The sequence below is a fragment of the Protopterus annectens genome, chromosome 2.part1 (assembly GCF_019279795.1).
Source record: "Protopterus annectens isolate FY-2018-M chromosome 2.part1, PAN1.0, whole genome shotgun sequence".
NCBI lineage: Eukaryota > Metazoa > Chordata > Ceratodontiformes > Protopteridae > Protopterus > Protopterus annectens.
The window spans coordinates 154002579-154074667 of NC_056729.1; positions in this window are offsets into that span (position 1 = coordinate 154002579).

A 72089-nucleotide genomic window follows, 5' to 3' on the forward strand; every position below is an offset into this window, starting at 1 on the left:
TATAAGGGCTTTGATAAACTTGGCAGCCCACAAACTGGAACTGATGGAATGCATGGCCTTCCTATTCCTGCAGCCAAAGTAGGTACAGCCTTTACAATACTTAGGTTCACAGGTGCATACTAGGCTATTGGCCCTAGCACCTTTACAAGCCTAGACCATAGAAGTGCCCTGGCATTGTGCAGCTTGTTGAGATCTTTAAGAGACAGAATAAAGAGAAGCTGGTTATGCCACAGGCTTGTCTCAAGTATACCATTGTAGTTTCTCAATGTACTCTTGGTCCATGTGGATGAGTATATCTATTTGTCAGTACCATCACAGAACTGAGCCGGTAAGATGCATGACTTCTAGTGAATGGTATGCTTTTCTGAGGCACTTGACACAAGAGACTGCACCCATATGACTATAAGTGCCCCATATGAACTGTGCGGCGAGAGTTACTGCAACAGGATTGGTTAACCTTCAATCAAATACCAAGTAGTGTGTGATACATGTGGATACATTACCAATGTATCGGCCTAGCTTCCTGGCAGTACCCATGATTGCCACAGACACACAAATTCACTATACCACTACTTCCTGCATGGTACGATTCCTCATGGTCACCTAGTTGGTAAGTGCAGACTATATCATTTTGTTCTCCAAACCTATTTCTCTATCTATACAATGAAATCGATACTACCATTTACAGCAGAAACATTGAAACAATACACAGAAATTTTGGTCAGGCACTAATAGACTTATTCACCCTGGACAGTCCGCTACTCCATCCCCCACAACTACTAACCTAAAATCCGCAGAGGACATTGCTAATACCTTCAATAGCTTCTTTGCTGAAACAATTCAATCTCTAGCAAACCAACTAAATACTAGTAGTTGTTTGTCTTTCGGCTTTTTCCCGGTAAGGGGTTGCCACAGTGGAACTCCGGTCTGATAATGACTGGCAGTAGATTTTTTTATGACATGCCGAGGTGCCAGCTCGACGCCCAACCTTCAATGAAGGCATGCCCATTTACGCATGCATGTCTATTGAATGCTACCCAACAGCGGGGAGGACATGCAGACTCTGCACAGAAGGCACTCCCAAGCCAAGCCAAGAATCGAATGGGAGAACCTCTTGCTTTGAGGTAACAACACTACCGCTGTATCACCACGGCATCTCAACTAAATACCAGTAGTACACATCCAAAAGCCACTGTAACTAAGTCACTACCCCCATTTAACTTTCAACCAGTCCCTACAACCCTTATCCATACTCTACTTAAGAAACTAAAACCAACCAGAATTACTGCGGATAATATCCCGGCTGAGTATCTACAAAAAGCGGCTGATGCCATAGCCTACCCAGTCTCTATACTAATCAATAGAACCATATCAGAAGCCACCATCCCCTCCATTTGGAAGACATCCCATGTCATTCCACTCCACAAAGGGGGTAGTTCCACCGAATTATCAAATTACAGGTCCATAACTAAATTATCACCCCTGGCTAAAATTATGGAAAAGTGCATCCGTAAACAACTCCTGAACCATCTTATTCAGACCAATCTTCTGGCCAACTCAGAACATGGCTTCAGACCATTCCACAGTACAACCACAGCTCTTCTCTCCTTCTGCAATTTTATTAATCAAAACCGCAACAGCAATAAGCTCACTTCTGCCTTCTTTCTTGATCTTTCCAAAGCCTTCGACATGGTCAATCACCAATTCCTCATACACACACTTGAAACTACCCCCTCAAGGTCCAATCTACCCAATGGTTCAAATCTTACCTGAGTGGCAGACAACAGGCAGTCCTGTGGCAGAATAAACTATCAACACTCCTTCCCATAACCCTTGGGGTCCCTCAGGGTTCAATACTGGGACTCCTATTATTTTCTATATTAATTACCTCCATAAGGCCATTTCAACAACCACCTGCATACAATATGCAGATGACTCTACTTTGATTTGCTCTGCCAACTCCCACTTAAGTCTGCAGACTCTTTCCCAAAATGTCTTTAACACAGTCGAAAACTGGCTATGCAATAGATGTCTCCTGCTAAACCCCAACAAAACAAAACTCCTGTTTCCCCCCCACTCATAAAGCCCCTCCTCTACATTGACTATAAAGTCTAACAATGGCACTGTCATAGTCCCAGATACCTGTACCAAACTCTTAGGGGTAATTTGTGACAATTACCTCAAGTTTGATATGCATGTAAATCAAACCATTAAAAAAGTTAACAAAAAACTTGGCTCTCTATAGAAAATCAAACCTTTTCTAACTCCAACAGCTAGGACAGTTATTGCCCATACACGTCTACTTTCCACCCTCCTTTATGCATTCCCCCCTCTTCACAAACCTGAGTAAGTCTGAACTAAATAAACTCTCTACCTGCTTTTATATCACTAGATTTGCCACTGGATCCACATATCGAACACACCACTGTCTGAACTTACAGACTCTAGATTGGCTTGAACTACCTAACCAAATTCAGTTCAATCAGTTAACAGTAGCCCATAAAATTTTGTATCAACGTGAAAACACTCCTGTACTGACAAACATTATCACCCCTTACAGCAACCTCAAAGTGCTTCGCTCATCCAACACAATCCTAGTTCAGACAGTCAGTACCAACAACTCAGCAGGAGATTCACTCTGTGCTAACTCTGTTGGCAAAGTCTGGAACTCACTTCCTTCTGAAATCACTTCCATGTCTTTTCTAGCCCAATTCAAGAAATTCATAAAACAGTATCTAAAAATGAGATGGCTTTGCCACTGTGCTAATCCTAACGCCTTCAATATAATCAAATCATAAATAGGTCTTTTACCATCGCTATATTGTTTTTCTAGTTTGAAAAATGGAAGCACTCTAGATTTGTGTAATACTTAAGAAATTACTCTCTGTATCTGGAACTATGATTTTCTCTATGTATATTGTCTCTAATATGTTTATTGTTTTTAATAACTTTGTGTTACAATTTTTAAAGTATGAGTGGAGCTTTTCTCCCTGGGACTCCCTGAAAATGGACATGTATCCAGTCAGACTATCCTGGTCAACAAATGTAAAATAAACAAACAAATAAATAAATAAATAATGACTAACAACCATTTCCTTATGTGTCCCTTCCTTGTTATGTTTTCCAGGTAATGTAGGCTACCCACGCAAACCTCGGCTAATGACATCAGTCTGTAACTCACAGGGAGCTGCAGAGGAGCACTTTAACATCATCCAGTCCCACACACACAGAGTGACTGAGTGAATGTTTGTCTTGCTCAAAGCCTGGTTTCAGTACCTGAATGAGTTGGGGGACCCTACAGAGTGAGTGGACTACTGTATCAAGAATGTTCATGGCCTATTGCATTCTGCATGACTTGATCATGCATCAGTCTGGTACACAACTGACACAGCATGTGACTGATACTGACAGTGCAGCTCCTATGATTTGTCCCACCAGTTATGGCAGTGATGGTAGCCAGCTAATGGCATCAGCAAAGCACCCTGCCTTCCCCACCCCTGGCAGGCTAGTACACAGTACATTTCAGCACAGGAGAAATAGCAATATCTAGGTATAATGGTGCTCCTGAAAGTATCCTTTGTAGAAGGTGAGAAATATCTTTAACAATATTATTTTATCTGCACTGTGTTCTTTACTTGTTTTAAAGGCAAGCATAACATCAGATATGTACTTCCATTCCTTTGCTACTTAACTGGAATTCAGGAAAGAGAAATAATACAACTATCCTATCTGGCAGTGTCACTGTAGTTAGAGTTACATGTTGGACTTCCTCCTTAGGGACAAGGAAAAATGGAGGATCATGACACATTCCATTTTCAGTGCAGTGATCACAAATAGTAGCAAACATGTAGGGAAATATATAACATGTAGTGCTAGCAATGCTCAATAGACATAGAGACAAGGATTTGTGCATGGGTTCAAGATATTTATTGTAGAAAAACATTGTCAGGAACTGTAATTAGAACTTGTATTTAGGCCAACTAATTCACTCATTACTTTAAACACACTTGCATGTGCATCTCCATTCATGCATGTATTCACTCTGGCTGAATGTACAGAATAGCACTGTTCTTGCATGTGCTGAGTACTTATATGCATGTGCTATCTGGATACAGTGGCTGACTAGGAACAAAACAAATGATGGTCTATATCCTCCCTCTTTGATTTGATTGACATGCAATAGGAGAACAACACAATCTACACGATAGATATCACTTCATTATTAGCAATAAATCAGAACCCAAGTCACTGTGTATCTTGGAATGGGTCTGGAAATTCTACCGGATCTGGTTATATACAAACTTTCAGCACGTAGAAACAATGCCACGTAGACCGGAATCCCCAAATAAATCCAAGATTTTATTTCAAAAAATACAGTAAGCGCTTTCGTTTGGTAGATATCACCAAACTTCTTCAGACAAAGTAACAGAGCAAATGCAGTCATATTTATACTGAACACACCCTACCTAACAATCAATTAACACCAATTAATAATGAACACTAAAATCCATATGCATTAATAAATATTCAATTTACAAATCAGTACATACATAAATGCACATTTTTTTAATTCCAGTTCCCAACATATCAAATCCAAAAACTATAAATATAAAAAACACACTAATATTTTAAATTCTGATAAAATGAAGAAATCCATACTATCTAGAATAAATATTATGATGCTTATACCAAATACCAATAACAGAAGAAAAATCATCTGTCAAAAACGCATAATTTTAATTTACTGGAAATAGACACAACATCATTTAAACCTGGTGTCAGGTAAGCATTAAGAAATACCTGCCATCAGGTTTCTTTCTCCTTGAGGAACACTTTCCAGGGACCTCCTCTATCCCCACATTTCACCTGCTGTAACACTACAAATTTAAAGGAGTGGTCAGGGAAAGCCTGTATATGCCTATATAAAGCATTTTTTTCATCACCTTGACGTATATCATACCCATGCTCATAAATTCGCTGCACCAAATTACGTTGTGTCTTGCCTATATAAAAGGAAGAACACCTGGTACAGACAGCAGCATACACTACAGCATGGGTATAACAACTACATTTTCCTTTTATATAAATCCTCATCATTTAAAATAAGACTAGATGTTGATAAAATATGCTTACATTGGTGGCACATACCACAAGGTGCCATCCTACCTTCTCCACCAATGTTTGTTTCTTGCTCCAACAGGCTTTTAATATTCCTGCCTTTCCTAAACACAAATTTAGGGTACCTACCAAAAGTCTCAGCCATTGATGGTTCACTCAAAAGAATGTACCAATTCTTATTAACAATATCCTGCACAACATGACTTTCATTAGAAATGGTAGATACAAAAGGGTAAAGGGCATATCCCAGGGACAGGCCTCATTATCATCTATTATATTCCTGTGGGATGCAGAAGTATTATTACCCCCTGAAAGGTTATTAAGAATTAAAGGCCCATTTCTAAAAATAATATAATTAGAGGGTAACTCCCCATTACTATTCAAAATTGGCATGTAAAACAAATTCAGACTTTTTATCACTTCCTGCTTAATATTGAATACCAAACTATAGGGATATCCCCTATCCAAAAACATTTGACACATAATATCACACACCTGTAAAAAATCCCCATAGTTTGAAACCATACGGGCCACTCTTACTAATTGGCCCTTCACTATACCCCGTTTAACATGCATAGGATGACTGCTTGTAAAATGTAAGATGCTATTAGAAAAGGTAGGCTTCCTAAAGATTTTAGCTTTTAACTGACCATTCTCCAATCTATGTATCATAACATCTAAATAGGGTATTTTATCCATATTAGCTGTATATGTAAACTTCAGAAAGGTAGTACTGTTATTAATATAATCAATAAACTGTACAATACTCTCAGATGAGCCCTTCCAAGCTATAAACAAGTCATCCAAATAGCATAAATATAAGGAAACATAGGCAAAAAATGGGGAAGTAAACAAGTAACTTCTTTCCTACCACGCCATCACAATGATCACAAATAATGGGCCACATGCTGAATCCATAGCAACACCAAGTTTAAAATAATGTCCTTCATAATAGATATAATTATTTTTCAACACCATGTCCATCAATTGTGTATAAACATTTGTAATATCTTGTTCCAAACCTAACTCCTCAAATAAAAAGTCTGAGAACCAGGTAATTCCTGTCTCATGCGGGATACATCTATATAAGTCCTTAATATATATAGTTAAAAAAAATTAAACTTTCCCCTGAGGAAACTAACTCATTACACTTTTCCAGAAAATGCCAGGAGTTACGACAGATGTGAGGGTTACACAGAACCTTATCCTTAAGTTGGTTATCCAAAAACTTAGCAATATAGCTAGTTTTCTACCATCCTGAGTCCATAATGGGACATAATGGTGGATTGGATTGGTCCTTGTGTCCTTACCCCAACTCGAGGAGGTAGTAGAAGTGACTGTTTCTAATCCACCTTCTATTGTTGTGAATTCAACAAATGAGTTTAAAATTTATAATTATACTAATGTATTCTTTTCTGTTCTACATGCTGATTTGTTGAGTAAAGGGCACAATTTTGTGCCTAGCAGACAAAGTGGTTTGGCTGAGTTAATATGTGATTTTAAACTTTATATTTGTAATCTGAATTTAAAATATATACATAGGAATCCTCCAAAGGCACACACAAGCAAAGCAAAAAAAGAAAAAAATGGAAGTTGAATGATATTGATGTTTTTAATACTAATAATTGTTCAACTAGGATGCCTAGTATTTATAATCCGGACTTGCATAATATTTTAAAATGTTTTGAGAAAGTATGTGAAATGGATTTTCGTCACTACTTGGGTAAAGATATTGGTGTATGTAACCTAACTGATACTGAAGTTAAATTATTAGCAGAACTGAGGGATAGAAAGGATCTTAGAATTATGCAGCTGGATAAAGGGGGGGGTGTTAGTGGTAATGCAGAAGGATGTGTATATAGAAAGTATGTTTAATTTGTTGTACAGTGATACCTATTGTGAAGCCTCCCTCAATGAAGTTAATATTGTTTATCGAAAAATAGACTGTGATTTATTTAATATGTTAACACAAGATCAAATTAATATTGAAGAATATAATTACATGTCTATAGATTCCCCTAAAACACTGGTAATTTTGGGCTGCATAAGAGCCACAAGGACCTATCCAATCCACCATTACGTCCCATTGTGGACTCAGGATGGTCCAAAACTAGCTATATTGCTAAGTTTTTGGATAACCAACTTAAGGATAAGGCTCTGTGTATCCCTCACATCTGTCATGACTCCTGGAATTTTCTGGAAAAGTGTAATGAGTTAGTTTCCTCAGGGGAAAGTTTACATTTTTTAAACTATAGATGTTAAGGACTTATATAGCTGTATCCCGCATGAGACAGGAATTACCTGGTGAACTAGTCTGTTACTTTAAAGTCTGAGGTTAATACAGAATTAGAAATTACACAAGACACCAAGGCTCAAACTTAACAATTCAATAAACACATATTTACCAAATAAACAAAAAAACTAATAAATCATGTACTTACAAGCATATGCATAAACAAAATCATCTTTGCCACTGATAGGGAGACTTCACTCCTATTCAGTGCAGCTATCTGTTCAGTCAAGGCAGGGCCGACACTGGCAAAATGGTTCTATGCTCAGTTCAGGCTGATGCTGTGATCAAATTGGGATGATGATGATTTCCATTTTTGCCTTTGAGCTTTTTATAGTCTTGAACAAACAACAAGGTCAATAGGTTCAACTAATGACATATTGATCACAAGCTCATCATGAGTTGATGGAATATTTTAGAAAATTACAGATCATTTCCTAAGTTGTAAACAAGTCTCATAATGTCTGGTCTTATGCCTTACTTCCCTTTTCTGAAGAACAGTTAGCCCACAAAAGTCGTGATATAGTTCCTCCTTGAAATCCCCATATTCTGGTAAACATCTTTTAAGCTGATAAACAACTTACGGGTCAACAAAAGTTCAGTTATACCAGTAATCAGTGAGCAAGGCCTGCTCTTCAACATATAATATTGTTACAATATTAGCAGCATATAGTATTGTAACAGCATGCCAACTCAAGCAATAATCAAACATACACAGTGGTACTTGGCTCGAGGCATAACAAAAAACAGGTAGACTGTGTGGATCCATCACACCTGGTTCTCAGATTTTTTATTTGAGGAGTTAGGTTTGGAACAAGATATTATAAATGTTTATATGCAATTGATAGACATGGTGTTGAAAAATAATTATATCTATTATGAAGGATGTTATTTTAAACAATAGCTTGGTGTTGCTATGGGTTCAGCATGTAGTCCATTATTTGCGAACATTGTGATGGCGTGGTGGGAAAGAAGTTACTTGTTTACTTCCCCATTTTTGCCTATGTTTCCTTATATTTACACTATTTAGATGACTTGTTTATAGCTTGGAGGGGCTCATCTGAGAGTATTGTACAGTTTATTGATTATATTAATAACATAACTACCTTTCTTAAGTTTAAATATACAGTTAATATGGATAAAATACCCTATTTAGATGTTATGATACATAGATTGGAGAATAGGGAGATGAAAGCCACAATCTTTAGGAAGCCTACCTTTTCTAATAGCATCTTACATTTTGCAAGCAGTCATACTATGCATGTTAAACAGGGTACAGTGAAGGGCCAATTAGTAAGAGCAGCCTATATGGTTTTGAACTATGGGGATTTTTTACAGGAGTGTGATATGTGTCAAATGTTTTTGGATAGGGGATATCCCTATAGTTTGGTATTTAATATTAAGCAGAAAGCGATAAAAAAGTCTGAATGGGTTTTACATGCCAATTTTGAATAGTAATGGGGCGTTACCCTCTAATTATATTATTTTTAAAAATGGGCCTTCATTTCTTAATAACCTTTCAAGGGGTAATAATACTTCTGTATGCCATAGAAATATAATGGATGATAATGGGTCCTGTCCCTGGGATATGCCCTTGTGCCCTTTTGTATCTACCTTTTCTAATGAAAGTCATGTTGTGCAGGATATTGTTAATAAGAATTGGCACAGTCTTTTGAGTGAACCATCAATGGCTGAGACTTTCAGTCGGTACCCTAAATTTGTGTTTAGGAAAGGCAGGAATGTTAAAGGCCTGTGGGAGCAAGAAACAAACATTGGTTGAGAAGTTAGGATGGCACCTTGTGGTATGTGCCACCAATGTAAGCATATTTTATCAACATCTAGTCTTATTTTAAATGATGAGGATTTATATAATAGGAAAATTTAGTTGTTATACCCATGCTGTAGTGTATGCTGCTGTCTGTACCAGGTGTTCTGCCTTTTATATAGGCAAGACACAACGTAATTTGGTAGATCGAATTTACGAGCATGGGTATGATATACATCAAGGTGATGAAAAAAATGCTTTATTTAGGCATATGCAGGCTTTCCCTGACCACTCCTTTAAATTTGTAGTGTTACAGCAGGTGAAATGTGGGGAGAGAGGGGGTCCCTGGAAACTGTTCCTCGAGGAGAAAGAAACCTGGTAGCAGGTATTTCTTAATGCTTACCTGCCACCAGGTTTAAATAATGTTGTGTCTATTTTCAGTAAATTAAAATTAAGAGTGTTTGATGGATGAATTTTTTTCTGTTATTGGTATTTGGTATAAGCATCATAATATTTATTCTAGATAGTATGGATTTCTTCATTTTATTAGAATTTAAAATATTATTGTGTTTTTTATATTTATAGTTTTTGTATTTGATATGCTGGGAATTGTAATTTTAAAAATGTGTATTTATGTATGTACTAATCTGTAAGTTGAATATTTATTAATGCATATAGGTTTTAGTGTTCATTATTAATTGGTGTTAATTGATTGTTAGGTAGTGTGTGTTCAGTATAAATATTACTGCATTTGCTCTGTTACTTTGTCTGAAGAAGTTTGGTGATATCTAACAAACAAAAGTGCTTACTGTGTTTTGTGAAATAAAATTTTGGATTTATTTGGGGATTCCAGTCTACGTGGCATTTTTTCTACATGATGGTCGTTTTGATTGTTGGTCTGCTTTTATATAAAAACTTTGACTGGGCTTTGCAACAGGGACAGTCTCTGGGAAATTTTTCTCAATAGGAACTTTGGGGATTGCATCAGGATTTGAGGTAAATACACTGTTCTCTGAAATCTGAACAAGTGTAGGGTCACTCTGAGAAATAGAGTCTCTGGCACTGGCAATCTGCTGCGTCACTCATTCAGAAACTGGAAGTATATCTCTTTGCTTTCTTCTAAAATCCCTTCCTTTTGATTGTACAATATAAGATCTCAGTTCATCACAAATATTTTTGATAATTCCCACTCGGTCATATCCTTTAGATGTTTGCATTCTTACGATCTCTCCTTGTCTTAGTGGTCTAGCAGGTTTGCTAGATTTATCATAGGACAACTTTGGTGACTGATGTTTTTTCAAAAGTTGAGTCTTGACCACTCTGTTGTTCTTAGCATTTGGAATCAATAGTTGTCTACTGATTGGCAAGGTTGCTCTTGTCTGTATAGACATTAATCGCTGAGCAGGTGAACCAAGCAAGTTATCTCAAGGAATGTTTCTGAGATTGAGTAGGTTAAGAAAAACATCAGTACCATCTCTCTTGGCATTCCCTAACAAACATTTTCCACTTTGAATTGCATGCTCTGCTAATCCATTGGACTGTGGATACTAAGGACTACTATTAACATGGACAAAGTCCCAAGACTCAGCAAATTTCTCGAACTGCTGACTTGCAAACTGTTTACCATTGTCAGATATGACTTTGTGCGGACTACTATGAACAGAAATATGTCTCTTCAATTTTGTGATGACAGTGCTGGATATTAAGTTAGGAAGTTCAATTTCAAACCAATTCAAATAAAAGTCTACTAACACTAACTAATGTTGACCATTCCATTTGAAAATATCAGTAGCAACCATCGACCATGGTAATTCAGGAATCTGATTTAGCTGAAGTGGTTCTTCTTATTGGTGAGATTTAGAACTATTGCAAATAGAACATGCTAGAGTTTCCTTTTCTTTATCTATTGACATAGAAGGCCAAAATACTATGCCTTTTGCCCTTCTTTTGGTAGAATCAGTACCCGGGTGACCACGATGCAAAATCTGGATATATTCCTGTTGTAATGCTGAAGGAATAACCACTTTAGGACCTTTCATGATTATTCCATCTTCCATCATGAGCTTGTCTTAGTAAGGAAAATATTTCTGTATGTCTAGTGGTAGACTGGTTTGTCGCACTGGCCATCCTTGACTGATAAAATGTTTTAGCTTCTGAAGAACAGGGTCTAAAGCTGTGTGATTTTTGAGTTCATCAAGATGGGATGAAGAAATATTTTTGACTTCCATGACTTCAAAGTCTGCTTTCTCATTATCATGCTGTTTTGTTCTTAGTTTAGGTGCTCTTGACAAAGCATCTGCAAGTAGAGATATTGAAATTGTACTTTTGCAATTTTAACATCATGCATTGCCAGCATGATGGGGCTGAATGTATTGGCTTTTTCAGAGTAGTCACTAGAGGTTGGTGATCAGTCTGTATTTGGATAGGTTTGCCATAAATATAATCGGGGAATTTCAAACATGTGAACACACCTGCCAAAAGCTCTTTTTCAATTTGTGCATACTGCATCTCAGTTTGGGTTAAAGTTCTGGATGCAAAGGTTACTGGTATGCCTTCTTGAAGATATGCTGCACCAAGACCATACTTCCATTTCAGAACATCAAATGCTTTGTGGTGTTGTTGTAACCAGGACCAGTTTACATTTTTGCATGTCAACTCACATAAGGATGTTGAAACCTCACTCAGGTCTAGGATAAACTTTCCTAAATAGTTGACCATACCAAGAAAACATTGTGAAAATGTAACATTTTCTGGAACTGGTATCTCAAGAATTGCTGCCTGCTTGGACAGATCTGGTTGTAAGCCAGAACTGGTAAACAGATGACCCACATAATTAAATTCTTTCAGTTTGATTTACATTTCTGAGGGTTCTGTTTAAGATTGACTTCATGAGCATGGTCTAGAACTTTCTTGAGATTTCTATCATGTTCATCTTCAAAATTGTCCCTACAATAATGTCATCTACTATAATAGCCCTTGGATAACCAGAAAAAATTTGTTCCATTGCATGTTGAAATACTTCACTGGCAGAATTTATCCAAAATGGCATTCTCAAGAATCTGTATCTTCCAAATGGTGTACTGAAAATGGTTAACAATGAAGATTTGTGATCCAGTAAAATTTGCCAAACTAACTTTTTGCATCTAAGACTGAAAAAATAGTGGCACTTGGCATAAGAGCTACTACTTCTACTGTGCACATTGGATGATGAGGACATTTAAGCACTTTGTTTAAATCTCTCAGATCAATACATATTCGGATATCATCTGAGCTTTTCTTATGAGCTATGACCATGGAGGATACTCATTCATTGGGTTCTTTTACTGGAGTTATCACACCTAAATTCACCATTTTATCTAGTGCTGTTTTCACTTTGCTCTGCATTGCTACTGGAACCTTCTGGGCTGGTCTGACAACTGCGCTTACTTCATGGTTTAACTTCATGGAATATATGACTGGAAGTTTACCAAGCTCATCTTTGAAAATATCAGCATATTCACATAAAATATTCTGTATAAAACTATCATGGTTGCTCAGACTTATATGGTGCATCTCTTCATTAAGTGAAATCAGTCTCATTCTCAAGCTATCTTTGAGGCCTAACAGTGACTGCACTTGCCTTTTGACTACATAAAACTGCAAGGTGAAGCTGTTCCCAGCAGAATGACATGCGAGAACTACTGCTCCATTAGTTTGAATCTCTTCACCACCATAAGCAACACATTTCGTACACTTTGCTGAATCAAGTTTTTCACCAGCTTTTACTTTAGCTAACGTTTGTGCTGATATAACATTGCACTTGGATTCAGTGTCTACTTTAAGCTCTGTGGGTTTTCCATTAATCTATACAGTACAAAATATTTCACCCTTTGCTGCCAGACTACCAGTTGGCTGATAGTTCAATGTATTAATCATTTCATCAATCACTGAGACACCATCAACATAAAAACATTTGCTCACAGCTTTCTGTCTGATCTACTTGCTCCTTTGGATGCTGTTTTTTAATAAAAGTGTATGCCACTTCGGACTTGCAAAGCATTTTGAAATGATTCCACTTTTAACATTTGTGACATTGCTGACCACAAGCTAAGCACTTTTCTCATTTAGGTTCATGGTTGCCTCCGCAATTATGACAGTTAACAATAAGGTCTTGGGTAACAAACAACCTCTTTGATTTATGGTTAAGGTTGGGTGGTGCCACACCCTTTGGTTTATACCTCTTTTTCATCTTAGCTTTATGTTGTACACTATCAACATTCGCATTGTTAGATACTGCAAGTCCATTTTTCTCATTCATAATCATATTTGTGTGCTTTTCTGTAAGCTCGTATATTTGACAAATCTCTATGGCTTTGCTCAACATTAAATCACTATCTTGAAGCAAAATCTTTCTCACTGCATCATTATTAACACCAAACATGTCTGTCCTTTATCAACTCATCTCACAAATCACCAAATCTGCATGTTTTGCTTTATTTCTCAAGTCAGTAATAAATGCTGCTATAGTTTCACTAGGGTTTTGATTTTTTGTGTAAAATATGTACCTTTCCATTATAATATTCATTTGAGGGTTACACATTTCTCTAAATTTGTGTTTTAAACACTCTGGGTCTTCCTGGGTTTCAGCCTATATCACAATATGGCAGGTTTCTCCTCCCCTGCGTACATGGCAGGTGCATACACAAATTAACATTCCCTCTCAATGGCTTCTAAGCCTGCTAAATTAAGAAGTATGAGCTTTCGTATGTGTATCTTTATCAGAAAAGGCAGACTGTATAAAAATATATTCTTGTTCAAACTCTCTCCAGTTCTCAGCGCTATTGTTATCAAACATCAGCAGTTCAGGTCTACAAACTCCCTCTGCTATAACAACAAAATGCATTTAAACATAAGCATAGACCAGGTACTTGTAATTATGCCTAAATGGACAACAATCACTTTGAAAAGGCTTCACTTTGATACTGCGAACATTCCAGAAACTTCTGACATTTTAAATAGCTTTAATTAATGCGAAAAAGTAATACATTGCAAAGAAATGCGGTTGTTTTTGCCTTTTCATACTCCTTTACACCTTTTGGAAATTATTTGAACACTTTTGCATTTATTTCAAATACTTTTATCAGTATGTTGCAATTTTGGATATTTCGTTTATCTTGGTAATTATTTAGGACGTTTTGAGTGCTTCACCTCACATTTGGCAACTGAAAAATCATTTAAATGAATTTAAGTACCTCTGAATAACTGCTGACCTATTTACAAGTTCACGCCTGTAAATTCCTCCTCTGTTAACTGTGTGCCTCATGGCTTGTGTATTGCTTCAACTTCAGATCCCATTCTGGCACCATGTCGCTTGCCTCATGCATTCAAAAGAGAAAATGAAGTGATGTATAGGTTCAAGATATTTATTGTACAGAAACATTGTCAGGAACTGTAATTAGAACTTGTATTTAAGCTAACTGATTTACACATTACTTCAAACACACTAACATATGCATCTCCATTCATGATTGCATTCACTCTTGGTGACTGTACAAAATAACACTGTTCTTGTACGTGCTGAGTACTTATATCCACATGCTATCTAGCTACAGTGGCTGAATAGGAACAATACACATAATGATCTACATATCCCACAAAAAATAATCTATCCTCTCTCACCTCCTCCAGCACAGCCCTTCGTATGTCTTCTTCTTGTGTTTCTCTGTCTGCTATCTCTCCTTTTTCTGTCTTTCCTTACTTATAAAAGCCCAGACCTGGTGTCCCTAATATGACAACTTCACAGCAAAACAAAAAAATCATAAAAGTTGTTCTATGCTGCTGACCAGCATTGCTAAACCACAGTCCATACACATTCTTGCAGTAAACTCCCATGATACTATCTCAACATGGCACTCACTGCCAGCTGCCAACAACATATGAAGGTACTCAGGAGTTTATGAACATGTGCAGCAGCTACACCTGTATGAAACGTTTGCAAATTCTTGCATTCCTCTTAGTTGACTTTCCACACTTTAGCTCTGCAAAGTTTAGGTGGCCATTTCTACACGGGCTTAAGAAGTTTCTGAACTGGCATCAGTCATTACAAATGAGTGTATTTATATATTGTCATCACAGCATGATTTGCACAATCATCTTACCCATGCACACAGACCAGGAGTATGAATTCCACCCTAACATTCATCAATTGTTGTATTACAGGAAGAGTCCTGTGATAAGAGTCATTAAGCTTTCTACTAAATTCCAACTGATTATCAAGATATCTGCAAAGACATTTATCTTTTACTACTACTGCACAAATCTAGTTAATTAAAATCTGCAAAATAAAGAAGGTGCAACCTAAAAGCAATTCCCTTTTCACATTTAGTTTAATTCCCTTATGAAAATTATACTATGTTATGAAATCCTTAAAATGTTATTATAATATATATGTCTGTTGGTGTGAACAACCTGAGATGTACCTCCCTGGACTACATGAAAAGAGACATGGAAGAACTCTCTGATCTTGTAGCCCAGGCAAGTATGACCCTAGCCCTGAGTAGCATCCTGCCATCGCCCAGAATGATACTGCAGTACAAGGACAAAATGATTTACTTCAACAATTGGCTAAGCTTCTTGTGTCATTCTAAAGGGGTCCAGTATCTGTCTGCCTTGGATGACATGGTTGACAGACCACAATGCTTTGCCAGAGATGGCCTGCACCTGTCACCCCTGGATTTCTGGACACTGGCAAAGGCTTTTGCCGCCCCTATAGTGCCTTTTTTAGGCAAGGTTCAAATGACAAATTCACCACCATAACAGGAACAGGCAAGCAAAAACTGAGGGTAATGTTACTCAATGCTAGAAGTCAAAATCTCAAAATGCACTCACTCAAGGCACTCCTTAAAATGGAGAACATTGATGTCTGTGCAGTGACTGAGACCTGGGTCAAGGCTCCAGAGAGCACCCCTGCATTACCAGGCTATAACTCTTACCACACTTTTCGGCCATCTAACCTGGACCGGAACACCAAAGGCGGAGGTGTGTCCATATTCATTAAGGATATCCACACCTTCAGGCTAGTTGCTCAGCATAATGCAGCCAAGGTTATCCAAGTGCAACTAACTCTGGGCAAAACTGCAATCCAAATTGTAGCTTGCTACAGATCCCCCACCATGACCCAGGATTCTCACTCCTCTTTTCTTGGTATACTGGAAAATATTAGGGTTCAAGCAAACACTCTAATATTAGGTAATTTCAACTACCCCACCATTAACTGGGAAAACTACTCATGTACCAGCTCCTGCGCTCAGTTCATAAATTTCAATGCCCTGGATCAACTTATCCACACCCCCACCAGGGGCAACAATATCCTAGACCTGGTCATTACCAACATGAGTGGCCGGTGTTCCACACCAGAAGTCAACTCCTCGTTGGTCAGATCCAACCATAAGCTAATCAGTCTAGATATCCACATCCCACCCCCACCCCCCATTAAGGAAACCATGGTAACAAATTTCTCCAAAGCCAACTTCATGCTTCTTAAGACAGAAGTGGTGAACTTCATGACACCCATGCAGATGGACAATACAGTTACGACTGCTGAATCCTACACAAATGCACTCTATAAGCACTTACACAAGTGCATGGATCATGCTATCCCAAACAGAACCAGGATGCTATCCTCCAAAAAAAGGAAGCCAATCTGGTGGTCCCCTGCCATAAACAAACTCTACAACAGAAGGAAGAAATTGTTGCAAAATAGAGTAAAATCCCATGAGTGGAGGAGCTCCCTGGTTAGCCTCAGCAAGAAGCTGAGATCCCTTATAAGATCCTCCAAAGCTAGCTATGAAAACAAGATTGCCAATGATTCTAAGGACAACCACAAAGCATTCTATAGCTGTCAAGAATCTCAATGGCAACACCCAGATCTGCTCTGAATTACAGCACAATGGCACAAAAATTACAGAACCAACTGATATTGCCAACATCTTGGCAGATAGGTTCAATGCTAACTTTACCCCCCTCCTCTCACCCCCCTAAAGGGCCATATCTATACAGGAAGAATGCAGAATCTCTGTAATCACAACTTCACAGGTAAAAGCAGCACTCTATAAAGCCAAAAACACAGCATCTATGGGACCGGACAACATCCCATGCTGCATTTTACATGAACTTTAGAACAAACTGGCTCCCCACCTAAGCACCATGTTCAATCATAGCCTCATGTCAGGCTTTGTGCCCACTGAATGGCGCACAGCAACAGTTATCCCACTCCACAAAGGGGGAGCCACCACTGATCTTGGGAACTATTGCCATATTAGCCTACGAGCCCCATCTGCAAGGCCATGGAACGTATCATCATGGAATACATAAACAAAGACACTGGCTACCTCCAAACTCTGTACCCCACCCAGTTTGGGTTTGTGAAAGGGAGATCTTGCCTCCTGAACCTGGTCGACTTCTTTGAGACAGTCACCAAAGCCATAGATGAGGGTAAGGTGGTTCACACAGCCTATCTTGACCTTGCCAAGGCTTTCGACACCATCCCCCATTCTGGAATTATAGCTAAACTCACTAAACTAGGTATAAACCCCTATGTCACAAGATGGGTTGCTAAGTGGCTCACTGACAGAAGCCACACTGTAAAAGTTGCAGACTCCAAATCTGACTTCAAACCAGTGACAAGTGGAGTACCACAGGGTTCAGTCCTGGGACCTCTCCTGTTTGGTATCTACTTCTCTGAAGTACAGGCTAACACAGAAGGCCTCTGGCTAATGAAGTTCGCATATGACTGCAAACTAGGAGCTATAGTCAAGTCCCCAAATGATGTGGACATCCTACAGAAGGGCCTCATTGAGACAAATGCCTGGTGTCAGAGCCATGGCCTCAAGCTTAAAGCCAAAAAGTGCATTGTTATCCCCTTTGGTAAAAACTCTGTACCCATGAACTACCACATAGGCGACAGTCTTCTTAACACTGAATGTGTGAAAAGAGACCTTGGGACCCAGGTGGACAGTAGTCTCTCCTTTGATAATCACATTGCCACAGTAGTCAGGAAATCCTTCTACATAGCATACATAGCACACCTCATCACAAAAGGTTTCTCATCCAGGAAAAAAGAGGTCATTGTTCCCCTCTACTCAACACTCATTAGACCCATTATAGAGTACAATGCACCTTTTGGAATGTACCTCACAAGACATCTGCAGCAGCTGGAAAGGCCACAGTAGTACCTCACAAAGAGAATTACTGGCCTCAAACAGATGTCCTACACTGATCGTCTCAAAAAACTCCAGCTTTACTCTGTAGCATATCACCTACTCTGAGGTGATCTCTGCCTAACATATAAAGCTATGTCAAACCAGAGCTGTTGGACATGCTGCACCTAAAGAAATCCAAATCCCTCAGAGTTACACGCTCTAGGGACATAAACCTTGTTACCACAATAAACAGGACTCGCTGGAGGGATAGATACCTGTCGCTGAGACTTCCTATACTCTGGAACAAGCTACCCATCTATGTCAAATAAAGTTCCTCATTAACACTCCTCAAGAAAAATCTTGATGAGTGGATGGGAAATAGGAAATACACCCCGGGGATCACTTCTGTGGCTCTGCTTGACAGGGGCACAGAAAATTAACTTTCTTGGGTTGGCGTAAGCCAGAGAACTTTGTTGGCTAGGCTTATGTAGACCATTGGGCAGACAGCCTAGTACCGACCTATGAACCTATAAATCTAGGCACTGTTTATGTAAAACAGATATGAACTGTAACAAGATCAGAAGGGTAGGAGAAAAGAAGAAACTTGCAAATGTTCTTCAGCTTGAAGTTCAAGCTGCTGCGGTTTTAGACATTCTTGTTTATAGAAAAGAGATGTCACTGAGTACCTTGATAACCACAAAAAGGTTGAAGTGTTTCAGCTGTATAGCTGTAGGTTTTCTAAAATCTGCATAACAGTAGTCTGAACACAGGCAACATAGTATGTTTCTCAAATAAGGACTGTCTTAACAGATGATAGGTGTTCAGCTGCACTGAGAACCGGAGTACAATGCAATATATTCTTATTCATGCACTCCAGTGTTTAGCCTTTCATAACTTATGCCAGACATATGTTACCTAATAGATCCCCAAATACCTGGTAATCTGTTGTGGTGCACTGATGAAATAATAATATACAAATGCCGTTCCTCTCATGGTGGATTGTTGTGAGTTGCACAAAGACCCAGTAACACTAATAGGGCTATAACCCATACTGAAGTCAAAAATAAGATGAGTAAAACTAGGAGCTTGCATTCACAAACATTGTGCTCATAGGAGTTTAGTGCATCATCTGCACATCTCCAGCATAAAGGATTTCATCCCAGAAAGACAAGAAATTCTCTGTGGGTATAAAAGGCTATGTGCAACATCTTCAAAGGAAAAGCACAACAAACAGAGAAGGTGTTGCCATTGCTGGGTTTGTCAGTATTTGTGTTTTCTGTTTCATGGTTACTAATTTTCTCATAAAGACCTATGCACTAACCAGCAGTCCTTTGGGAGGGCTGTTTAGACCTGATGCTGTAGGAGGCAGAAGCTTGGCAGCACTTGTAATGTCACATCTTGAATTTGCCAAGTTCACATAGACAAAATGTTGCTCAGGTTCATCCTCTGGGTAAATTTATTTATTTATTTATTTATTTATTATTGATTTATTTTACATTTATTGACCGGGATAGTCTGACTGGATATATGTCCATTTTCAGCAGAGGCTCGGGGAGAAAAGCTCCACATATCAAAAAAAGAGACAGTACATACATAACTGAGTGATAAACACAGGCAGGCATGTTTAGAAAATATAGACAGAGAATATAGGCAGATATTAATATAAAGAATGTGCAGACTTACATCTGATTGGCAAAGACGTATCAGAAAATGTGAACATAGAATACAATCAGATCTCATAATTCACAATGCTTAGACATTCAAATGCTATGAGGCATATAAACTTGGCTAAACAGCAAGTTGGGTAGCAAGACATGTATTAGTGAAGTTGTTAGTCAGGTTTAGAACAAGAGCACAGCCAATGAGATGTGAGGTATTTTTAAGTTCTCTTTTAAATAGGGGTGGTGAGGTTTGGTAATGGTAGTAGGGAGTAGATTCCAGATTTTACCAGCTGAGTTGGCAAATATAGCATCGCCTGCAGAGTTGTTAGATTTTTGGGTCAGTATCAGTAGTTTATCAGATATGCGTGTCGGCTGGGGGGCTATGAGGGGGTGATATTTTTTTTGAGGGCAGAGGTGTTATGTTGTTGATGAAGTTTTTTATTTTATGCTACTATGTTGGTTGAACTGTAGAAGAAGGTAGGAAATCAGCCATGTCTGTAGCGATCTGGCTATATGGATTAATTTGTTGAGATCGCTTTTGGATAGGTTGGTGAGTACAGGGGATGCATACATAAGGGTAGAGAGTAGGTGTGATCTTTCAATAGCTACCCTAGCTGGGGGGGGGGGTGAGGAAAGGTTTGGCTCTGTACAGGCAGCCAAGTTTTTTGTTGACGGACTTAATAGTGTGATTGACATTATCAAATTTAAGGTTGTTGTCTATTATTACGCCTAGAAGTTTTGTATGGTCATCAGGGGAGATAATGGTGTCACTGCTAGATTTGATGTTGAAGGAAGGAGGAGGAATTCTACAGTTAGGAGAGAAATGTAGTAGTATGGCTTTCTTAGGATTTAGAAGCAGGCGGCAATTAGCTAGCCATGTTTCTACTCTGCTGAAAGTGGTCTGGGTGAGGGTTAGAAGTTATGTAGGAGAGGAGGCACATATTGGATGTAGGTAGCTCCTGGGATTGTGGTTTGCAGATCATTGATAAAGATAGAGAAAAGAAGAGGAACTATTAGGGACCCTTCTGGGACATCTAGGGTATGAGGAAGTTGGGATGACAGCTTGCTTTGCCATAAGACAGCCTGCTGTCTACCGTTTAGGTAGGAATGAAACAATTGTATTGTGTGTTGGTCTAAACCGATGGTTTGTAGGGTATTGAGCAGTAGCTGATGGTTGACCATATCAAAAGCTTTTGAGAGATCTAGGAAGAGTGCTGAAGATAGTTTGTTGTTGTTACGATGAAGACTGATGACATTAGAGAAAGATAGAAGAGCCGTGGTGGTACTGTGGAATGGCCTAAAACTGTGGTGAGAGTCGGCGAGCTTTCTGTTTTGAATAAGAAAGTGCATGATTTGTTTGTGTATGCATCTTTCCATGATTTTAGCTAGTGGTGAAAGAATGGCTATAGGTCTAAAGTTAGATAATTCTGTGGAGCTTCCTCCTTTATGGAGAGTTATAACATGTGATATTTTCCATATTGTTGGGATGGATCCTTCTGAGATAGATCTGTTGATCAGAATAGAAATGGGAAGTGCTATGGCATCAGCTGCTTTTTGAAGATATACAGCTGGGAAGTGGTCGGCAGCTAGTATAGTAGATTTTAGCTTTTTGAGTAAGGTCTGGATCAGGTTGGTAGGTACGGTTTGAAAGGTAAAGGTGAGATGGGTGCTGGGTGGATCTGGGCTAGATGTTCTAGAGCTGATGTCTGTGTCCGATGGAGTGAGATGGGCAGCTAGAGACTGGATAGTTTCATTAAAGAAGGAGTGGAAGCTGTTTGCAATTTCAACAGGGGATTTATCAAGGGCAGATGATGGGGTAGGAGTGGTGGAACGGCCTGGGTGGAGAAGATTGTTAATACCAGCCCATAACTTTTGAGGGTTTAGCTGATATTTTTGTTGTAGGAGGGTGTAGTGATTTTTTTTTTGTCTAGTATGCCAGATTTTTTTGGTCGGTTTCCTTAGCTGTCGGTATTTTACTTGGTCCATAGGGGCTTTTGTAACATGCCACCTGGCCCAGGCGTTGTTTCTTAGTTTAAGTTTGGATTTTGTTTCTTTAGATAGCCACGGTGCAACTGTGGCTTTTACATGGATGGTATGGGTAGGAGCATGGTGGTTAAGGATACCCAGAAATTTGGTATCGAAGGACTCAACTGCTTCTTGCAATGGGAGTTGTTTCAAGGCATTCCAATTACATGCTTTGAGTTCATTTTGGAAGTTGTCAAGGTTAAAGTTCCTGACGTTTCTTATAGTTTTGTAGGTGGGCTGGTTGGGAATGTTGGCTTTGAGCCTAATAATATAGGTAAGACAGTGACCACTTAGATCATTGGGTAATGTACCTGACTTGTACTTTTGGGGGTAGCTGTTAATAAGTATCCAAGGATACTATCTTTGACACTATTTTTGCTAAATTTGGTGGGGTTGGCAATGATCTGAGTAAACCCGTGGAAGTTTAAATGGGTGGAGGGAGTTTCAGAGGAACAGGTATTCCAATCAATGTTAAAGTCCCCCAAGACAATGGTTTCCTGGGGATAGTTAGAAGCTAGCCAATGTAAGATATTTTCTAGAATATTATCATTCTTGCCGGGTGGAATATAGATGCAGACAAAGTATCTGCATTTATTTTTGTTTATTATTAGTCTGGTGATGAGAATTTCTGCATTGCCAAACTGGGGTGGCTGTTGGGTGTCAATTGTTATTGTTAGGGTAGACTTGTATAGTACAGCTACCCCGCCACCTTTCCTGGAGATCCAGTCCAGTCTAAGGATGTTGTACTGTGGGGGGGTTATTTTGTTATCTTTGGTTATTGGTTTTAGCCCGGTTTCTGTGAGGCAGAGTATTTAAGGGGCTATACAGCTAAGAGTCTATGCAGGCTATGGATCTTGATGTTTAGGCTTCTGATGTTGAGATGACAGACCAGAAATGAGTTTGGAAGTCTATCAATCTGGGTAGTACACATTGGGTTGTTAGATGGTGTGCTTGGCTCTACTGTTGTGGATGGGCCAGGGTTGGGATGGATGTCTTGATCCTTCATAATATTAGTTATAAAGTTGCTTATGAGTCTTAAAAATGTATGATTTTTTGTAGCTTTTGGTTTTTAAGCTAATGTAGCAGTATTTAGTTGGGTGATGATAATTAGGGGGTGAGGAATTAGGAGAAGGGGTGATTATGTGGTGGATAAACTTATTAAATGCTGGGTTGTTGCCTGTTTGAGTGTTTGGGTATTGGATTACAATATGCTGTACATATTCATAGGAGCATAGGTGATAAGGAATGAATACGTCACCCAATGGGTTGCTAACTGGCTTACTGATAGAACCCACACTGTAAAAGTAGCCGACTCCAAATCCAGCTCCAGACAAGTGACAAGTGGAGTACCTCAGGGTTCCAACCTGGGACCGCTCTTGTTTGGCATCTACTTCTCTGAAGTACAGGCCAACACTAAGGGACTCTGACTAACAAGGTTTGCAGATGACTGCAAACTGGGAGCCATTATTGAATCCCCAAATTATGTGAAAGGGCCTTACAGAAACAAATGCTTGGTGCCAGAGCCATGGGCTCAAGTTCAATGCCAAGAAATGTATAGTTATCCCCTTTTGGAAAAAACATGTACCCATGAATTACCATATAGGTGGCAGTACACTAAACACCGAAAGTGTGATAAGAGGCTTAGGGACACAGGTGGACAGTGGTCTCACCTTCGATAACCACATTGCCACAACAGTCAGGAAATCCTTCTATGTGGCACACCTCATCACTAAGGGCTTTCCATCCAGAAAAAAGGAGGTCATTGTCCCACTGTACTCATCCCTCATTAGACCCATTATAGAATACAATGCCCCATTTGGTATGTACCTCTCAAGACATCTGCAACAACTGGAAAGGCCGTAGAAATACCTCACTAAAAAATCACAGGCCTAAAGCAGATGCCCTACGCTGACCGCCTTAAAAAACTCCAGATATACTCTGTCGCATATCGTCTACTCAGAGGCGATCTCTGCTTAACATACAAGGCCATGTCAAACCCAGAGCTGTTGGACATGCTACACTTAAAGAAATTCCAATCCCTCAGAGCCACACGCTCCAGGGATCTAAACCTTGTCATCACAATAAACAAAACATGCTGGAGAGGTAGGTTCCTGACCCAGAGACTCCCCAGACTCTGGAATAGATTGCCCATACATGTCAAGTAGAGTGTCTCTTTGGCCCTCTTCAAAAGGAACCTTGACGATTGGATGGGAGAAAGGAAATTCACCCCGGGGATCATGTCAGTTGCCCTGCTAGACAGGGGTCCAGGGAAGTAAATAGTGTGGGAAAAAATAGCCAGGGAATTGTTATGGCTAGGCTTGTATAGGCCCTAGGGCTGATAGCCTAGTACCAACCTATGAACCTATGAACCTATGAATAGCAGGGGTACTAAGGGTAGCAGCATTGGTGTTTTAGCTGCAGTCATAGTAAATTACTAGGATAGGGTCTGTGTTGAGTGTATGTGGTGGATAAAAGATGAGAGAGAGAATAGAATAGCTATGGTTGTGTTAATATCGATAGTTGTGGTAGATAGAGAGTGTATGATTGTGCTTGGGGTTTACTGGGTTCTAGGAGCACATGTAGATGGTTAGCTAATTAAGGGGGTGTGCCAGTGGTACTATAAATGTAGTACTACTGGGGGCGGGTGGGATATGGGGGCAGGGTGGGGCGCGGAGCGAACGAAGCGAGCAGAGCAGGACTAAACTGTAAAGCAGATGCCTAGAGGCAGCATGTGCATGTATGAGTTACAAGCACGCTTTTTTGTCTCTTTTTATGCCCAATACTCTGTTCCTAGGCCCTACTGTTAAAAACTACACAGATCCCTGCCTACTTCTCAATTTACAATGCAGCAAGCCCATTTTCCAATTCCCTTTTGTAGCATGCTTGAATGAATACAATAAATTAAAACCATTACATCCTGCACCCCAACCAAAAATGAGGCTACCCGCATAACATTAACCTCAGCCTGGTTGTTATCTCCTCTCTTCTGGCCTTACTATCCTAGCTACTGAATTCCCCTCTTAGACCTCCTCCAACACCTTCATATCATCCCTATACCCCCTATAGCTTTTATTTCAGCCTCTTTTCATCAATTCCTTTTGCATGCTTTGTACATATCTGTCTTTACGTCTCTTCGACTAACATATTCACATCTAATAACTCTGCTTTCTTCATTTCATTAAATATGCCTACATCATACCTCTCAACCTCTTAGTACAAAAAATAAGGACAAAGCCAAAAATAATTCCACTTCTCACTTCTCAAAACCGTGAATCCTCAGGCCAACCCCCAGGGCCAGCCAAAACCTAAACTGCAGAATCCCAGATAATATATATCTACGGACATGGATATCTCCAGGGAATGCATGGATCATGCTATCCCAAACAAAACCAAGACCCAAACATACAAAGGCAAGCATCCAGACTGGTGAAAAGCTGCAATAAATAAACTGTACAACAGAGAGGAGGAAGCTACTACATGATAGAGCAAAATCCCTAAAGGGAAGCATCTCTGATCAGTACACTAGCAAAAAATTATCCCTCATAAAAAAATCCAGCAGGCCAGAGAAGAAGAAAAAAACACCACACAACACCAAGACAAATTTTTTTTTTTTTTTTTAGTTTAGGAAACCTGGATGCAACTCCCAGACTTGAGTTGAGTTGAAGGTCTAAATGACAAAAATACACTGAACCCACAGACAAATATCCTGGCAGACAGGTTCAGTGCAAACTCCCAAAAAGCAAGTATCTATCCCGCAGAGGGCTGGCTCCCAAACATCTCTGATGCTGTTCCCAGGTGAAGGCTGCCCTCCATTCCAAAAAAAAACACTGCTTCCATGGGACCAGATGGCATCCCAGGTTGTCCTACCTACAACTCCAAGAGGACTAATCCCTCAAATAAAACAGCTATACAATCTCTCAGCCACTACAGGATATGTGCCCACAGAATGGCGTACAGCAACAGTGGCCCCACCACAAAGGTGGAGCCTCTCCCTGGAAACTATCCCATAAGCCTGACCTAGCTTGCAAGCAAGGCTATGGACAGGATCATCATGGAGCTCATAAACAAGACATGGGGACCTACAGACACTAGATCCTACCCAGTTCGGCTTTGTCAAGGGCAGATCCTGCCTTTGAAACTGGTTGACTTTCTTGAGTAACAGTCACCAAAACCAGAGATGAAGGAAGGTAGTCACATTGGAAGCTCCATCAAAGCCTTGCAGCAAATAATACCCCACTCCATCATACTAGATAAGTAGATCGAGCTTAAATATAAACCCCATGTCACAAGATGGAAACTGGCTCAAAGACAGAACCCACAAGAGTGAGAAGCTGTTGCCATGTGTCAGACGAACAAGTGTCATCCCACAGGTCCACAGGGTTCTGTCCTGGGACCACTCTTGTTCGTATATACGGTACAGGCAAGAGGACTATGGCTCACCAAGTTCACAGTGAGCGACTGCAAACTGGCATAATCAACTCTCCAGCTGACACAAACATCCTTCAAAAAGGTCTCACAGAGACAGATAACTGGTGCCAGTGCCATGGTTTAAAGCTAAATGCAAAAATGTATAGTCATACCCTTTGGCAAAAACAATGTGCCCACAAATTACCACATAGGCGGAAACCCATTAGAGAGAAAGTTATTAGGACCTGGGGACCCAAGTTGATAGCAATCAATCTCCTTTGAAAACCACATTGCCAAAGTGGTTAGAAAGACCTTCTACATAGCCCACCTCATGAAGGGTTTCACATCTAGATCAAGAGAGGTAATCGTGCTCCTTTATTCATCCCTCATCAGCCCAATCATAGAATACAATGCCCCTTTTGGGATGTACCTTACCGACACCTGCAGCAATTTTAAAGACCCCAAAAGTAGTCTCTCACCAAGAGGATCAAGGGTCTCAAACAGATGCCATATGCTACTCGGTTAAAAACTCCAGCTCTACTCAGTCCGCCTACTTCGAGGCGATCTATGCCTGACATACATATGTCAAATCCAGAATTAATGGACATGCTCCACCTCAGTAAATCTAAATCCCTAGAGCCCCACACGCTCGAGGACTTAAACCTCAGCACAGAAATAAATAACTTCTGCTGGAGGGACAGGTTCATAACCCAGAGGCTCCCTGGAATAGAATTCCAGTTCATGTGAGGCAGCACCTCACTCACTGAATCTCTTCAAGAAGAATCTCGATAGGTGGATGGGGGATCGTAGGTTTGTCCCAGGATTACTCCGTGTCACTATAGACAGAGGCACAGTAAAACTAAACCTTAAAAAGGGCACAGTATACTCAAATCAAGTGGCGAAGCTAGCCAACAAGGAGACTAGGCTGGAAATTGCCCCAGGGCAGATAGCCTAGTATGAACCTATGAACCTATGAACCTATGAACAAAGCCCCAAAAATAGGGACAAAATGTAAATGTTGCTTTCATGACCTTAGAAAGTTGCTAGAATAAATAGTATTGTATTGTGATGTATTTTTGAAGGATATGAAGTCTGAAACTCAAATGCCTGTCCATCCATCCCCAACCCCTCTTCCCATTTTACACATAGGGTTGGGGTGTCACTTTTGCAGTGACAATCATCTCGAGTCAAGGTTTAGACTGTCAGGTGGCTAGTCCTGCCACAGTAGTTCATTTGCATCAAACAGTCACACACACACTCACCTATGGCCACTTTAGAGTGTCCAGTCCACCTACTGTATGTCTTTGGAATGTAGGAGGAAACTGGAGTACCTGGAGGAACCCCACATGGTTGCAGGAAGGACATGCAGACTCCACATAGAAGGCATCCCAGCCAAGAATCAAACCAGAGAACCTCTTGCTGTGATGTGACAATGCTAACCACTGCACCACCTCAGCCACCCGCACCACCGCGGCCATCATAAATGCATTGAAACTTCCCTGACCTGGAATCGAACTCGGACTGCTGCGGTAAGAGTGGCAAACCCTAAGCATTATATAATAAATTCAATCTTTACAGATTTGCCACGGAAATCCAGAAAACCACAAATTTTATGAGAAACAGACCCAAAATATGAGGCAAAAATCTGGAAATTCTGCAAGAATCTGGACAGCTGAGAGGCACATATATTTCTCAGTGATTTAACTGCAAGTCTATATCTCCCCAAACTACTGCTGCAGTTTGTATATATTATTATATGGAGGTCTATAATGTTTTGTCTTTCTAAAATGCTGCTGTACCTTATGTATGCAGAAGTGTGCATTTTTTTCTGCATTTTTTTGTATATTTTGTATTTTGTGGAGCACCCCCAGCATCTGCTGAAAAGGCACTTTTCTCACCCCATTTGAATTTTCCCAGTGAACAAAAGTAAATAAGTAATAAAATAAATAGCATGCAGGTCTGGTATGGATATCTTGCTTTGCCAGTCAACTTATCAAGGGAGAATCTGAGAAGTTTATGTACCCATAAAGTTGCCCCAAGGTATTGGTTGCAGCCTTGCCAGTCATTTGCCCATTAACTACATATGTTATGGGAACCTATTCACCAAAGTGGGGTTGCCAGCTCTACACATCACAAAACCCAGTGAATCAAAGGCCACTGTATCTGGAAAAAAATAAATTTATTAAGTCCAATTCTGGCAGGATGTTTCACTTCTTACTTAGTCTTTCTTAGAAGGAGATGTCTAGAGTTTGCTGCTGAGCTGTGGATGGTAGGATTAAGATTACTTTTTCTTCATGGCAAATATAAGGCCAAAAATGATATTGGGGAAAGTGTTTAGAAGTGAGAGAATATTACTTTGGAATGTACAGTACTGACACTTTGTGCCTGCAGTAAGTAAACAAGCTTTCATTTCCATGCCGGAGTCACCCAAACTACCAAAGTTCTAAGCACTTATCATCATGCTGCAACCATCATACAAGGAGAAGGAGTCCTCTGCCCTTCCTGAAGGGTAATGCAGACCTAAAGTGACTTCTAGTTATAAAGGGTTATATAGGTATTCTGTTATTAGCTTATCCCCCACATTTACATATGCTGGAGGGGATGGGGGGTATCATGTCGGCTGCTTTTTACAGTATACAACATTTTAAGCTAGAGGATCATACAAAGAATTACCAAATTCTCATCCATGGGGAAATGTATCCTTCCAATTACAAATAGAGCTTTGTATTTTCTTTTGTAGTTGAGCTAGTATTAGAAAAACATGGTTCCTGTAAGCAGAAGCAAAGAGTGATTCCCAGTAAAGAAGGGGGGGCTACCCTCCCCCCATTTTAATGGTTAGGAGTACTGAAGGCTCAAGGAGTGTGACTAACAAGTTAGTTATTTTTTACCACTTCAAGACATCATTTAACTTTCTTATATATTTCAACACTGTTAAGACAATTATTGTGTGTTCAGTGCAGTTGCTGTAAAATTGATTTTGGATTAACAGAAAGCACAAAAGCACTGCCTCACCATTGGTCAATTAATAGTAAGCTTGTGTTTTCTTAATGTATATTTTGGTTGTGTACTGTATCATACTGACTGGACCTAGAAATGAAAACTGACAGTTTTACTGATTAGTGTTGTTTAATTGCAGATTAAAAGTGTTGATCCCTGATGTGTAAGTGTTAGCAGATGGTATGAAGCAGGTTTTTGTTGGTTTCTCTTAGTTAATGAAATTATATTGTTTATACACCTTACTAAGGCGGTTGTATATAACTTATTTCACAAGCTTTCATTACCCATGTTTATATAACTTAGCAAGGCGGCTGTATATAACTTATCTCACAAGCTTTCATTAACCATGTTAATATACCTTAGCAAGGGGGCTGTATATCATTTATCTCACAAGCTTTCATTACCCATGTTTATAAACCTTAGTAAGGGGGTGTTTATCACTTATCTCACAAGATTTCACTACCCATGTTAATGCCCTAGGCAAAAGGGCTCCACTTATCACTTATCTCACAAGCTTTCACCATCCTAGTTTATACACCAAATAAATAGTGGAAAAGTGCCCTACTACACAGCTCACTAGCTACCCATTTTATGCCTAAGGCTGGCTATGCTCACAAGCGTTCATTACCCATGTTTATAGACCTTAATAAGGGGGCTGTTTATCACTTATCTCACAAGATTTCACTACCCATGTTTATACACCTTAGTAAGGGGGCTGTATATCACTTATCTCACAAGCTTTCACTACCCACATTTATACACCTTAGTAAGGGGGCTGTATATAACTCATCTGAGAAGTTTTTACTACCCATGTTTATACACTTTAGTAAGGGGGCTGTATTTCACTTACCTGACAAGCTTTCATTACCCATGTTTATACACCATAGTAAGGGGGCTGCATATCACTTATCTCACAAGCTTTCTCTACCCACATTTATACACCTTAGTTAGGGGGCTGCAGATCACTTATCTTGCAAGCTTTCATTACCCCTGTTTATACACCTTAGTAAGGGAGCTGTATATCACTTATCTCACAATCGTTCATTACCTATGTTGGGGTGTTAACTGTTGGCATGCTATACGTGCTGTATAGTATTGGGTCTTCCTGTGCAGAATGATTGCAGCATGCCCCAGCCTTTCATCTGGGGGTATAACTCAGCTATTGCTAGATTTAGGCAGGTCTACTGGAACATGAGAGACAGAGTGTAATACACTGCACTTTTAGGATGTAATACACTGCATATATCGGATGTAATATACTACACCTTTAGGATGCAATACACTGCATATATAGGATGTAATATACTGCACCTTTAGAATGTAATACACTGCACATATAGGATGTAATACACTGCACCTTTAGGATGTAATACACTGCACATATACGATGTAATACACTGCACCTTTAGGATGTAATACACTGCACATATAGGATGTAATACACTGCACATATAAGATGTAATATACAGTACCTTTAAGATGTAATACACTGCACATATAGGATGTAATACACTGCACATATCAGATATAATACAGTGTGCATTTAGGATGTAATACACTGCACTTTTAGGATGTAATACACTGCACCTTTGGGATATAATACATAGCACCTTTAGGATGTAATACACTTCACATTTACGATGTAATGCACTGCACCTTTAGGATGTAATACACTGCACATATAGGATGTACACTGTGCACCTTTAGGGTGTAATGCACTGCACCTTTAGGATGCAATACACTGCACATATAGGATGTAATACAGTGCAACTTTAGGATATAATACTCTGCACCTTCAGTACATAATACACTGCACCTTTAGGATGTAATATACTGTACCTTTAGGATAAAATACACTGGACCTTTAGGATGTAATACTTTACACCCTTAGGATGTAATACACTGCACATTTAGGATGTAATGCACTGCACATACAGGATTTAATACACTGCAACTTTAGTAAAAAATATAGTACGCCTTTACACCTTTAGGGTGTAATGCACTGCACATATAGGATATAATATACTGCAACTTTAGTAAGAAATATAGTGCATCTTTAGGATGTAATACACTCCACCTTTAGGATGTAACAAACTGCACCTTTAGAATGTAATACATTGGTGATTATATTTATCTGACAGAATGTAATATACTGCACCTTTAGGATGTAATACACATGTCTACAGTAGTGAGGAAATCATTCTATGTTGTGCAATTTATAAACAAAGGTATGGTATCTATGTCCAAGGAAGTCATTGTTCCATTGTATTTGGCATTCATCAGACCTATCGAGTACAATGCCCCCTTTGGTATGTACCTAACCAGACATATGCAACAACAGGAATGCCCACAGACATTCCTCACTAAAAGAATAAGGGGTGTAAGTAAAATGTCCTATGCAGACCACATCAAGGCCCTATCCCTATATTCTGTCTCCTACAGGCTTTTGAGGGGAGATCTATGCTTGCATACAGGGAATTGTCAGACCCCACTCTGATGGACCTCCTGCATATCCACAAGACAAACAGCACCAGAATTAGCTGTACAACAGACTTAACCCTTGCCTGTGATATAAATAGGACCTGCTGAAGAGATAGGTATGTGTCCCTGAGACTACCCTGTCTATGGTAAAGGCTCCCCATCCATGTGAAGCAGAGTTCCTCCCTAACCCATTTCAAGTGCAACTTGGACAACTGGATGCAGAATCAGAAATTCATCCCTGGTTTGGCACCTATGCCTCTAATGGACACAGGTAACCTGTAAATGGTTCATCTCCCAGGTCCATGCTTACATTTATTAAGGGTATCAGAACTTGTCAGACATTTGGGATGCATGGCTAGGCTTAAAAAGGCCCTTGTGGTCATTAGCCTAGTAAACACCTATGAACCTATGAACACTGTTGTTTATATTTTTGTTACAGAGTGTAATACACTGCGCCTTTAGGATGTAATACACTGCACCTTTAGGATGTAATACACTAGTAATTATATTAATGTGATAGAGTGCAATACACTGCACCTTTAGGATGTAATAAACTGTACATTTAGGATGTAATACTCTGGTGATTATATTTATGTGACAGAATGTAATACACTTCACCTCTGGGATGTAATACACTGCATCTTTAGGATGTAATAGACTAGTAATTATATTTATGTGATAGAGTGTAATATACTACACCTTTAGGATGTAATATACTGCACCTTTAGGATGCAATGATCTGGTGATTATATTTATGTAACAGAGTGTAATACGCTGCACATTTGATTATATTTTTGCTTTGGCAATGATATAGGCTGACGTTGATAGCTTTATAGCCATATCTCTCAACCTGTGGACATTAAATATAGTGACAAAGACTCTTGAAAATTAGATACAGCCAGCCACAAATATGAACAGCTAATTAGTATGAAATGCACATACATACTGGCATAACTCCTTCCATTTCCTATAGGATTGCAAGATACCTCCATTCAGAAATACAAGTTTAAAAAAACTTGAGTAATAAAATGATACAAAATACAACCGCATTTTACTGTGAGACAAATGAAATGGCAAATCTAATAATTATGAAGGCATGCAATATTTCCATATCTTAATAAATAAGCACTCAGAAAGGGATGAGAAACTACATACAACATGTAAGTATAAAGTACAGCAAAATGCTTGAAATGAAAAACACCTGTCAATGGAGAAAATGAGTTGACAGGAACAGTGGGGGTACAGAGATACTTCATGATACAAGTTCAGAAACCACTGTCATCTATAGGTAAAACAGTATTTCATAAAATGTAAAAAAATATTTGTTGTCAAAGTGAGCATCGTTATAACATTTCCTAAGCTACAAAAATGCATTACCTGCAATCAAGTCAACATAATTATAGTATCAACGATTGTTACTTAACTAAAATTAGTCTGAAGTATGTAACCCATACGCACAAACACACACACACACACTCACACGCATATACACATATATAAAGACACACACATACATACAATTTGGTGGACTGATAATTCACTTACACCATGTGTTTTGTATATAGGTGGAAACCAGAGCACCTATACAAAACTCAAATGGATATATGGAGAACATGCACAAGAGACACCACATCCAAGAACCAAACCACAAAACCAAACTCTGTCAGGCAGCAACACTGGTCACTGCACCACTATGCTGTCCTTATTTTAGTACAATACATTGTAAAAACAGATGCATGAGAACAAGAAGATTCAGTATGGTGGACAAATGAGTGACCATCAGTGTCTCTGGAGAGATGTGAGTATTTTTTGTTTGTTAACAAGGTAAATCCACTGCACATACGTGTATTCTTTTAGACGTAGTCCAAGACCAATGCCTGCTTATATGACTTGTTCAGAATCATATATCAGGCAAAAGAAGACAGAAGACACTGAACTGGAGACAAGATGAAGTTCATTATAGCTCATAGCTTTAACCCAGTGAGCAAAATTCTGATTTCACAGGGAGGGTGGTGAATAATTTGAAAAGTCCTACTAAGGACATTGTAGAAACCCAAAGCAGTTCATAAGTATGACTGTGTACAGGTCACAGTAAGCAGAATACCTTCCTTACAAGATACCATGAGACTACAATACGTACACACCTTCCCCCACCCAATATTAGGCTGTACTGCTTTGGTAAAAAGTGCCCTGTTTGCAATGTGAGTGACATGCTGATTTGCACATGCTTTTGTTTGTAAGACAATCATTACACTCTGATCTGTATCTCCACATATTTAAAATAAATGTGTCATTTCTCAAAATGTCCTACTTTTTCAGTCCATTAATACTGGCCCTTCAAGACAGCATAAAACATTTTAACAGGTGCTGCTTAGCTTACACATCTACAAAATGTGTAACTTGCCTGTGTAAGAAGTGTCTGTTGCTTGTAGGAGGTGAAAGATTCTTTCTTATCTGGTATGCTTGGCTAAAACCCTGCAAGCAGTTAATATTTTAGCCTGTAGCAAATTTTTAAAAATTAAAAATCTCCATTATTTCCTCCTTGCAGGTCTAAACTAATTTGCTGTATTTAGATAAACAATAAAGTTCAAATACTGGATTTCAAGAGACCACATATGTATTAAACAATTAACATTTCCCACTACTTTTTTTTTTTCAAAAGGCCTGTATTCATTATGTAACAAAATACATATCTGAGTCAGTCAAAATGTTTTCTTTGTTCACAAGCCCCTCTGAGACTGTAAAATTGTAATGAATGATTTAGTCCTCCTGATTTTGCCATTCTTTAATATTTTTGGCTTTATTCATATTTTAACCTCTGCTACATGCACATCCATGCTTACAATTAAGATATGTGTTGTATGAGCTGTGTTTTATAATAATATATATTGAAGTTTATGTGGCAGTGGTATAATGTTTCTTATCCTCCTGCGCTGAGAATGAAATTGATCAGTGCTCTACCTTGGCCAAAAAATTCAAATAACTAGGGGTTGCAACATCCTCGACCCGGTCCTCACAAACATGGAAGAGTCTTGCACTCCCCCTAGTGGGATGCCCTTACTGGTCATTTTAGACCATAAAGCTCTTTCCTTCGAAATAAAAGGACTCCACCTAACCCTGAAACGTTTAGGAATTATTCTCATTCCTACTATTAAGTGACACACCGGCAAAATGTCAAGCAACCCCCAAACATCAAGAACACCTCTGTCTATATAGAATTGTTCACAGAAACCCTGTATAACCATTTTAACAGCTGAATAGATGCAGTCGTACCTATCCAGAATAAACACAAGACAAACTTAAAAACAAGTCACCTTTGTGGAATCCCAGCATCAATAGGTTTGCAATGAGATAATCATGGCAAAATTTAGGAAGTCCAATACCCAGCAAGGTAAAAACTCACTCGTCAGTTTAATCGAGCAACTCTGTAGATAATCAAAGTTATCAAAACCAAATCTTAGGTAAAAATTACTTCCCAAGCCAAAGACAATCACAAGGCATTCTTCAGCTAAGTCTGCAGTCTTAAAGGCATTAAACAACTATTTGCTGAAATAATTGTAAATGAAAACACCTACACTGGACCAGAAGATATAGCAACTCTACTGGCCAGTAAACATAGCTTCCATTTTACCTCTTCTCCCCAAAACATCTCTCAAGAAAGACATTCGACCATAACTTCCCCGACTATCAACAGGGAATAGGTCGTCTATGCACTTTTCAAGGCAAAGAGCACTGTATCGATGAGTATCATTAATATCCCTGTATGCTACCATAATAGCACGAGACAAGGCCTATCAGGATAACTTGAATCACTATTTAACTACCGCCTTAGGTAGACTTTATGCCAAATGAATGGTGGACAGCAGCTGTCATCTCTCTGCATAAAGTCGGGCCATCTACGGACCCAGGTAACTACAGCTCCATAAGTCTGACTAGTTTCATATGTAAAGCCATGGAAAGAATTATTATGAAAATGATAAATAATGACATGGGAAAACTTCAGACACTGAATACAACCCAGTCTGGTTTTGTCAAGGGCAAATCACATCTACTAAATCTGGCCAACTTCTTTGAGAAGGTCACCAAAGCAATGAATGAGGGTGACCTGGCTGAAGCATTTGGCAAAATATCCCTCTCAGGCATTGTGGACAAACTCATAAAAGTAGATATAAGTCACCTAATGCATAGCAAGCTGGCTCACAGATAGGACCCAAGACGTGAGAGTCTACCTCCATATAGAGGACAGTCACTAGTGGAGTCCCTCAAAGCCTGGTACTGGGGCTGCTCCTTTTTGGCATTGACTTCTCTGAAGTCAAGGCCAACAGCAAAGGCCTCTTACTGACCAAGCCTGCATATGATTGCAAACTAGGCAAAGCCATAGAATCCTCCAATGACACAAATACCCTCCAAAAAGGTCTGACACAGACTAATAACTGGTGGCAAACTCATAGTCTAAAACTCAATGCCAAGAAATGCATAAAAGTTCCTTTGGGAAGCTGGCTACCCCTGGAAACTACCAAACTGAAAATACAACCAGAAAAGTAGACCCAGTGGTCAGGGATATTGGAACACGTATAGACAGCAACCTAGCTTTTGACCATCATGTGTCTTTGATAGCAAGGAAATCATTCTACATTGTGTAATGCAGAAGCAATGGTATGAATCCAGGTCCAAAGATGTCATTGTTCTGCTGTACTTGGCTCTTATCAGACCAGTCATTGAGTAGAACACCCCCTCTCATATGTATTAAGTAGGCATATGCAGCAACTGGAGTGGCAACAGAGGTTTCTCACAAAAATAACACATGGCCTAAACAATATGTCCTATATGGGACAAGCTCAAAGCCATATCCCTAAACTTGGTCTCCTACAGATTGCTGAGAGACAATCTATGCCTGGCCTACAAAGCATCCTTTGATCCAGTTATGACAAACTTGTTGCATATCCGCAAAACAAATAGCATCAGAATTGTCTGATCTATGGACCTAAACCTCATATACAACATAAACAGCACAAGTTGGAGGGACAGGTATGCATCTCAGAGACTACCACTTCTCTAGAACAGGCTTTCCCTCCATATGAAGCAGAGTTCTTCCGTAACCCAGCTCAAGTATAACTTGGACCAGTGGCTGGGGAATCATAAATTTATCCCTGTCTGGCACTTATGTGTCTAGTGGACAGATGCAGTCTATAAATGCTTGACCACCCATGCCCAAGCCTATCTATACCCCTTAAAATAACCCAAGGGTATCAAAATTTGTCAGATACATTTAGACAGCATGGCTAGGCTTATACAGGCCCCCTGTGTAGTTAGCCTAGTAAGCACCTATGAACCTATAAAACTCAAACTTTTCAGGTCAGCACGAACATTTAAATATTTACTAGGTAACAATTTTCCAGAATGTCTCATTATTCCTTGCAACAAAGTTAGCAGCTTGTTTTTTACATTAAAATCACTTTACTCCTGCACTACATATTCAAATTATGCACTCTGCAATGCATGGGATTAGAAGAGGATAAAGCTCTTTTTGTACCCACCCCTTAAAAAGCTAACATCTTTGCACATAACTTTTCAAGAATGCATATGAATTTCACACAGTTTGCACCTCACATTTTCCAAAATCGTTCCATAGATTGTGCAAAAAAAGACTTCTGGTTCTGTAAGAAAACATATATTATTCCACTATAGTAGGCTTCCCTTGAAGCTTTAAATTATGAAATCAGCCTTCGTGATAGGTGTAGCAGTCTTCAAATCTTGTAAATTTAAAATTAATTTATTACAGTTTTATTGTTTGCCCTTTCAAAACTACAGCCACCACACATGAGACCAGAAGATGGCAATTGCACAAACAGAGTATGTCTCAAGATTGAAACAGACTAATTAAAGAACACCCCCCAATGTATACAAACTGCATGGACAATTCCAAGTGACATCCCAGGCACAGGCAGTAGCAATATTAGTCTGGGTCGAGAGGCAGCTGCCCTGGGTGCAAAGTGTTAGAGGGAGCGATTATCCTTCCATTATCCAAGCTGCTCGTTATTGCAATACTGGCTTTTACAAGCCAGTATTGCATTTGAGGTCAAACCTGAGCACTGCAGAGCTCTGTGTGTGGTCAGCTACTTACTACATTGCAGCAAGCAGTCTATTACAGTTTAAAAGAAGAAGAAGAGTGCTGTAGTGCTGTAAGCAGGGTATAAACTGCAGAAACTGTTTGCTACATTTTAAAAGAAGACATTTTTTTTTTTTACTAAAGTGTGAGGAAGCAAGGTTGGAGGCATGGCACAGGAACTGGACCTGAATGGCTGAGGGAAGAGGCTGGGGGGGTGTATTGTACATCTCACCACCAAGCAGGTGTGCCAGTAGAAAGAACAGACATTTTTTTTTTTGCTCTTCACTTGAAGAGCTTGGGGGGGGGGGGGGGGCATCAGGGCTAGTTCATGGGACCGACAAGGAGCACTGGGTGAGCTAGCTAATCTTCTGGGTACAGGATTACTATTGTCATGGCAAGAAAGGAGTAAGTATGGTCTGCTGACAATGTTGGGATATGATCAGTGCTTATGTGATTTTTGTTGGCCAAGTAGTGAAGGCATGACCCTTGTGGAGAGATTCTATATTCTAATTTGCAAGTTGCCACTTGATGGTTTAAGGTTTAATGTGAAGGTAGAACAGTGATTTAGCTATGACAAAGACTGCCAGGTTAGGAAGTGTTTGGTTACTCTCTGACCCAGTTTTCATTTTGCCTGAACCAACTAGCTTCAAATGCAATTTGAAAAGCTGCTCACACTTCACGGTTCTCTCCCTCTCTCCTCAGATTTTTTTCAGTGTGCTTTCCCAGCTATAATTCCCATGTTTAACAGTATACTTCTCATTTTTAGAGCAAGAAGGAAGGTCATATTTGTATATCAGTGTAGTTTGTCTAGAAAAATGAGCCCGATATTGTAACACTTTGCACATGTTTTCAAGGTTACTTGCATTAAGACCAATGTTATTACTTTAGATAGATTATGTGTTTCTTTATGACATAGAATGAATTTTAATATATGAAATTAATCAGATTCCTATGAGATTTAATAGGAGCATTATGGGAAATGGATAAATATGCTTACATGAAGTTTTACTTCTTTCATATAGCAAAAACATGCTACATGTGAAAAGGATAACAACTAACAAAATTAATATTTGCTGGTTGTTTCTACTCATCCAATAGGCTAATCTAGTGAAATTTAAAAAAAAAAGTTTATTAATAAAGAATTTGTAATTCCTTGTTTCTCTCTGTAAATTAAAATGCATTCTTCCAGGAAATGTCTCTTACTTATATGTAGTCACCTTCATAAATAGTATCACTGAATATTTTTAGGGGGAATGAGAAAAAATATGATTATTATTATTACTGCAAGTTCTGTAGCCAAGGATTAATGCGTATGGAAACACAAGAATGATTTTGTTTCCTTCAAAAGTACGTGTTTGACATCTCCTGCATAGTTGGACTTCACAACTCTCATCCATATCACAATTTTTGTTCAGTATATGTCAGAAAATAATGCTGCGGTAGTGTTGTCGCCTCACAGTAAGACGCTGTCCGGTTCGATTCTCAGCTAGAGCGTCTTCTGCGTGGAGACATGCGTGAATGGGTGTACCTTCGTTGAAGGTTGTGCGTCTGGCCTGGCAAGCCGGTACGTAAAAATCAACTGCCAATCATTAGCAGACCGGAGTTCCGCTGTGGCGACCCCTAACCGGGAAAAGCCGGAAGACACAAACAAACAAACATATGTCAGAAAATAAGCATTGTATACATTTGCAGCCTTTAATGTTATCCCTTAAATAGTGTCAGTTTTAGGCTTACCTGAAGTCAGTGTTCATTTCATGTTTTATTAGAGGCTTGAATTCCTGCACTTCTGTAGGGCCAGTTCTGGTGCTAAAGTGGGCATTAAATTAAGATTTAATTGTTCTAGCTAGATCATGACTGATGCTATGCTTCTTGTAGTTAAAATCATAACCAGTTAAATATAAAATACTGACTTATGCATCTCCTACCCATTTATAGATTTTAAATAGTTTACAGTTTTATTTCAGCTGAATGCCATACTATTATGTTAAGCTTTGTAAGTTGTATTTAATGTTAATCCTTCATCTACTAAGAATCACTTTCATTACTAAGCAGATGGGCAAGAAATGTAAATTATGCACTTAACTATATTAATACTTCTTGGTCAGTTGCTCTGTCTTTATGAACTTTTATGAGTAAGTCTGTCATTACTTAGTTTGGTATCAAAAAGTTTCAGACTACTGTCCAATCCCCTTATCTACAATACTGTGCAAAGAAGGACTATATCTTGAGATCCTGGTTAGCCTGAGCTATGGTAGAGCAACATCAGAAACCTTATAACAGATTTCACAACAGAAATAACAGCTGCCATAGCAACAAAAGCATTGCATTTGAGATCACATCAGAACTGAGGCTGGGCAAGGTGGGAGAGTACGTTGTCAAATATGGAAAAACCCATCCAGCTCTATCATTACAGTTAGTATGAAACGTTTATATCTCAGATGAAGAGGCTTGTTTCTATCAATCTGTAGATCAAAGTCCAAAGCTTATCATCTTGGCTAGCTCCTATTCTGAATGGCTGTAGCTATGAAGAAAGATCTGGCTCTTGAGCTCATATTCAGCTAGTAGTGTTTTGCAAAAGTATTTTGTGATGCCCATATAGCTACTAGAGAAATGTCACTCAAAGATGCATTTTTGTAAAAAAAAGCTTGAGAGATAGCTACTGTCCAAGGTGAATGGGTCTAGGGTCTGGCAGCACTGCAGTCAGAAAATGCTTTTACAAATTCATCTTAGAAATATCCCTAAATGTGAACAAGAACCTTTTCATTCCGTATACCTTCTTACACTCCCTTCTTCAATTAATTCCTTACTTCTATCAATTTGTCTTCCCAGACTTTCTCTCTAAATGTATCATAAACCTGTTTTTCCCTCACTTCACATTGCAATTCCTGTTTGTATTAGACTAACTTACCCTTAATTTCTTTAAAATTTCTCTAAATATTAAATGATTGTCAGATAACTTGTATCGATTCTTAATTCTTCTTCTTAGCCACAGTGCATCACCTGTGTGCTCATGATTGGCAGTGGAGTTTTATGGTGTCGAGTTGCCAGCTTAGCACCCAATCTTTCACAGAAGGCACATGCATGCACTCATGCCTAGGGCCAATTTAGAGTGTCCAGTCCACCTACAGCATGTCTTTGGGATGAGGGAGGAAACCGGAGCACCCAGAGGAAATCCACACATCCACAGGAAGGCATGCAGACTCCACACAGAAGGCACCCCAGCCAAAGATCAAATCGGAGAACCTTTTGCTGTGAGGCATCAATGATAACCACTGCACCACCACAGCCGGCCTGTATCGATTCTTAATTAATGTTTTTATATTATACTTATTTAAACTGCAGATGGTTTTGTTTAATTTTTGAAGACTGTATAACTATTGTTTGTAAAAATGTTTTGTAATAATTTGGAGCTTTTCTTCCCAGGCAGCTGAAAATGGGCTTCTGTCCAGTCAGACATTCCTGGTAATCAAATGTCAATAAATAAATAAAAATAAATAAAATGTTGCAGCACAATTTCTTTTTGCAGAATGTCATAAAATGTTGGAAATTCTTTCTAATATATTTGTGATCTCCAAATGCAGTCTGAGCTCCCTGTATATATTCTTACAATGTAAAAAGTATTCTCCCTTGTTTGAATAACTTGGAAAGAAAACATGCAGATTTATGGACTGGCTAAGGTTGGTTTGCATACCTTCCTTGGGCATGTATACTAACTACCCTTCTGAAGAACCAAATAAGGAAGATGAGTACATAAGGCTTGCAATTCAGAAATTTTTTAGCAGAGGTAATGGCAACAAGAAATAAAGTTTTCCAAGACAGGCACTTTAAATAGGGATTAACTGCTGGTTCAGATGGAGGAATGAGTTACATTTCTTCAACATAAAGTAAAGATGCCATTAGGGGAATGAATTCTTAATGGGACATCATATGAGACATGTACACTCTGAAGAATGATTTTCATACCTTAGTAGAATATACCCTAAACCAAATCCAAAACTCTGTCATAGACATTTTAGTATGGCTGAAGCAAGAGTAGTCAATGTATGTAAGCCTCTAACTATAGTCTAGACAGAAAATCAAGTCAATTCATTTTGTATTTTTTTTTTGGTATTGGCAGAAATGAGGCTCTAGTCTTGTCAATTTATGTAAGATGAGACCCTGGCTATCACTGTAACTAGAATCACCATGAATCATGAAGAATAAAGGTGTTGATGACGCTTGCCAGATGGTTGAGTCTAGAGGACTCTGAATGGCCTGAGATGTAGAGGCTTATATGTAAGATAAGGCCAAATCAGAAGTAATTAAACATGCCAGGGCCACTGTGCAGCTCTGAAAATGACCTTGGTATTCCTTGGTTTGAACTGTTAGAGAAAAACGGGGATTAGATGAAATGGAAGAAAGCATAGATACGCCCCTGTCATCATCTGTGTAAGACTACATCTCTGCATATTATCCAAAGGGATGAATAAGGAAAAATATGATGAGACGTTTGGCATTGGTCAGGGATTTAATTTGGCCACAGCAAGGCTTCCTGCAGTTGAGAGACCATTTGTATTGCATCAGTAGGCAGTGACTGAGCTGTTTCTCCAAATTTTCCTAGGTTTCTCCTAGGATGTGGCATGACCAGGTGACTAATAGACATAGCCTGCTTCCATAATCTCATGGCCTCCAGGCAAGAGGGTAAGAGTGGGTTTCTCTCTGCTTGTGTAAATATCAGTCTGCAGCCATGTTGTCAGAGAAGACTGTTATAACACCATGTGGAAGCGAGTCCTAGAATGCTTAAAAGGTGAGGCAAATTGTGTTCTTTTTCCAGAAAATTGATGTGGAGACTGGTCCCTGTCTGTAACTATACACCTTTCCTTAAACATCTCCTTTGAAAGTTCCCTCTTCACCCTGAAAAATAAATATCCATGGTGACAATCACATCTGGGCTGGGAGTTAGAAATGATCTACCCAGATTCAGTTTGTCCAGCCACCAATTCATATGTTTCTTTCTGGTTTTGAAAATTTTGATTGGATGAGAGATAGGGTCTGAGAGATGTCTCCATGAACCTTCAAGGTCTACTGTAAGCACTCTCATATAAAATCCTGGCATTGAGCACCATACAAACTGTGGACCAAGCCTTTGAAGAAGAGAAAAACTGACACACTTTGTGTTTGGAAAATTTCAGTAACAGTGCTATGTACAGAATTCTGTTGAAGTGTATATATGTTTTGTGAACTCTAATGTTCTGTGTGCATCTCACGGATGTGAATGACTGGGTGGAGATCATATTTGACTTTACAGCATCCAATGTGATTATTAAGAGTTACTGGAACAAATTCAGCAGTATCTCCCTAGCCACAACTGGGCTGTCCACTGTCAGAGTGGCTAGGAGTCAGTCATCCAAGTACGGAAACTTGGTACAGTGCAGCGTTTGGTTTTATGCAAATACAGTCATGTGCTTGGTGGACCCCTGGGAGCTGTGGTGAGCCAAAATGAAAGTCTATAACCAGCAGTGACTAGCTGCTACCCAGAAGTATAGAAACTTCCTGAAATTTTTTACATTCTTGATGCAGATGTAGTGTCATAAAGGTATAAACAACACATTCAGTCTCCTTTTCACAGTTAAAGAAGGCTGTACTGCATTGCGACCATGAAAAAAGCAAATCACTTACTTATTCAGTGCTTCCAGATTGCCCCCAAAAAGGAACATGTGTTCAGTGAGCTAAACTGGTTACCAAAATAACAAAATAAGTAAATCCCCTTCAGAAGTGTAGCTAGAATGGGATGAAGGATAGAGACACCTCAATAACAAGGTGTTAGGTGGCATGACTGGCAGCTGCTGAAGTGGCTTTATTACAGTACCAGCATTCAGTAATGAATGCAGATACTGTAATTGGTACAGGACTGAAACGGTGAGGCAGTGAAATGCTTAGTGGGTGGTATGGGGGACTATAGCAAACCACCTCCTGAAATGAACATTGCTACATTTTAAATATTTTAAATAAAGCAAAAAAGTTCTTTTGATTTATTTATTAATTTATTTATTTTTTGCTCCTCAGCTTAAGAGTTGAGGAGCTCACACTGGGGAAAATAGACTTTGCTCCTTAGATAAGTGCTAGATCAGGGAAGGTACTCTTTTTTTTTTCTCCAGGAGCACACATCTAGCATAATGGACCTTGCTTCTTAGAGAAGAGCTTGCTTGTAAAAAGTACCTTTTTTTTTTGCTCCACAACTTAGATGCAAAGGGTGCAAGATCAGGGGAATGTCACTGGGTGCAAAATAAGCAGCTTAAAATCACCAAGTTTATCAACAAAGAGGAGGATGGTTAGGAAACAATAGCAAAGAATCATCAGCAGTGCTTTAATTTATGCAGGCTTGAAATCTTTTCAGACAAAGACAAGAGGCCAGAAATTCACTGTGCATTTAAGTATCACACAAGAGTCAAGTAATCAATGAAAAAACATGTGAAATCTGCAGCCTAGATAATTTAAGTGTCTACCTCTCACATAGAACAAAAACACCAGGCCAAGCAGATGTCTTAAAACAGAAAACAAAATGGAGCAGGTATCAGAAAGCAGCTCTATCAGTCACAGACAAAAAAAAAATGGGTTTCGTCACCTAGAAGGGAATCACCAGCAGTTTTTTTTAGTTCATGCAGGCTTTACATATTTTAGAAAAAGTTAGAAGCAAACTATATAGGAAAAATGTATATTGTGGCAACAATACATACAGGGGAGGAATGAGGTTCAAAAGAAGGCAGGACTTAAATGAGGAATGTAATGTTTGACTGAAAATGACTAGGTAGATTATAAGTGCTACATATTGTTTGCAACTGGGAGTATGTCATGATGGTTTGTGATGTAAAATGCTTGGAACTAGGATCGTGTCAGTGTGGTTTGTTTTCATTTATATAAATGTATTAATTGCTTATGTCGTAAGTGATGATTTAATAAAGATGTTTCTTGTTAAAAAAAGGAGGCAGGAATTGAATAATTTATGTGATTTTGCTTAGGTTTTATTATATATATAGCAATATATGTGAAGTAAAATCTTTGTTAATTGTAATACAGTTTGATTACATTTATATAAATGTAAATGTGCCTATGTCACAAGTGATAATTCAATAAAGGTATTTAAAAAAAGGCCCAGAAATTCACTGTGTATTTAAGTATTACTCGAGACAATTAATCAATGAAAACACATGTGAAATGTGCAGCCTAGATAATTTAAGTATCTATCTTTCACATAGAACAAAAACGCCAGGCCAAGCATATTTCTCAAAACAAAAAACAAAATAGAGCAGAGAAAACAGAAAGCAGCTCTATCAGTCACAGACAAAAAAATATAGGCTTACTCGCCCAGCAGGGAATAACCAGCAGTGCTTTAGTTTCTTCAGCCTTGACATATTTTAGAAAAAGGTAGGAACAAACTACACAGGAAAAATGGGAATTGTGTGAACAATACATACAGGGGAGGAATGAGGTTTAAAAGAAGGTAGGACTTAAATGAGTTATGTAATATTTTACTGAAAATGACTGGGTAGATTATAAGTATTGCATATTGTTTGCAACTGGGAGTATGTCATGGTTTGTGATGTAAAATGCTTGCAACTAGGATCGTGGCAGTGTGGTTTGTTTTCATTTATATAAATGTATGATTGCTTATGTCATAAGTGATGATTTAATAAAGATATTTCCTGTTCAAAAAAAGGAGGCAGGAACTGAATAATTTATGTAATCTTGCTTAGGTTATATTATATATAGCAATATATGTGAAGCAAAATATTTGTTACTTGTAATTTATTACTTGTTAATACAGTTTGATTACTTTTATATAAATGTAAATGTGCCTATGTCACAAGTGATAATTCAGTAAAGGTGTTTAATAAAAGGCCAGAAATGTACTCTGTATTTAAGTGTCAATCAAGAGGCAATTAATCAATGAAAAAAACATGCAAAATGTGCAGCCTAGATAATTTATGTATCTATCTCTCACATAGAACAAAAACACAAGGCAAAGTAGATTTCTCAAAACAGAAAACAAAATGGAGCAGGTAAAACAGAACAAAGCTTTATCAGTCACAGACAAAAAATAAAGGTTTACTTTCTTAACTCATCAGGGAATCACCAGTAGTGCTTTAGTTTATGCAAGCTTGAAATCTTTTCAGCAAAAGACAGAGGCCCAGAAATTCACTGTGTATTTAAGTTTCACTCAAGAGACAATCAACTAATGAAAAAACGTGTGAAATGTACAGCCCAGATAATTTGTCTATCTCTCACCATACTGCTCAACCTCTCAAAACAAGAATTGTGGACAAAACCAGAAATAATGTGGGGGCAAAGGCCCAAAAATAGGGATAGATGTAAAATATTATTCTAATAAACTTAGAAAGTTGCTAGAATGACAGATTTTGCATTATTATATATTTTCTGAAGGATATGTAGTCTAAAACTCAAATGACTGTCATTATTTAGTATTATATAGTGACTTCAATCCTCTATGATTTGCCAGAAAAATGCAGATTTTACGAAGAACAGACCAAAAATAAGAGGGAAAAATCTGGATATTCTTTGAAAATCTGGACAGGTGAGAAGTATGTATCTCAGAACAAAAACACCAGGCCAAGCAGCTTTCTTAAAACAGAAAACAAAATGGAGCAGGTAAAGTAGAAAGCAGCTCTATCAGTCACAGACAAAAAAATATAGGTTTACTTTCTTCACTCAGCAGGGAAACACCAGCAGTGCTTCAGTTTATGCAGTCTTAAAAGATTTTCAGCAAATGACCATTTTAAAAGTGGTGTAAAGTAATTGAAAACACTTTTTTCTGTGGAGAATCTGTTCATTTTACTTTTGTGAGACTAGCATAATGTAATAAAATGATTTTTACTGTGTTTTTTTTTCTGACTGAAAAGTAACATTTGTGGACTGTTTGTTTTTACCAGCAATTGCCGCTTGTCTTCCCCAGGAAACAGGCACCATTTTTTTTTACTATGGAACAGACTATGGGTCCCATAGCTGGGCCTTCTTCCAAGGAAAAAGAAAAAACTAAGCAAACAGCCTTTGCTACCACAGCAGGTAACAATTTGCCTCAGCTGCAGGTGGGCGACTCTGCTGTGATCATTTGTTGCACCTCAGATCACTCATCTTTTACTCTGGATCCCTCTAGGTGTAGTCCCTATAGGCTCTATGGACTGGAGGTTAGCCACATCTTATGTGGCTGTTGAGGTCCCCTCAGTGGGCAAGGGAGTGCCACTCTTGTCAGTCCGGGAAAAGGAAATAGAGAAAATTTCCATGTTGTATCAGAATGCTGTGCCCATTCCTGGGGAGGCTGGTGCTGCCATTAGTAGCATGGATGTCCCCATTTTCCTGTGAAAAACAGAAAACCTAGCATGTAATTACTCATCTTCAATTTTCTTTGGATAGGAGTAGTCGGCTGGGTCTGGCTCAAGGTTTAATTCAGGCTATTAATCTTTCTTGTAAGACACTTTCTGGTAAAAGAAAGACAGATTCCTCTTTTACTGAAGAGATTCAAAATTCTGAATCTGAACAGGAAGATATAAAGACAAATACAGGGTTTTTTTCTCCAGATTTCTGATTCAAACTCAGATGAGAGCTCAGCTTCTGATTGTCCCTGTGGGAGCTTCTCTTTCTCTGTTACTATTGCTAAATGTGCCAGTGTTTTCAGTGGGAGAACACTGAGGTTTCTCAGTCCTTCAGAAAATACTATTGGTTGTTACAGAAGGCTTTTTCAGAACCTACACCCATTCCTCCTGTTCTGTCTGCTTTAGAGGATGTATGTGTTACTGCCTGCAGTTTTCCCAATAGTCAGCTAGCTGTTCCTATAAAGTCAGATAGGATGTATAATGTTCCTTAGGCTTTACATTTTTATACACAATTCCCAAATCTGACCCAGCAGCTATAGCTTTAGTTGATCCTACTGCTGCTTAACTCATTCCCTTCAATGGAGCTCAGGAAGTTTGCACTGTAACAGACAGAATCAAATAATGTCCTTACATTTCAACAAATGGTCATATCTCTGGGACCATAGGGGTTATGAAAGAAGTGTAAATAACAAACTCTTCAGCATAAACTATATTTATAGTGGTAGTATTCTTTAGGTTCTAGGTCTTAAACTGAATTGTATAAGTCACAGGAAACACAGCAACTATTATGTTTGTAATATTTTGTAAATAACTTGCAATATCTCAACAACCATTCAAGTTATACACATACTGTCAGCAGCATTTTGTTCATCTAGCTGAGAGCTTTCATATGAGGCTGAGGAGTTCTGTCTGTGTTACTTGGATGTTGAGATATTTAGAAAAATGTGAAAATTATATCCATATAAATTGGTATCATAAAAACGACATTTAATATCTCTTTACCTGCACTAGACAGAGGTCAAATATTAATGCAGTTGAGTTTGCCATTGTGTAAGCTTTAAATTAAAGTCTTGCACATAACATGGTTTTGGAATTATTGATGCAAATATGAACAAGCAATATTTGACACCTAGAGGCATCAGTAGGAGTTAAGTTTGCATTGTAGATTAAATTAAAGCTTGACATAACATTGGTTATTAATCTAATTACAAGAATATTGAAAACTTAGCTAGATAGAAAGAACTTGAATACAAGTGCTTATGTCATCAAAAAAGGAGGGGCTATGCTCTAGTAAAAAAAATGTTCTCATTGCCATGATACCAGAGAGAGCACAAATCACACAGATGATTTCCTGACTGATGGAATCCTTCTGACAGATCTCATCTCAGACTTTGAAATCCTCAGAGCAGAAGAATGGATGGGTACTTCCTGATCAAGTAGAGGCCTGAGGGTAAGCAGATGTAGGAGCAAAAAGATAAAAAAAGCATAATTCCCAGTCTTCTTTAAGGTGCTGTTTAACACAGCATGCAAAGTCCTTGTTTGTCTTGACTTGAGAGAGAATCTTCTTCCCATGCTTACATTATTTGAACTGTAAGTCAGTCCTCTTCAAAAGGAACACAAACTAGACATAGGATGAATAACAACCGGAGGGAACAGAAATGTTAACCACAGCCATAAACCTGCAATTTTCAACAAAGGGAAACTATATTAACAAAAGCAAACAACATTTCTTCCATATGTACAGTTTCTAGACAGAAAAATATATAAACAGCTCAGGAAAATGAACTGAACAACTGTGGAAAATGTGGTAGGGTGAGGCAAACTACCTCGGAGAGTGAGAAGAGTAACACTCAATATAAAAATAGGAAAACTTGAACGTATCACAGACTACAAATTCGCAGAACCCAAAACCAAAAAAGAAATCATTAAAGACAGACGAAAATGCACCTAAAAACTGTTGTGGTAGCTTGGGGCAATCTTAGATGAAGCAATTATCATAAAACATGACAAAAGAAAAGAATTATGGGTAAGACAGAGTAGCCAGTAATTTGAGAAAGTTTTAGATACCAGGCTATGTCCAGCTAGCATTAGTTCTACTGTTTGATTAAACTGGAACCCTAAATCTGAAATCATTTTTTCACAGTGGGATTAAAGCAAATGAAGACTGCTGGGTAAACTGACATATTTCATTTTGGGGCTGTTATATCCTTCATATAAGAAAAAGAACTCAAGTATTCAGTTTAAGGACACAAACTACAAGACAAAAATATTAATTTCCCAGAGTCTTCTAGCTATCTCAAAATGTTAAGTTGTCACAGTCTGTAATTTTTCCACCAAATTTTTAGATGATGGGAAACCATGATCATGATAGCAGGCTCTTACTGTATATTTTTTAGAGAAGGGAATGGGTTAATTTGACAGGACTGTACTGGTAGCACCGAGACTACAAGAGGGACCTATACTTTGTGTAGTCTAATTTTGATCAATAAGGCGATGCTGCTTAGTGTGCAACTGAGTTTCTCCTAGAGGAAAAGAAAACTTGGAAGGGTTTCACTGACAGCTGTTTAAGGAAAACATGAGCTTCTAGGCTACAGGGCATTGCAAACAACTGCTGAGCAAAGAGCACCACCACACAAATGCAAGGCTTAAATATGAGCAACGAGAAACAAGCTTTAAGCTAACTACTAATCAGAAAACCACACGATAAGCCTTTCATTAGCAATCCCCAACTCAAGCAGTTTAGATCAGCACACATTTCTACTACAAAGGTGCAGAAAAGTACCTTCTTAATGTAGAATTGCTGGTTTGGAGCCCAAGTGTAATAAAACCGCACAAACTACCTACAACAACCTTACAATTAACAGATACAATGTAATACAGTGCAATTAGCTACTTAAAGCAGCAGTATACAGTAAAGATTTTTTTTGCTATAAAGTGCAACAACAACAGCAAATACTTAAGAAATTGCTAAAGTATAGTCACAGTATATAAAAGAAGTGCAAAAAATATTTATTTTTGTCTTTTCAGTAGTGAATTGCTCCAGGTGAAAGCAGATCCTCAGTAATCAGTAGCAAAGTTGCCAAATGACGAGAGGCTCTGAGAATCTAATGGCAAAGCCCGTGCAAACATGGGGCTTAAATACACCTCCTCTTTTGGTTCTTTCATATTCAGTTTGTGGTCTGAACATATAAAAAAAAACACAATAAGCCTTCCACCTCTTTGAAACTGATGAAGTACAGTCACAGTATATACGAGAAGTACAAAAAAGTACCTAGAGACCTTTTGTGTGCTTCCCAGCTCAGATAGACCAGGTAAAAACCTATTGCCACTAGAGGAATAATCCCAGTCCTCCTAATGTAAAAACACAGTAAAGGAGTATCCAAAGTGAAATGCTACAACAAACAAACTTAAAAAATACGGATACATCAGTGTACCTTAAGCAGCTTATAATAGTGTGATTATTCAGTACAAGTAATTCACTTTGTATAAATGACACAAAAGCCACTCAACTGTACAGAATTTATAAAGGCTCTAAAAACATGATAACCTGATTAATAAGCCCTCTAGCCAACTATGTGCAGAAATTTCAAGAGTGTCCTCAACCTAAACAGACCAGATTACCTCCCAGTGTACTAGATGAAAAATCCACTGACCTCTTGATGTAAAAACAAGTGCTATCTAGAGTGTACAAATATACTACTTTATCTAATGACTAACTGAATAATGACTTCAGATCAAGTAAATCAGTAGAATAGGCAATCAGAGGCAAAATGCAGTTTTTCAATATAAGTATAAGGAAAGGCAAATAAATAATTCAATATATCAACAGAAGTTTAGAATGAGGGAGCTTATTAAGCTCAATTTGTAGTATGGGTGGGCAGCTTAAAATCACCAAGTTTATCAACAAAGGGGAGGATGGTTAGGAAACAATAGCAAAGAATCATCAGCAGTGCTTTAATTTATGCAGGCTTGAAATCTTTTCAGACAAAGACAAGAGGCCAGAAATTCACTGTGCATTTAAGTATCACACAAGAGTCAATTAATCAATGAAAAAACATGTGAAATCTGCAGCCTAGATAATTTAAGTGTCTACCTCTCACATAGAACAAAAACACCAGGCCAAGCAGATGTCTTAAAACAGAAAACAAAATGGAGCAGGTATCAGAAAGCAGCTCTATCAGTCACAGACAAAAAAAAATGGGTTTCGTCACCTAGAAGGGAATCACCAGCAGTTTTTTTTAGTTCATGCAGGCTTTACATATTTTAGAAAAAGTTAGAAGCAAACTATATAGGAAAAATGTATATTGTGGCAACAATACATACAGGGGAGGAATGAGGTTCAAAAGAAGGCAGGACTTAAATGAGGAATGTAATGTTTGACTGAAAATGACTGGGTAGATTATAAGTGCTGCATATTGTTTGCAACTGGGAGTATGTCATGATGGTTTGTGATGTAAAATGCTTGGAACTAGGATCGTGTCAGTGTGGTTTGTTTTCATTTATATAAATGTATAATTGCTTATGTCGTAAGTGATGATTTAATAAAGATGTTTCTTGTTAAAAAAAAGGAGGCAGGAATTGAATAATTTATGTGATTTTGCTTAGGTTTTATTATATATATAGCAATATATGTGAAGTAAAATCTTTGTTAATTGTAATACAGTTTGATTACATTTATATAAATGTAAATGTGCCTATGTCACAAGTGATAATTCAATAAAGGTATTTAAAAAAATGCCCAGAAATTCACTGTGTATTTAAGTATTACTCAAGAGACAATTAATCAATGAAAACACATGTGAAATGTGCAGCCTAGATAATTTAAGTATCTATCTTTCACATAGAACAAAAACGCCAGGCCAAGCATATTTCTCAAAACAAAAAACAAAATAGAGCAGAGAAAACAGAAAGCAGCTCTATCAGTCACAGACAAAAAAATATAGGCTTACTCGCCCAGCAGGGAATAACCAGCAGTGCTTTAGTTTATTCAGCCTTGACATATTTTAGAAAAAGGTAGGAACAAACTACACAGGAAAAATGGGAATTGTGGGAACAATACATACAGGGGAGGAATGAGGTTTAAAAGAAGGTAGGACTTAAATGAGTTATGTAATATTTTACTGAAAATGACTGGGTAGATTATAAGTATTGTATATTGTTTGCAACTGGGAGTATGTCATGGTTTGTGATGTAAAATGCTTGCAACTAGGATCGTGGCAGTGTGGTTTGTTTTCATTTATATAAATGTATGATTGCTTATGTCATAAGTGATGATTTAATAAAGATATTTCCTGTTCAAAAAAAGGAGGCAGGAACTGAATAATTTATGTAATCTTGCTTAGGTTATATTATATATAGCAATATATGTGAAGCAAAATGTTTGTTACTTGTAATTTATTACTTGTTAATACAGTTTGATTACTTTTCTATAAATGTAAATGTGCCTATGTCACAAGTGATAATTCAGTAAAGGTGTTTAATAAAAGGCCAGAAATGTACTCTGTATTTAAGTGTCAATCAAGAGGCAATGAATCAATGAAAAAAAACATGCAAAATGTGCAGCCTAGATAATTTATGTATCTATCTCTCACATAGAACAAAAACACAAGGCAAAGTAGATTTCTCAAAACAGAAAACAAAATGGAGCAGGTAAAACAGAACAGAGCTTTATCAGTCACAGACAAAAAATAAAGGTTTACTTTCTTAACTCATCAGGGAATCACCAGTGGTGCTTTAGTTTATGCAAGCTTGAAATCTTTTCAGCAAAAGACAGAGGCCCAGAAATTCACTGTGTATTTAAGTTTCACTCAAGAGACAATCAACTAATGAAAAAACATGTGAAATGTACAGCCCAGATAATTTGTCTATCTCTCACCATACTGCTCAACCTCTCAAAACAAGAATTGTGGACAAAACCAGAAATAATGTGAGGGCAAAGGCCCAAAAATAGGGATAGATGTAAAATATTATTCTATTAAACTTAGAAAGTTGCTAGAATGACAGATTTTGCATTATTATATATTTTCTGAAGGATATGTAGTCTAAAACTCAAATGACTGTCATTATTTAGTATTATATAGTGACTTCAATCCTCTATGATTTGCCAGAAAAATGCAGATTTTACGAAGAACAGACCAAAAATAAGAGGGGAAAATCTGAATATTCTTTGAAAATCTGGACAGGTGAGAAGTATGTATCTCAGAACAAAAACACCAGGCCAAGCAGCTTTCTTAAAACAGAAAACAAAATGGAGCAGGTAAAGTAGAAAGCAGCTCTATCAGTCACAGACAAAAAAATATAGGTTTACTTTCTTCACTCAGCAGAGAAACACCAGCAGTGCTTCAGTTTATGCAGGCTTGAAAGATTTTCAGTAAATGACCATTTTAAAAGTGGTGTAAAGTAATTGAAAACACTTTTTTCTGTGGAGAATCTGTTCATTTTACTTTTGTGAGACTAGCAAAGTGTAATAAAATGATTTTTACTGTGTTTTTTTTCTGACTGAAAAGTAACATTTGTGGACTGTTTGTTTTTACCAGCAATTGCCGCTTGTCTTCCCCAGGAAACAGGCACCATTTTTTTTTACTATGGAACAGACTATGGGTCCCATAGATGGGCCTTCTTCCAAGGAAAAAGAAAAAAACTAAGCAAACAGCCTTTGCTACCATAGCAGGTAACAATTTGCCTCAGCTGCAGGTGGGTGACGCTGCTGTGACCATTTGTTGCACCTCAGATCACTCATCTTTTACTCTGGATCCCTCTAGGTGTAGTCCCTACAGGCTCTATGGACTGGAGGTTAGCCACATCTTATGTGGCTGTTGAGGTCCCCTCAGTGGGCAAGGGAGTGCCACTCTTGTCAGTCCGGGAAAAGGAAATAGAGAAAGTTTCCATGTTGTATCAGAATTCGGTGCCCATTCCTGGGGAGGCTGGTGCTGCCATTAGTAACATGGATGTCCCCATTTTCCTGTGAAAAACAGAAAACCTAGCATGTAATTACTCATCTTCAATTTTCTTTGGATAGGAGTAGTCGGCTGGGTCTGGCTCAAGGTTTAATTCAGGCTATTAATCTTTCTTGAAAGACACTTTCTGGTAAAAGAAAGACAGATTCCTCTTTTACTGAAGAGATTCAAAATTCTGAATCTGAACAGGAAGATATAAAGACAAATACAGGTTTTTTTTCTCCAGATTTCTGATTCAAACTCAGATGAGAGCTCAGCTTCTGATTGTCCCTGTGGGAGCTTCTCTTTCTCTGTTACTATTGCTAAATGTGCCAGTGTTTTCAGTGGGAGAACACTGAGGTTTCTCAGTCCTTCAGAAAATACTATTGGTTGTTACAGAAGTCTTTTTCAGAACCTACACCCATTCCTCCTGTTCTGTCTGCTTTAGAGGACGTATGTGTTACTGCCTGCAGTTTTCCCAATAGTCAGCTAGCTGTTCCTATAAAGTCAGATAGGATGTATAAAGTTCCTTAGGCTTTACATTTTTATATACTATTCCCAAATCTGACCCAGAAGCTATAGCTTTAGTTGATCCTACTGCTGCTTAACTCATTCCCTTCAATGGAGCTTAGGAAGTTTGCACTGTAACTTCCAATGGGCACAGCCTAAGCCTTTTGACAGAATAGCACACACCAAAATCAGAATATCTAAATTGAAAGAAATCATCTCTAGGAGTTTTCTGCATTGTATTAGCAGTAACAGTAAAGTCGCATTATGCTTAATTAAGTTCAATACAGTGAAACCCGTTTAAGAATCAACCGTGGCTTCATCAAAAGAGCCGGCTTGTGTGTTCGCTAAGACTTCTCTTATAAAGCACTAGGTGAGCATTAAGACTAAAGAACAAGGTTCCTATCTCTGATACAGAACAAATTCCCTAGATTCCTGACAGAATCAAATAATGTCCTTACATTTCAACAAATGGTCATATCTCTGGGACCATAGGGGTTATGAAAGAAGTGTAAATAACAAACTCTTCAGCACAAACTATATTTATAGTGGTAGTATTCTTTAGGTTCTAGGTCTTAAACTGAATTGTATAAGTCACAGTAAACACAGTAACTATTATGTTTGTAATATTTTGTAAATAACTTGCAATAGCTCAACAACCATTCAAGTTATACACATACTGTCAGCAGCATTTTGTTCATCTAGCCTGAGAGCTTTCATATGAGGCTGAGGAGTTCTGTCTGTGTTACTTGGATGTTGAGATATTTAGAAAAATGTGAAAATGATATCCATATAAATTGGTATCATAAAAACGACATTTAATATCTCTTTACCTGCACTAGACAGAGGTCAAATAATAATGCAGTTGAGTTTGCCATTGTGTAAGCTTTAAATTAAAGTCTTGCACATAACATGGTTTTGGAATTATTGATGCAAATATGAACAAGCAATATTTGACACCTAGAGGCATCAGTAGGAGTTAACTGTAGATGCACCTGGAGATATCACTCGGATATAATGAGTTAATACTTAGTTAATTCTAATCCTACTCTTTGTGATAAGGATAGGAAAATTATTGCTAGATATAAGAAAAAGTGTATACTTCTGCAAATTTGAATTTTTAGAATTTTGTCAGGCTCATATGTTAAAGTCTGTTCTGACAAAATGTAAAAGTATGAGGAGTGCTTTATTTGTATGTTCTTATTGTGAAGAGTAGTCTGCTATAACTTAGCTCCTTGTATTGCACAGGTCATTACTCATTGTTTACAGAGTGTGTGTGTGTGTGTGTGTGTGTGTGTGTGTGTGTGTGTGTGTGTGTGTGTGTGTGTGTGTGTGTGTGTGTGTGTGTGTTTGACTGTTGATACTTCTTCCAGGACCATAGTCACTGCTGCTATTTTGAGGAGGTTGCATGGGTGCATTTTCAGAACCACCCAGATGTTAAAAATAAGATTTTAAATTCTCCGCTGGATAGAAATTAAGTGTTTTGCACCCTGGATGCAGAGGTGATCAAAAACTGTGATGAAAGGGGCAAGATGATACAGGGAATCTCTAATATTTTTCTAACCTCCTTTTTCAATTTTGGGAAATGAAACAGAATAAACAGTCCCAAAAAGTACAGTTACGCAGACACTTAAGAGGAAATGGTAAGATGGTTCCAAAAAAAACTCTCGAACTCCCAAAACCAAGGACAGTCCAACAAGTCTGAATGACTATTCAAGAGACCTTGTGACACCCTCTTTCCCTGACCTTTTTTTTCTTCTAGAAAATCTGAATCTCCATTTTTATCTTTGGCAACAGATCGTTTCAGACAAATGGTTTCTGAAAATCATTCATCAAGATTAAAGATGGCAGGGGAAAGAAATTCATCATTTCCAGGGATTAATTCATCATCCTCCAGACCAGACTTTTTTGCTTCCAACAGTCCTTCATCACATGCTGCCCAAGGAGTGTTAGAGCTAGTTCCTCTTTTTTAGGTGGGGTAGGATTTTATTTAAGGATGTCCCTAGATCAAAATAAAGAAAATGTTTGGAGACATGTTCTGCATCTTTCTTTCTTAAAGCAGTTCAGGATAGTGCCCAAATTCAAAATAATATAATTTCACAACCTGTTACCTTATCTTCCTCTTTCAATTTTCCTGGCAACACTAGACTTAAAAGATGCGTATCATTGCATCCCTATTCATGCAAACATCAGACTTTTGTTACGGTTTTGTGTGTCTGGATCACATTGTCAGTTCTCTGCCTTACCCTTTGGACTATCCACTGCACCAAGAGTGTTCACAAAGTGTCTAGCTTCAGTTATATCTCATTGCAAGCTACAGGATATCCACATTTTTCAATATTTAGATGACTTGATTATCTTTGGAGAGCCTTTTTCAAAGTGTCAAGAATCTCAGTCTTGATTGAGAGGTCTCTTAAATAAGCTGGGATTCCAAGAAAGCAATCAAAAATCTTTCTTGACTTTTTCACAGGGTACACCTATGTATAAACAGTTTCTCCCCTGAAAGCTTCCAAACCCATATACATTTACCTTACAAAGTGTATAACTGCAAAAGAAAAAAAATGTACCTCTGATTGTCTACTGTAAGAAATGTTAATCACTAACATGATGTCCGGTTGTGTGTATATATGCTATATGTATGTTTGTTAATCACCAGCATGGTGTCCTGATGTGTATATACACCATATGTATGTATGTTCTACTTGTTTTTACTCTCATGTAATGTATTGTAATGTGGAGCTTTTCTCCCTAGACCTCTGCTGAAAATGGACCTGTGTCCAGTCGGACTTTCCCAGTAAACAAATGTAAAATAAATAAATAATAAATAAATAAATTCACACAGGATTGTGCTCCTGGGATGACAACTAGACACCTCAGTTCAAAGAGATTTTCTTCCACATGAAAAAATAGATCTTTATCTGGATTTATTTTCCACTCAGACTTCAGTTACTATGAGGAATACCTCAGCATTTTGGTTCTCATGACATCTATGATTTTTATGAGAAGTCTGGCTAGGCTCCACATGAGAAAGATATGGTGGTATTTGAAATCTCTTTGGTCCAGCAACAACACCCTTTACTTTTTCAAGTCCTAGTGCTGGGGATTGTCAGAAGAGAAATCTTGTGCAGGAGAGAACAGATATCCTTAAATCCAGGTTTCTACTTCTCCCTCTCTGCTCCAAAGCAGTCAGTCACCACAAATGCTTTTGACTTTGCTTGAGGAGTAGCTTCAGAAAGGATAAAAATGCAGGGTGTGTGGGGATCATGTACAGATGCAAGCACATAAATATCAAGGAGATTCTTGCCCTGATCAAGACAATCAACTCTCTGGACCATCTTTGGCCCTGGGACCTTATCAAATGGTTATTGACTATATCACAGTCAACAAGCAATAGGGAACCAGGTTGCACTCCTTCTACAGACTAGCTATGTTAGGTTGGGATATAGATTCACAGCATCCCACATTCTGTCAGAGCAAAACTGTGTGGCAGACAAGCTGAGTAGGACCAGGGCAGACTCACAATAATAGAAACTAGATCAGGGAGTTGTCCAGGATTTAATGAATCTGTAAGGAGTTCCTCAAGTAGACCTCTTTGCCGCCTCCCAAACAATCAACTTGCAACATTCTGCTCTAAGACTCTATGCAGGAGGCCCTGGAAGACAATTGTTTTTCTTTTCCTTGGACAGGAATATTCCTGTATGCTTTTCCACTAATTCTATGAATATTCAAGGTGCTTCTGAAGATTTAGGAGGAATCCAACAAGATCACTGAGTTGACTCCATTCTGGCCCAGGCAACCAGGGTTGTCTTTTTTTTTTTTTTAATGACCAGGGACATTTACTACAACCTTCCTTACCGACTGGATCTACTGTCACAAAAACAGTGGTGTTTGATACATTCCAACATCAATCAACTTCAACTGACTGCCTCGATGATAGGGTGTTAATTGCTTTTAAGAACCTGTTTACTGAGGATGTGCAGCAGGTAGTAATGCAGGCAAGAAAGCCTGCTACTAGAAAATCATATATTAGCAAATGGAAAAGGTTTTCTAGTCAGTGCCAACAACATAACCAGCACGCATTCTGGGCTAGTTTTTCTCTGGTGCCACAGTATTTGTACAAGTTACTATCTGTCGCTCGTCTCGTCAGGTTAAAACAGACAAACATTTGTGGGTTCAGTTCAAGCAGCTTTATTACACACAAACACATCAGGAATGAGGCTTTGTAACTTAAACTTAAACTTATAAACAGACTGACTACCACACTCATGCACGTTAACACTCTGGCTGTTCTCTCAAAATGGCACTGTTGCCTGCATGTGTTCACTATTTATATGCACGTGTTTAAATTTGGAAATGCTTTTTAAAGGTACATACGCACACACGCTCTGATCTACATCCTCCCTCTTTGAAAAATAGCTTATACATGAAATGACAGTATTCAATGACATGCAATTTACAGAGATGATCTTTTGACATGCAGTTATAGAAAACTTAACTCTTTGATAAGCAATCATACAAAATTAGACACATATGAAACAATCATGTCCAGGTTGCTGTGTATTTTACACTAGGTCTAGAAATACAACCTGACCATGTAACATAAAAGTCAGAACTGAATCTAGCAACAGTGACTGTCTTCAAGGAATGTTCAACTTTGGTGACATCATCTGGAATGGGAATGGATACTGAGACATGTTCTGTATGAGCATTGTCAGGGTTGCTCCAAGATCTAGAGGCTGTATCACATGTATGATGCTGCAGTATCACTTGTGATACAAGAAGAAGATGTCAACAGTTTCCCCCGTATTCTATACCCTCAGATTCCACTAAGTAGGATCTGAGCTCAGCACATATACCGCTCACTTGACCAATTTGAGTAAAGCCTTTTGCTGTTTGCATCCTCACTATCTCTCCTTTTTTTAACGGACAAAGAAATCTGCTCATTTTATCATATCTGGACTTCCGAGAATGATGCTTCTTAAAAAGTTGGGCTTTGATTGCTCTGTTGTTTTTAGCATTAGGCACCAACAAAAAAGAACTGATAGGCAAGGTTGTTCTGGTTCACCTAGATAGAAGTCTCTGAGCAGGTGAGCCAAGTAGATTGTCAAGAGATATATTTCTGAGATTAAGTAAATTCAAGAAGATATCAATATTGTCACACTTTGACCGTTCTAGTAATTGCTTTGCATTCTGTACTGCATGTTCAGCAAGGCCATTTGACTGTGGGTATTAAGGACTACTAGTAACACGGATAAAGTCCCACTCTTTAGCAAATCTCTGAAACAATTGACTGGTAAACTGAGAAGCATTGTCAGAAATAACATTGTATGGACTACCATGGACTGAGAAATAATGTTTCATCTTAGTAATAATAGCACTGGACATTAAGTTGGGTAGCAAATTGATCTCAAACCAGTTTGAATAAGTAATACTAAACAAGAAGAACGCACTTTATTACTGTCTGTAGATAGAGAAGGTCAAAATGCTAGTCCTCTTACCCTTCTTTTGGTAGGATCAGAACCTGGGTGGCCACAATGCAAAATCTGAATATATTCATGCTGTAAGGCAGTAGAAACAACAACTTTTGGACCTTTGAAAATTATACTATCTTCCATCAGCATCTCATCTCTGTATGGAAAGTAAGGTTGTACTTCTGGTAGTACACATGATTGCTTTGACGGCTATCCTGCATTGATGAATTGATTGAGCTTTTGCAAAACTGGATCAGTCATTGTATGATCTCTTAGTTCATCAAGTCTTATGGCAGAAAAGTTATGCACTTCCATAACATCAAAGTCAAAATTCTCTACATCAATCTGTTCTGTGGTATTTCTGGGCGATATGGATAAGGTTTCGGCCAGATAGAGAAGTTTACCCTTTGTATACACCATTTTGAAATTACAGTTTTGCAATCTGAGCATCATTAGCCCACCTAATCGTGAAAGGATTCACATCTAGATCAGGGGAGGTCATCGTGCCTCTTTATTCATCCCTCAGGCCCCCCATAATTACAATGCCCCTTTTGTTTGGGGTGTGTAACCTGTAGCACTGCAAAGACCCCCAAAGTACCTCACCACTCCTCAAGGAGGGCAGGGCTCAAACAGATATGCTGTCTGGTTCTAAACTCAAGCTCCTACTCTACTCACATGAGGCCTGCTCAGGCGATCTGTGCCTGATGTTAAAATCATGTCAACCCCGAATTAATGGATGGACACATGCTGCACCTCAGAAAATCCCCATCAAGCTAAGCTACACGCTTGACTTGAACCACTATAAATAATAAATAATAGACTTGCTGGAGGGACAGATTCATAATGCAAGAGCACTCTTCACACTCTGGAATGGAAAGGGCAGGTGGGTTAGAGTCATTGACTCTCATCAAGCAGGAATCTTGATGAGTGGATGGAAGATCGTGATTTAGATGGTAATGTCACTCGTGAATGTGTGTGACTGTTACTAAGATACAGAAGACATAAAGGAACATAGCAAAAAATTTTTAAAATGGCAACACAAGTAAAATAAAACACTGGGCTGCTTAGGCTTCTGCTAGGGCCTATAAAGGCTTGTGAACAGATACTTTGAACCTACTCTTTCTGGAGTGGAATACATAGGCTTCTTTAAAATAGTGATTAGAGGTTGATGGTTAGTTTCTGTCTGAATTGCTCAGCCATAAATATAATCATGTAAATTTGAACATGCAAACACAATTGCCAAATGTTTCTTCTCAATTTGAGCATACTGCATCTCAGTTTGGGTAAGAGTTCTAGATGAATAGGCAACAGGTCTGTCTTCTTGAAGAATAACTGCACCAAGACCAAACTTTGAAGTATCACAGGAAAGAACTACTGGTATGTGGACATCATAGTACCTTAACGTAGGAGGGTTGGCAATTTGTTTTTTGAGATAATCAAATGCTCTCTGGAGTTATAGCCATGACCAGGCAACATTTTTGCATATCACCTCTCTTAAAGGTGTCGATAACTCATTAAAGTTTGCTTAATAATACATTTTGTGCTACTAGTTTAATTAATAATGCATTTTGTGTCTTACATATGCTCCGTTTCATTTTCTTTGCCAAATAAATCACTTGTGCAGTTTTCATTACCTTTAATTCATTTCTGGCAATTTTTTGTTTGTTTGAGCTCTATTTCACTCAACCAGCTCAATCTGCTTTCGCCTCCAGCTCTGCACCTCATGGCTTGAAGAAGTTGCTCTCTTAATCCCAGTTCTGACACCAGGTCGCTCATCTGGTCAGGATAAAATAGACGAACATTTGTGGATTCGGTTCAAGCAGCTTTATTATACACAAACACATCAGGAATGAGGCTTTGTAACTTAAACTTAAATAAACTTATAAACAGACTGACTACCACACTCATACATGTTAACACTCTGGCTGTTCTCTCAAAATGGCACTGCTGCCTGCACATGCTCACTATTTATATGCATGTGCTACATCTGGAAATGCTTCTTAAAGGTACATACACATGCTCTGATCTACATCCTCCCTCTTTGAGAAATAGCTCATACATGAAATTACAGTATTCAATGATATGTAATTTACAGAAATTATCTTTTGACATGCAGTTATAGAAAACTTAACTCTTTGATAAGCAATCATACAAAATTCACATATAAAACAATCATGTCCAGGTTGCTGTGTATTTTACACTAGGTCTAGATATATGACCTGATCATGCAACATAAAAATCAGAATTGGATCTAGCAATGGGGGTGTCTTCAAGGAATGTTCTACCATAGGGACATCTGGGACATCATCTTGAATGGGAATGGATACTGAGACATGTTCTTCGATATGAACATTGTCAGGGCTGCTCTGAGATCTAGAGTCTGTATCATAGGTACAATGCTGCAATATCGTTTCTGATACAGGAAGAAGATGCCTGTGGTTTCTCCTGTTTTCTATACCCTCAGATTCCACTAAATAGGATCTCGGCTCATCACATATACCTCTCACTTGACCAATTCGATCAAAGCCTTTCACCATTTGCATCCTCACTGTCTCTCCTTCTTTTAATGGATCAAGAAATCTGCTCATTTTATCATAGCCAGACTTCTGAGAAGAGCACTTCTTAAAAAGTTGGGCTTTGATTGCTCTGTTGTTTTTAGCATTAGGCACCAACAAACTAGAACTGATAGGCAAGGTTGGACTGTACTGGTTTGCGCAGATAGAAGTCTCTGAGCAGGAAAGCCAAGCAGATTGTCAAGGGGTATATTTCTGAGACTGAGTAAATTCAAGAAGATATCGGTATTGTCATGCTTTGACCTCTCTAGTAATTGCTTTGCACTCTGTGTTGCACGTTCAGCAAGGCCATTTGGCTATGGGTATTCAGGACTACTAGCAACATGAATAAAGTCCCACTCTTTTGCAAATCTCTGAAACAATTGACTGGTACACTGAAACCTGTTGTCAGAAATAACTTTGTGTGGACTACCATGGACTGAGAAATGACGTTTCATCTTAGTAATAATAGCAATGGACATTAGGTTGTGTAGCAAATCGATCTCAAACCAGTTCAAATAAGAGTCTACCAACACTAAGTAATGCTGATTGTTCCACTCAAATATGTCAGTTGCTACTGTTGACCAAGGTAGTTCAGGAATATGGCTTAGTTGAAGTGGCTCTTTTTGCAAATGCAGTTTAGTACTGTTGCATACTGAACAAGAAGAAAGCACTTTATGAATGTCTGTCGATAGAGAAGGCCAAAATGCTAGTCCCCTTACCCTTCTTTGGGTAGGATCAGAACCTGGGTGGCCATGATGAAAAACTCGAATATATTTACTCTGTAAGGAAGTAGGAACAACAATTTCTGGACCTTTGAAAATAATACCATCTTCCATCAGCATCTCATCTCTGTATGGAAAGTAAGGTTGTACTTCTGGCAGTACACAAGATTGCTTTGATGACCATCCTACATTGATGAAGTGGTTGAGCTTTTGCAAAACTGGATCAGTCATTGTATGATCTCTTAGCTTATCAAGTCTCGGGGTAGAAAAATTACTCACTTCCATAACATCAAAGTCAAAGTTCTCTACATCAAGCAGTTCCGTGGTATTTCTGGGTTATCTGGATAAGGTATCAGCCAGATACAAATGTTTGAACTTTGTATAGACCATTTTGAAATTATACTTTTGCAATATTCTTTATAGTTTTGCTGGAGCAGAATGCATAGGCTTCTTTAAAATAGTGATTACAAGTTGATGGTCAGTTTCTATCTGAATTGCTCGGCCATAAATATAATCATGGAACTTTGAACATGCAAACACAATTGCCAAAAGCTTCTTCTCATTTTGAGCATACTGCATCTCCATTTGGGTAAGAGTTCTAGATGCATAGACAACAGGTTTTCCTTCTTGAAGAATAACTGTACCAAGACCAAACTTTGAAGCATCACAGGGAAGAACTACTGGTTTGTGGGCACCATAGTACCTTAACGTAGGATGGCTGGTAATTTGCTTTTTGAGGTAATCAAATGCTCTCTGGTGTGTTCTAATCATGACCAGGTAACATTTTTTGTGTGTCAGCTCTCTTAAAGGCACTGACAACTCACTAAAGTCAGGGATAAATTTGCCCAAATAGTTAACCATACCAGGAAAACGCTGTAGGGCTCGGACATTGTCTGGAGCTGGCATCTCAAGAATGGCTGCTTGTTTAGAAAGATCTGGTCATAAGCCTGTACTGTTAAATAAATGACATACATAAGTAATTTCTGGCAGTCTGAATTTATATTTCAGAGGACTGAGCTTTAAATTCACTTCAAGCTTTCTGTCCAGAACATTACTGAGGTTTCTGTTATGTTCTGCTTCACCATTACCTCCAACCAGTAAATCATCAACTATTATTGCACACAGGTATCCTGAAAAAATTTGATCCATTGCACGTTGAAAGACTTCGTGGCAGAATTTATTCCAAAAGGCATCCAAATGGGGTACTGCATGTAGTCAGTAATGAAGATTTGCGATCAAGCATTACTTGCCAAAATGAACTCTTTGCATCTAAGACAGAAAAAAACAGTGGCATTTGGCATGAGGGCGGCAGTCTCCTTGACTGTACACATAGGATGATGAGGTCTAAGTCTCTTGGGTCAATGCATATTCTGATTTCATCTGAAATTTTCTTATGAGCTGCTACCATGGAAGAATCACACTTGGTTGGTTCTTTGACTGAAAATTCACATCTTGTTGCACGATTTGGTCTTACTGGACCTTGACTTTGTCCTACATAGCTATTGGAACTCTCCATGCTGGTCTAACCACTGGACTGACCTCTAGTTTTACTTTCATGGAGTATGCAACTGGAAGTTTGCCTAGCTTGTCATTGAAAACATCAGCATATTCTGAGAAAATAGCATCAGTAATGCTGGCACTGGGACATGTGCTTACGTAATGTACTTTTTTGGTAAAGGAAAGCAGCTTCATTCTTAAACTGTCTCTGAGACCTAATAATGACTGCACAGGTGTTCTGACTAGATCAAATTGCAAGCTGTAACTGTTCCCAGCCAAATAGCATGAAAGCACTACTGAGCCTTTGGTTTGAATCTCTTCATCTCCATAAGTAACAAGTGTCGCACAATTGCCCAAATTAAGTTGCTCATCAGTTCTCACTTGAACAAATGCTTCTGCTGACATTACATTACACTTTGAACCAGTGTCTACTTTGAGCTCTGTGGGTTTGCCATCGATCAAGACAGTACAAAATACTTAATTCTTTGCCAACAAATCTACTGCGTTAACTTTTTCACTGACCACTGATACACCATCTACATGGAAAGTAGGGTTGCAGCTTTCTATATGATCAGCTTGCTTTTTTGAGTGACCTTTTATAATAACTGAATGAGGCTTGCTTGATTTACAAAACTTTTGAAAATGCTTCCATTTTTTTACACTTGTGGCACTGCTGACCAAATGCTAAGCACTTCTCTCTTTTAGGCTCATGGTTGGCTCCACAGTTACGACAGTTAACAATAAGACTTGACTTGAGATTTGCTGATTCACCATGATACTGTACAGAGCATGCCCGTTTTACTGAGCTAGTCTTGGAACTTGCTAGAAAGCTACGAGGTTTCCCAGCCAGACCTGCAGGGGTTGCTGCTGTCATGTGCTTAGGCCTGTTCTTGCTTGCCATGCATTGCATGCTGTCTATGTTTGCTCTAGAGGCTGTTGAAACCATGCTCTTATCACTTGTAAACATATTTGTGTGTCTTTCTATGATCTCATGGATTTGACAAATCTCTATGGCTTTGCTAAATGTTAAATCACTGTCATGAAGTAAAATCATTCTCACTGCAGCACTATTAACACCACACACAAGCCTGTCCTTTATTAACTCATAACTAAAATAAAAATGCAAAACGAGGTGGCTAAAAGCAGTGGATATAATTTAATACCAGGTAAGTGCTTTCACATCAAACGATGCTTCCTCAGACCATTACAAAACACTCATTACATCCCTCTATATATATAAAAATTCAGCTAATCAATTAAGCAGTAAATATAGTTTTAGCATACTGGGAAGGGAAGTATGTGTTGAGAAATAGGGGTTATTCTGAACACATTTTCTTATACAAAAGATTTGTAGATGATTTGGCATTGATTTTGACAGGAATCATAGAGCTGCTACATCAATTCTTGTCATATATAAATAGTACCACTGATTTTTTAAATTTACGTATTCTATTTCTAGTAAGTAAATAGAGTTATTAGATATTACTATTAGGAAAAATGTCAGTGGATACTTCTCTACAGAATTGCATAGGAAAACATGTCGTAAAAATAACATACTATATAGAGACAGCATGCATCCTTCCCTCATATATAAAAATATTATTAAGGGACAAGCCATGCGCATTTCTAGATTAGACAATGAAGAAACTAAATTCAAGGAAGACATCACCAGGTTTAGTGATGAATGAATAGAACGTGGTTATAAGCATGGAGAGATACATACAGGAAGTACAAAATTTGAGAGGTGATAGGGCCCAACCCTATATATATGGTCCAAGAATGACTCAAGAAAATATATCTAGAATAAATTATGGTAAAAACAAAGTGAAAATAACACTAGAATACTCAAATAATGTGGATTGTGTTAGACAAATTATTAATAAGAACTGGTTTATATTGCAAGCTGACACTGAAATTAATCGAGTAATTAACAATAGACCACGCTTTAGTTATAGGAATAAAAAGAACTTGAGAAGACTGTTATGTCGTGCAAACAAGTCTCATGAGACAGATGTAAGAGGGTTGCAGAAATGTGGAAGCTGTAATATCTGTGAAGTGTTAGCATTAGATAATGAGTTCACACATCCCAAGACTAACAAGGTTTGTAAGTTTAAAGTCTCTGCCAATTGTGCAACCAAGAATGTAATCTACTTAGCCACTTGCAATCTATGTAGCTCATTTTATGGAGGGATGACAAATAGGATGTTGAGGGAACGAGTTAGAGAACATCTGGCAGCTATAAGGAATCATGACATAGAAAGAAGTGCACTTGCTAAACACTCAGCTATGTTTAATTATACGCATAGAGTTAGTTTTAGAGTAATAGAATGTTTGAGATCAAGTTTAAGACTAGGAGATTTGAGAAATTTCACAGAACAACACGAATTAAAGTGGATATTAGAAATGGAAGCAGATAGAATCACTGGCCTCAATGATAGGGCTTCTATTAAGCCCTATTTAAAAGCTAGACCTTTGAAATGAAATGTATGTTTTATATGTGTATTATATGTATTGCACATGTTTTAGTTGTTAGTAATTTTTATATATGCAGTAAGTTATTATGTATTAATATTTATATGTATATGAATCATTGTTTTCATAGAGATATGTGATTTTCTATGTGTATATATATATATATATATATATATATATATATATATATATATATATATATGTCTACTTTCTCTTCACCGAACTCGAATCACGACCCACACAAGTTACCGTACCCAAACAACCAAAACACACAACACCGACAAACACCAACAACTCAAAAACCGAACACCACTACACCGGCACAAAAAAACCAACTACACATTGCACACAATAACATATCCACTAACCTTAACCTAAACCCTAACCCTAACGTCCGACACTACCGCACACTTACCCAACAACCCCCACCACCCTAACTCACTTAACCCACCCCTAAACCTCAACACCGTCACTATCACACACTTACCCTACCTGCACCCTAACCCTAACTCACTTAACCCACCCCTAAACCTCAACAATGTCACTATCGCACACCCCCTACCTGCACCCTAACCCTAACTCACTTAACCCACCCTAAAACATTAAGCCCACACTCACTCCACCTGCATACTAACCCTAACACACTTAACCCTTCCCTACACTACGCCACTATCACACACTTACCTTACCGAACCCTAAGTCTGACACTACCGCACACTCACCTTTCCCACAGTAACCTAAAATCCCTCACTATCGTACACTTACCTGTCCGCTCCCCAATCCTAAATCTTTCACTTCGCACACTTACTGGATCGCGCCACGTTGTCGGTCTTTCAGCTGTCGGGATATCACGTTTCGATAACCTACCTGTTCGGTCGTTCCCCTCGGTCTTCCGGTGTCGTTGACGGGCGCCGCTATTTTATTCAGTAGACCCATATATATATATATATATATATATATATATATATATATATATATAGGTTCATTGATACTGATTGACATAAATCGACATCGACAACGTACCAATTTACAAAACCGTAAAGCAATCGACACTTTAAATAACCAACACCGACTGGTATTAACATGTGTGAGGTAGGGGATGTATTTATAATGTTAGACTGAGTGACATAAGTTTAGCAATACCTCCCTACCTCACACATGTTAATTGTAATACGATGTCGGTGTGTAGCTGCTGTTGGTAGAGTCGAGTGGGTTATTTAAAGTGTCGATGCTGTCGCGGTTCGGGTAAATTGCGCTCGGGGGTCAATGTTTCGAATAGTCAGTTGTCGACCGTATCATATGAACCCATATATATATATATATATATATAGAGGACATTTACTTGTAGTTAGAGATGTGAGTTGATTTTAAGATCTTGATTACTCTAATTTATTGCTTAATTGATGAGCTGAATTTTTATATATAGAGTGGGATGTAATGAATGTTTTGTAATGGTCTGAGGAAGCATTGTTTGACGTGAAAGCAGTTATCTGATATTACATTATATCTACTGCTTTTAGCCACCTCGTTTTGCATTTTTATTTTAGTTATTTGGTTATTGTTGTGCTATTGAGAAACACAGTGGCATCGTTGTTTGTTGGAATACCTTTATTAACTCATCTTTCAAATCACCAAATCTGCACATTTTAGCCTTATTATTCAAGTCAGTGGTATAAGCTGCAAAAGTTTCCCCTGGCTTTTGGTGTCTTGTATAAAATAAGTGCCCCACTAATGTAACATTTGTTTTGGGGCTGGACATTTCTCTAAATTTACATTTTAAGCACTCAGGGTCCTCCCATGATTTAGCCAGTATGACAATATGACAGTTTCCCCCTCTCCTGCATATACTTCTGGTGCAAATGGTACACAAATGAATGCACTCTTTCAATAGCTTCTGATCCAGCTAAGTTAAGCAAAATGAATGCCCTCATATGTGCATCTTTGTCAGAAAAAGCTGCTTGTATGAAAATATTGTATTCCTGCTCAAATACTCTCCAATTCTCTGCTATATTATGATCAAACACAAGTGGATGTGGTCTGCGAAATGCCTCTGCTATATCAACACACAGTAGTGAAGATGCTTGAAATTATGTATGAACATACACACATAAATATATGACAGAACTTTATTCCAGTGCTTGTAATGATGCCCAATAGCACAGCAAACTCTTTGAAATAACTGCACTTTGCTAAATAAGTCTGTGTAGCACAAGAATACTTTAAAATCACCGTACTTTATTAAACCATTCCTTATCAGTGTAAGAAATACTTCAAAATGACTGTACTTTGCAAATAAACTGTATACGGCAGAAGATGCTCAAGATGAATGCACTTTGCAAATAAACTGTACACAGCACAAAAACCCTACAAAATGGCTGTACTTTGTGAAATAACTGCACAGTGTAAGAAACACTTTGAAATGGTGGCACTCTGTAAATAAATGCACACAGCACAATAAACTTTTCAAAATGGCTGTAGTTTGACTGCACTTTACAATATAACTGTACTTTGCACACAGCAAACTCTATGAAATAATTGCACTATAATAAAGCACACACTCTGCAAACACTTTGTACACTCTAAGATACTTCAAACAACTCTAGCTATGCTTTGAATGGCTTTGTTCAATGCAAAATAGTAGTTTGTGCCCAAAGTTGGTCTTTTACTAAAAAACATGCAGCCACCCTGCCCTTTAAGCTTAATTTGCCCTTTTTATTATACTCGTTATGCCCTTTTAATCTGTTATCATGCTCAGTATACATTTCTTGTGCCCGTTTTACTTTAAACATGTTTGTTATGCAAACCAAAGGTAATTATGAGCCCCATATGAATATCTCTGCTAGTATTATCAAATATTGTGGTTACAAACATTTTGTTTAATTAATAATGTGGTTTCTGCCTTTTGTTTGCTTGATAATATGTTTTGTGCTACTAGTTTGATTATTAATGCATTTTGTACCTTACATATACTCCATTTCATTTTCTTTGCCAAATAAATCATTTGTGCAGTTTTCGTTACCTTTAATTAATTTCTAGCCCTTTCTTGTTTGTCTGAGTTGTTTCACTCACCCAGCCCAATCTGCCTTCACCTTCAGCTCTGCACCTTATGGCTTGAAGAAGTTGCTTTCTTAATCCAGGTTCTGACACCATGTCACTCGTCTGGTCAAGATAAAACAGAGAAGCATTTGTGGGTTTGGTTCAAGCAGCTTTATTACACACAAACACATCAGGAATGAGGCTTTTTAACTTAAACTGAAATAAACGTATAAACTGACTACCACACTCATACATGTTAACACTCTGGCTGTTCTCTCAAAATGGCACTGCCGCCTGCACATGCTCATTATTTATATGCACGTGCTTACATCTGAAAATGTTTCTTAAAGGTACATACACACACTCTGATCTACGCTATCCTATGACCTTTCTTATTCCTCTGTCAAGGTTTATTATTTTTTGGCTATTTCAGCATGTCTGCCGATGGATCCTCCTTTTTCAATGCAGCCTTATGCCAAAATGGTCTTGAAAAGGGTTTTGATAAGAGGTCTCTAAGAAAACTGGTGGCCTCTCGTCGGGGTCTTAATTTTGTGATAGAGAAGCTAACACTTGGTCCATATGAACCAGAAAGGGTTGAATTCTAGAAGTATTATAGAAGATGCTTCCTGGTTCTCTGTACATACATTTACAAAGCTCTATAAGTCTGATGCCTTCTCTAAGTCGAGATCAAGCTTTGTTATGACTATTTACCAGGGGCTCTTGGAGTCTTCTCCTTCCACCTCCCAAATGTAATTAGCTAAGGTAATCTACCAATATAGTTAAGGTTACTGCAGCAGTGATCAACATGATGAATGCAGTACAGTTGTGTAGATTAAACTTACCACAACAGTTGATGTTCGAATGATCACTGCTGCAGTAGCGTCTCCCTCCATCCCTCCATCCCACTTGTTTTTTTTTAGTGTTTGTTATCCCAGGGCGTGGACATATTTGTTTCTTTTCCTAGCATTGTCTTTTCAGGGCTCAGCCTTCTTCTTTCTGCTGGCAGGAACGCTCTGAAGGGCTTCATGCTAAAACATGTCTTTTAGTCAGCTCATCTCAACCTACCTTTCAGGGTGACAGTCTGGGTGCGTGGAATGTGCCCTGAAGCTTTGGAAGTTGATCCTGTTATATCCTAGCCCATATAGCTAAGGCTACTGCAGCAGTGATCATTCAAACATCTACTGTTATGGTAAGTTTAACTTACACAGCTGTACTTTTTTCATTACTAGCATGACTAGACTATATATGTGATAGAAGGAAAAGGACTAATACGGCTCTTAGCTGGACTGCATTTTAATGTTCTGAGTGGATTGTTTTTTCTTCTTCTTCTCCTTCCTCTTAACCCTAAAAATCTCTCTAGTCAGATTCCATCCTTGTTTTTCTCCCATATGTTCCTAAAGATTTTACAGCTTAACAAAAGCAATGTATCCTGGGAACACAGGGAAGCCATTGACTGCAACAATACTATACTCAGAACAGTTCTTCAACTCAGAA